Source organism: Rutidosis leptorrhynchoides, chromosome 2 (assembly GCF_046630445.1).
Source record: "Rutidosis leptorrhynchoides isolate AG116_Rl617_1_P2 chromosome 2, CSIRO_AGI_Rlap_v1, whole genome shotgun sequence".
In the NCBI taxonomy this organism is placed as follows: Eukaryota; Viridiplantae; Streptophyta; class Magnoliopsida; order Asterales; family Asteraceae; genus Rutidosis; species Rutidosis leptorrhynchoides.
In genome coordinates this window covers 453,837,347-453,909,435 of record NC_092334.1, presented here as the reverse complement: position 1 = coordinate 453,909,435, position 72,089 = coordinate 453,837,347, and positions in this window count along the sequence as shown.

Below are 72,089 nucleotides of genomic sequence, written 5' to 3'. Positions count from 1 at the left end.
TACTATTATTAATATTATATATTATCATGTATATAATAATATACTTAAAAATAACATTACCTATAAGTATGAAATATTTATATTAACAATCTTTATATAAATATTCATATATAACAAATTACGTATTTTAATATATATATATATATATATATATATATATATAACTATATATATATATATATATATATATAAAACTATATAAATAATAATCGTTTTTAAATATATATATACAAATCATATAACTTGTATATAAAAGTTATAATATGTGAAATGGTTCGATTACAATTATAAGTATTAATGATTATACAAATGATATAGGTTCGTGAATCCGAGGCCAACCCTGCATTGTTCAGTTGTTTAATGTCGTCATATGTATTTTTACTACAAAATACATTAGGTGAGTTTCATTTGAATCCCTTTTACTCTTTACATTTTTGGGCTGAGAATACATGCAAATGCTTTATTAACTGTTTTACCATATTTACATGCGTGAGTTTCATTTGCCCTTTTTTACTCTTTACATTTTTTGGCTGAGAATACATGCAAATGCTTTATTAACTGTTTTACAATATTTATATGCGTGAGTTTCATTAATCCCTTTTTAAATGTAGCGACCCCGACAAATCGTCAAGTGACGGCGTCGGCTACGTGGGTCCCATTACCTGATTATAAGTCTTTAAGATAACGTTTGACCAAAATATGTCGCCTTCACTTCAAAATAAAGATTGTTTCAAAGTTTACAAGAATTGTTCAACCAAAAGTTAAGTTACAACGTTATAAGTACGATTGAAATCTAGGCGACACGGTTTAAAGTAAAGTCAAAAGACGCTCCATGAAATGCATGTATACTCGACATCGGATGCAAGTATCAAATAGTAAGCGGAAGCATGTATCACCTAAGTTCAAGGACCTGAGAAAAACATAGAGAAACTGTCAACGAAAACGTTGGTGAAATCATAGGTTTAAATAAGTAAATGAGTAATAGTAAGTTGAACCACAAGATTTGCAACATCGATAAAGCCATAGTACATTCTAAAAGTTAATATTCACGAGCACCCAATTATCAAAGCTTAACGTTCCGTCCGTTGAATACCCCATCAATTAGTGCTAGAACAACACTGTTCCCGAAAATATATTTCATTCGTAAACGGTAGCGAACCGTTTGAATGAGGGTTTGTCAAACCCATATGGCCATATAACATAAGTTCTCGCTTACACCATCTGATGTAACTAATGATAATCGGATTGAGGATTTTCGTTCTAAACTCGTATGTAGAATGTTTGTTTTCCCGTTCTTGTGTTCACTTAGTTCAAAAGAATCGTTTATGCTTTCTCATCCCAAAAGTAAGTTTAAAAGAGTAAAAGTGGGACTATGATCTCACCTCGAGTGCACGAGTATAAAAGTACTTCAACAAGTAAACGTGTGCATGAAAGTTGCTTAGCCTTGACCTAAACAAGTAAGTTATATCAATTAACCGGTTACGACACAAGGTCGGGTGAAATGTGTTCAATTAGTCCTATGGCTCGTTACGACTCGATTAAGTATAGCATGTGAATTACGTTGTCAAGTTTCATACAAGAAACAAGTATAAAAGCATGTTAGAATGATTGTATAAAAGTTTGGTTAAGTTTGACTAAAAGTCAAACTTGGTCAAAGTCAACGAAAAAGTCAACACGTTCGGGTTCGGTCCCGAACTATTTTTCTGAGGTTTTTATTCATATATAAGCATATTAGAACAAGTTTCATGTGAATCGGAGGTCGATAGCTAGTCAAACATTTCGCGTGAAATGCGCCAAAGTGAGCAGAATCTGGCCAGGCGATTCTGCGCGCCGCGCGGGGATGTGGCGCGCCGCGCCACTACCTGGCCAGAGAATTCTGGTCAGTTTTCAAAGTATGCACGAACCAAAACACAAACATTCACATTTTATGATCCGCAAACAATTAGAACATGTATTTTATATCATCGGAAAGCTATTTCGACAAGGAATACAACTAACCACATATCATTAATCAAAAACATCATTTACAATAACCGAAAACTCGTCAATTGATCAAGAAAGGTTTATTTTCAAAGTTCCAAGTTCGTAAAACGTATTTTATGATTCGGGAATCCAATTTACACATACGATATGCCGTTTTGAAGGTAATGAAGCATACATTACAACTAAACACTTACTAATAACATTTCATGGCATTCGAAACATCAAAAGCTCGTTTTAAGTCTATCAAACCCTAACCAAAATCCGCAAAAATCAATATTCATGTTTTTGAAGTTTCCTTAATCAACCTACGCATCAAAACGAAGCTAGTGATACTAGTAACACAATTAACACATGCACTTTAACAATCTAACAACATTAACTCATCCAAAATCAAGGATTAAGCTAACCCATTTCAAATGTTCAAACTAGTTACTCAAAACAACGAATCGAGCAAACAAAACATATATTCATGTTATACACGAGCCATAGACACTAACTAACACAATTTCAAGTCAAAAACGAATTTAGAGAAATTTAGTGTTTTAGAAATGTTACCCAAAATGGATGAAATTGGTACCAAATCGAAGAGGATGATGAGAGGATCACGAATATGTAATTTGTTTTGAAGTTTGCTTCCCGATCCGAATTTAGATGATGAATTATGTTTGTGTTCTTGAGAGAAAAAAGAAAGAAAGAGAGAGAGAGGGAGGGATTGAATGGTGGTGATTGGGGTGGACTAGTTGACCTAGTCAACTAGTTTGCCCCGTGTCAATTTTAGTCCCTCGAGTTTAGAAGCGGGTGCGGGATTTAACCAAACGAATATTTTAAAAACGCTCGAGTAGACGAGTGATGTTATAATTAAATAACGAGAATATTATAAACGTTAGTCAACGGAAATTGGGAATTTAAATAGCGAAAGATATTATTAAAAAAAAAGACGGTGTTAAAAATAAATTTAACGGAAAAACGCGGGATGTTACATTATCCACACCTCAAAAGAAATTTCGTCCCGAAATTTAGTTGGAAGTAGTAGTTGTTGAATCTTCCTCGAGATTTTGTGTTGCCAATTCTACGAATGAGGGAGAAGTACGTTCTAGGGTATTTCAACGAATTTTTGACGGTCGGGATCATATGTTGTTTTAAGGTTTGGCTTCACGATTTATGGTTTCAACCGGTCCTCCTAGGAAGTGAGGGTTATCGTCGATAGTGAGTTCATCAAAGGAGATAACAAGTTCTTGTTTCGCAAAACACGTCTTTGAGTTGATACATCGAATGTAGGATAAACGGAGACCCAAAATGAGTCGGAAAAGTCTAAACGGCTAGCGACGGGTCCAAAACACCCCAAGAATTTAAAGGATCAAAATATCGCGGATTTAGCTTCCTACGTTTCCCGAAACGGATTGCACCTTTCCAAGGTGCGACTCTTAACGTGACGCGGTTTCCCACGTGGAATTTGAAATGTTTACGTCTAACATCGGCGTAGCTCTTGGTGATTACGAGTCGCGTAGGGTTTTACCTGAATATGAATAAATTTTCTCGGTTGCTCATGAACAACCTCGGCCCCGGTGAATTGATCATCGTTTACTTGGTTCCACAAAAGAGAATGACGTTTCCGGTCACATGTGGTTCCAAAAGGAGTGACGTTAAAACTCGAATGAAAATCATTGTAGTACGAGGATTCGGTTAAAGGAAAATACTTTTCCCAAGTAAATTTGAAGTTGGTAATACAAACTTGTATTATGGTTTCCAAGGTTTAAATCGCATGTTTGTTCGGTCCGTCGGGTTGTGGAATGTACGCGGTACTCATGTCTAAACGCGGTCCCGAGGCTTCTTGTAAAACTAGAAGTGAAACGAGTATTTCGATACGGGATAATTAACAAAGATACACCGTGTTGGAATAGAATCTCTTAAGATATGTTTGAACGAGTCAGTTAGGGTTCGAAGAAAAAAAAAATATGTTCGTTAGGGCTATTCACCCTCGTGGCGAATACTAATGTAATATGAGGAGTTTCTCTATCCAATGAGAAATTTTTACAAAAAGTTTCCTTATACGGGAGTGCGAGCGATAAATATAGAAGTGAAATGAGGACTTAGAATAGGATGGGTTTACATCTCGAGGTTGCCATAACATGCCTCTAGTTGTCAAAAGTTGAAGTCTGAAAGAGAAACGAGATAGTACACGTAGTTGTATAGTTCGGGGTTGAATAATAGTTGGCCGATTATCAGAATTCACAAGGGCGTTAAGTCAAAGAAGAGTGAAGTATCGTTGGTTTGTGTGTTATCTTAAACTCCAGTAATATCAGACGGTAACGGTGAAATAACAGAGGTATGTAGTGTGGTACGTGATGACGAGAAAATTGATCGGATTTACAATTTAGTATTAGAATTCTTCGCGCAAAATAACGAATTTCAGTTACGTTGATTTTGAGTCGAGAGGGTATGCCTTTCGGCGTTCAAGTAGAAATATTTCCATGTTTGAGTTCCATCGGTTGCTATACGAATTTAGCTAGAATTGTTGGTGTGAAGAATCACGCTCAAGGTTCGAACACGGAGAGGTTTAAAGTTTTCCTTAGTGAGTTAACGAGTTTAAAAGTCATGTAACACGAGAAAAGTCAGAAATGAATCTTCGGTAATAACAGGCGAGATCTAAGATTTTACGAATACAAGTTTGAGTTGTGAGAGTTTCCTGATTACATGTGGCTTGATTTCGAGATTGGTTGTAGTGCCTCGACCATTAACATCATGGTCTAGACTTCGTTCAACAGAAATTCTCACTCGGAGAATTTGGTATAGAGTTGCTCTTTTCTCAAAAGTTCGAGACTAAGATGGTGATGTTCGTTTTCCTTCTTTACTTGAATGAGTTAAGATGTCATCTATAAATACGATAACAAATTTGTCTTGATAAGTTTGTATACGTGGTTTAGGAGGTTCATGAATACGGACAGAGTCCTAAATAAATCGAATGGTACTAAGAGAGATTTACAACTAACGTTGCGAGTTCGGAAAACTCGTCTCCCTTAACCCCCAATTGTGGATACGAGGAAGAGGGTATCGGTTTCCAACTGAAAATTACTTAGTTCACAATATTCTATACATAATTGTAGGGGAATAATTTCTCCTTAACAAATAGGTTTCGAGCTCCCTAGTTCTATAGGTGTCAAGTCATAATTCTTAACGTATCTCCTCCAATAAAATTTATAGGCTCACAATATTTATCCATTGGTCACTTAAATTGCCTAAGTAGTATCTAGGGGAAAAAGGTGGAATGTAAAGAGTACAAGTCAAAGCCTCGGTTGTAATACGTCTAGCGGTAACCGAATCGAATAAGTATGAAATATATGGTTTGTTGTGAAGGAACGTACCCGTGACTAGTCCATCGTCGTCTCGGGCATCCTAGGTGTCGATGTTGAAAGTTCAATGGCGTGCGTTGGGGTTGATTTTCTTATTTGGGCACACATTCCTAAAATGACCCGGTTGGCCACATTCGAAGCAAGCACCCGTTCTGTGTGCGTTGGGCATCTTTCGAGCGACGGGTCCTTGGCGCCGGTGGCGAAACCTGCCACATCCTTCAAAGTGATGCTTGTGGCATTCTTTACAAAAAGGTAGTTTTCCGGTATAGCCTTTCTTGTCGTTGGAGGCGAAAGGCTTCTTGGCGGGGTTGTTGTTATTGTTGTGGTTGCTTGATTGAGAGGCTTCCCATGTTCTTTTATTGCCGCTCGATTGGTTCTCGATCATGGGTGCCGGTGCTTCCATTTCAGTTACCGTTTCTAAAGTTTGGTGGGCCTTTGCTAAAGCCTCTTGTAGGTTAGTGGGTTGGGATGCCATTACCCCGTGTTGAATGCTCTTAGGGAGGCCATCCATGTAAAGTTCGACTCTTAGTGATTCGGGAGCCATGAGATTCGGACACATTGAGACTAGTTCGGTAAACCGTTGATTATAAGCTCCGAGGTCATTCCCGACCGTTTTCAAATTCCTTAGCCCTTGCTCGAGCCTTCGAGTCTCGTCGCGCGGGAAGTATTCGGTGATCATTCTTTCTCTTAATTCTGCCCAAGAGAGTGTAAGGGCTTCATCGATACCCACTGATTGTACGTACTTGTTCCACCACGAGAGAGCAATGCCGGTGAAAGTGAGGGTGGAAAACTTGACCTTATCTTGGTCTCGACAGCCGCTTGTGTTAAAAACGGTCTCTATTTGTTCAAACCATCGGGTGAGAGTAGCCGGTCCTCCGGTTCCATCGAAAGTGGGAGGGTTGTACTTCATGAAGTTCTTGTAGGAGCAACCTTCGCTTGAATTACCGGCTCCATGATTGTTGTTGTTAGAAAAGTGATCGGCCACGGCCGTACCCACGGCGGTGGTTATCATTCGTTGAAGAGCTTGTTCAAGAGTTTCGAGAGGAGTGTTGTGTTGACCTTGGTGAGCCATTGTTCCTTCATGACACAAGAATATCGTTGGTTAGTATTTTCAACAATACTAACCACAGTATGGGATAAGGATAGAGAGAAAATTTTCCTTGACTCGCCTTAAATTCTTTACGTCATAATGTCGGAACGTCCATGTGAATCACCGTAATATAATCCCGGAAATTATATTACCCTGATTCTCATGTGCATTTAACATTACTTCATAAAGTCAAGGTGGCGCGTCAACAAAATTTATCAACGTAAGATCAAGATCGAATACGAGTTAGATATGATAGAAGAGTTCGAGTATAAATGCACAATTAGTCAAATAATTCCTACTTCAGTCTATATGCCGGCTGTAGTCTAGATTCACCTATGTACCCTATGACTCGGGGTGGACACAAATGAACTCTAAATCCCTACAACCTAGGCTCTGATACCAACTGTAGCGACCCCGACAAATCGTCAAGTGACGGCGTCGGCTACGTGGGTCCCATTACCTGATTATAAGTCTTTAAGATAACGTTTGACCAAAATATGTCGCCTTCACTTCAAAATAAAGATTGTTTCAAAGTTTACAAGAATTGTTCAACCAAAAGTTAAGTTACAACGTTATAAGTACGATTGAAATCTAGGCGACACGGTTTAAAGTAAAGTCAAAAGACGCTCCATGAAATGCATGTATACTCGACATCGGATGCAAGTATCAAATAGTAAGCGGAAGCATGTATCACCTAAGTTCAAGGACCTGAGAAAAACATAGAGAAACTGTCAACGAAAACGTTGGTGAAATCATAGGTTTAAATAAGTAAATGAGTAATAGTAAGTTGAACCACAAGATTTGCAACATCGATAAAGCCATAGTACATTCTAAAAGTTAATATTCACGAGCACCCAATTATCAAAGCTTAACGTTCCGTCCGTTGAATACCCCATCAATTAGTGCTAGAACAACACTGTTCCCGAAAATATATTTCATTCGTAAACGGTAGCGAACCGTTTGAATGAGGGTTTGTCAAACCCATATGGCCATATAACATAAGTTCTCGCTTACACCATCTGATGTAACTAATGATAATCGGATTGAGGATTTTCGTTCTAAACTCGTATGTAGAATGTTTGTTTTCCCGTTCTTGTGTTCACTTAGTTCAAAAGAATCGTTTATGCTTTCTCATCCCAAAAGTAAGTTTAAAAGAGTAAAAGTGGGACTATGATCTCACCTCGAGTGCACGAGTATAAAAGTACTTCAACAAGTAAACGTGTGCATGAAAGTTGCTTAGCCTTGACCTAAACAAGTAAGTTATATCAATTAACCGGTTACGACACAAGGTCGGGTGAAATGTGTTCAATTAGTCCTATGGCTCGTTACGACTCGATTAAGTATAGCATGTGAATTACGTTGTCAAGTTTCATACAAGAAACAAGTATAAAAGCATGTTAGAATGATTGTATAAAAGTTTGGTTAAGTTTGACTAAAAGTCAAACTTGGTCACAGTCAACGAAAAAGTCAACACGTTCGGGTTCGGTCCCGAACTATTTTTCTGAGGTTTTTATTCATATATAAGCATATTAGAACAAGTTTCATGTGAATCGGAGGTCGATAGCTAGTCAAACATTTCGCGTGAAATGCGCCAAAGTGAGCAGAATCTGGCCAGGCGATTCTGCGCGCCGCGCGGGGATGTGGCGCGCCGCGCCACTACCTGGCCAGAGAATTCTGGTCAGTTTTCAAAGTATGCACGAACCAAAACACAAACATTCACATTTTATGATCCGCAAACAATTAGAACATGTATTTTATATCATCGGAAAGCTATTTCGACAAGGAATACAACTAACCACATATCATTAATCAAAAACATCATTTACAATAACCGAAAACTCGTCAATTGATCAAGAAAGGTTTATTTTCAAAGTTCCAAGTTCGTAAAACGTATTTTATGATTCGGGAATCCAATTTACACATACGATATGCCGTTTTGAAGGTAATGAAGCATACATTACAACTAAACACTTACTAATAACATTTCATGGCATTCGAAACATCAAAAGCTCGTTTTAAGTCTATCAAACCCTAACCAAAATCCGCAAAAATCAATATTCATGTTTTTGAAGTTTCCTTAATCAACCTACGCATCAAAACGAAGCTAGTGATACTAGTAACACAATTAACACATGCACTTTAACAATCTAACAACATTAACTCATCCAAAATCAAGGATTAAGCTAACCCATTTCAAATGTTCAAACTAGTTACTCAAAACAACGAATCGAGCAAACAAAACATATATTCATGTTATACACGAGCCATAGACACTAACTAACACAATTTCAAGTCAAAAACGAATTTAGAGAAATTTAGTGTTTTAGAAATGTTACCCAAAATGGATGAAATTGGTACCAAATCGAAGAGGATGATGAGAGGATCACGAATATGTAATTTGTTTTGAAGTTTGCTTCCCGATCCGAATTTAGATGATGAATTATGTTTGTGTTCTTGAGAGAAAAAAGAAAGAAAGAGAGAGAGAGGGAGGGATTGAATGGTGGTGATTGGGGTGGACTAGTTGACCTAGTCAACTAGTTTGCCCCGTGTCAATTTTAGTCCCTCGAGTTTAGAAGCGGGTGCGGGATTTAACCAAACGAATATTTTAAAAACGCTCGAGTAGACGAGTGATGTTATAATTAAATAACGAGAATATTATAAACGTTAGTCAACGGAAATTGGGAATTTAAATAGCGAAAGATATTATTAAAAAAAAAAGACGGTGTTAAAAATAAATTTAACGGAAAAACGCGGGATGTTACATTAAATGCTTTTGCAATATATATTTTTGGGGCTGAGAATACATGCGGTGTTTTTATAACTGTTTTACGAAATAGACACAAGTAATCGAAACTACACTCTATGGTTGAATTATCGAAATCGAATATGCCCCTTTTTATTAAGTCTGGTAATCTAAGAATTAGGGAACAGACACCCTAATTGACGCGAATCCTAAAGATAGATCTATCGGGCCCAACAAGCCTCATCCAAAGTACCGGATGCTTTAGTACTTCGAAATTTATATCATATCCGAAGGAGGATCCCGGAATGATGGGGATATTCTTATATACAAATTGTGAATGTCGGTTACCAGGTGTTCAATCCATATGAATGATATTTTTGTCTCTATGCATGGGACGTATGATTATGAGAAACGGATATATAAAATCTTGTGGTCTATTAAAATTATGAAATGATTATTTATGTTAAACTAATGAACTCACCAACCTTTTGGTTGACACTTTAAAGCATGTTTATTCTCAGGTACGAACGAAATCTTCCGCTGTGCTTTTGCTCATCTTAGAGATATTAATTGGAGTCATTCATGACATATTTCAAAAGACGTTGCATTCGAGTCATTGAGTTCATCAAGAATATTATCAAGTTATTTATAGTTTAGATATATTATGAAATGGTATGCATGTCTGTCAACTTACGATGAAATGAAAGTTGTCTTTTAAAAATGAATGCAATGTTTGTAAAATGTATCATATAGAGGTCAAGTACCTCGCGATGTAACCAACTATTGTGAATCGTTTATAATCGATGTGGACTTTGTCCAGATGGATTAGGACGGGTCCTTTCAGTTGGTATCAGAGCGGTGGTCGTAGCGAACAGGTCTTGCATTAGTATGTCTAACTAATAGTCGTTAGGATGCATTAGTGAGTCTGGACTTTGACCTGGTCTGCATGTCAAAAAGTTTTGCTTATCATTTTGTGTTGAAAATTATCTGCTTATCATTCTTAGTCTAGACACGTCTTGCTGCATTGATTGCATGAATAGTGTATACACAAGATTCATACCTTAGCGTATCTGACAATTCTTATCTTAGCGTATATGTTACTGTAGACCTTGCCTGATATCTCTTGTAAATTTCTCCTTAATTTAAGGGATCCTGGTACTATATATATCTATGCAAATTATGCATTGAGAATACCATCCAACTATAAATAGTTGTCACTAAACTCTGCATACCAAAGATCTTTCCTGAGATCGCGTAAGATGGTCTCTACGAATCGACCAAGTTCCTCTGACTCCGAAGACAGCGTGACAGGAGCACATCAACCAATCAACTACCGTGATTACTGAAGAAAATGGGGGTGGGTTCGCGACATACTCACCCTATGGAGAAGGGAAGAAGGTACTCCATATCATGAACCGAATCTTGGAGTACTCGACCCGCTCACCGGCGAACCTATTCGCAACACCGTTTATACCCTTTTTGCCAGAATTTTTCGTCTTGAGACTACCATTAATGGAACTAGAGAAGATATCCAATCTCTACCTCACACTGATAACCAACCAGGGTTAGTAGAAGAAGTTAAAGAACTCCGAGCTCGAGTGTTAACTTTAGAGAGCACGGTACACAATTTGCAAGCACTAGCCGTATCACTAACACCAGTAACATCACCAACCTTAGCACCAACAGCATTAGTACCACTAACAACAACATCCGCATCACCAGCTTTGACATCTCATTCTGTACCTCGAGTATAATTATCGTTCTACGTATCGTTCTATCTATGTTATTTTCGTTCGACATGGCGATTATGTAATCTCTAATGTTTTAGAGATTATATATTCTTGTTTTAACGGTAAATCAAATGAGATTAATACTATATTAACTCACTAAATCTATAATTACATCTGAAGAAAATATATATTAAAGTATATTTTCATAAAGATTGTAATTAAAAATTCTTTTGTACAAACTGTTAATGGTGAAAATATTTTAACGGGTAGGTAATACCCGAGGAATATTTAGGTTTCACATTAATAAACTACACTGTACATTCTTCGAATCTGATTCAACAGTCATTTACTATCCTACTTGCAACCACAGCTATACGAATCCGTTCATCACAGAATAACCATTTTCATACAATTTCATATTTGGATTTTGACCTATCAGAATCCAACAAGTGGCATAATGAAGAAATAATGGACACAATAAAAATTGATTAGAAACAGACTAATTAACAATATTAAATTTTATTAAGAAACCACGCTAACAAAATCCTAGCTAACTGTTCCTAGCTAACTATTAATTCCATATTACATTTTATTTATCGCAATTTAATTATCGCAATTTATTTTATCGCAATTTTAATTCTCGCAATTTTATATATCGTTATTTAATTTCTGTTATTTACTTTACACATTTTATTTATTGTCATTTAATTTCTGTATTTATTTTACGCACTTTAAATATCGGGACACGTATACAAGGTTTTGACATATCATATCGACGCATCTATATATATTATTTGGAATCACCATAGACACTCTATATGTAGTAATGATCGAGTTCTCTATACAGGTTTGAGGTTGATTCTATAATAATATATATACTTTGAGTTGTGATCGAGTCTGAGACGTATACGGGTCACGACACGTATTAATTAATTCGAATATTATATATGAAAATGAATTATTGGACTGTCAACTATGGACTATCGACTAAAGACTAATAACATTCGACAATTAAAATGAATTAAAATATTGACTATAACATATGAAACTAAACAATTCTTCAAGTTTGCCACTTGATTTCGTCTTAAACATCATTTGTATCTTCACGATTACATTCTGCGTTTAAACCTTTCATGATTCTTGAAAACTCCTCAATCGAGAGGATGAACCAACCGCACTCCATCTACGAAAGAAAAGATTGATGCATATAGTAATGCACTTGAAAAACTCTCGGAAACTGAGTAAACGTTCAACACATAACTGTGCTATTTCCTTTAGCGTTATTATTACCGAAAATAACTTTGCATCTGCTGTTCGAGATAGCCAGTTTTGTCACAGCTCCAGCAAGACAACTTCGACTTTTCGTATGAAACAACCTTATTATAACGTTGATATATACGCGTGCCCTTTTATTGTTACCAGGGAACCTTTCATATTCCACCATATTACCATCAGTGTTTAATAATCTAAAAAAAAAAACACACAATTCTCCTGAAACCACCTCGGGTTAATAATCGATGATTCAGATATCATAGCATTAAATGCAGAGGAAACATAAAAATGGTAGATGGTCTAAACGGCCAAAAGTTTTATGATAAAGAAAGGAGTGTTAGGAACGTTCGATAGAAAATTGGGTATTGAAAAACTGATTGAGCTAACCGTGAAGGAGACCAAGGACAAATGCAAGGACCAAACCCTATATTCAAAGAATCCAGGTAGTTCTGAATCCGATGAAATCTTTAGAGATTATCTTGCTCCGAAGTCATGTTAAAATCTTGCAGAAAATCTTTCTCCATCAACCATCGAACTTAGAAATTCCAAAATATCATCATCAGTATCTTCGATATTTCTGAGGATATTTTCATAAATTTTCTTATCCAAAATTATATACCTCCTTGTGCTTCCTGTGTATCATTATATTGGAAACATTCAATAGAAAATTTAGTACCGAAAAGCAGATTATGCGAAACTAGGAAGAAAGTCGTGGACAAATCACAAAGAATAAGTTTGACTTCAAAGAATCCAAATGATTCAATGTCTGCTAAAGTCTTTAGTGAATATCGTGCTCCTTACTCTAAGCCCTTGCAGATAATAGTTTCTATCATCCTCTGATCTTATATATTCCGAGATATTATCGTATCTTTCATTATAAATATCCTCCATATTTCTGGAGATATTTTTATAACTATTTTTATCTGAAATCATTAATCTCTTCGTGATATCAGTGTTACATCATATAGAAACTGTTAGTTTCTATATTCTGTAAACTTTCGAGCTTAAAATATGAATGTTATTGAAGTAATGTTGGGAACTGATGCATGAGTTAGTATAATATAATGACACTTGATCAACGTGATTATATTACAGTAAGTCATGCTGAGTTTCTAATGGGACGTGATGATTCACAGATCATAACGTCATCATATGCCATGTCACATAACTCTTTCATTCTACTTAACTCCTGAACAAATCAATAAAATGTATTCTTGATGGTTCTATCTTCCGTGATGTTGATAAATTTGAAAATCAAATCGTGCTATCACGTTCCTTCCTGCTTTGAACATTATAATCATTCGAAACTCTATATCTACAAATTCTGGACCATTATTCGCTTGACTTGAAGTCGGGAAGAGAAAACAAAAGATAGAGCTTTGAAATATAAGGGAGAATATAAAGCCCGATAACAACACAAAAATTACAAATTGTGTATATCAACGTTTATCGCAACATAAAGATACGGGAGAATTAAAAACATTATAATCCCGAGGGCAAAGTAGAAGAAAGCAGACTTCTCTGGTGGAAGTTGAAAAAGAAGAACGATCATTGTGATAGTTAGAATAAGAACAAGAATCAGAACAGGGTTAAGCATTTTTATAAATCTTTTGAATTTGGGAATTGAGTATAGAAGTGGTGAAAACAAATAGAACTAGAAAAGGTAAATTTATAAAGGGGATATCAGACGTAGTAATCGGGGCAGATCACCGTATTTAATTATAGAGATCTTAATTTCCTTATTCGCCGCATAATCAAATCTTTTAGATTTCGAAGATTTTCTTTAAATCCCTTGAATTCCGGAATTCAACCCCCTATGTCAAAAGTTAAGACACGCCTTATTTTCTAAATTTAACCAAGACAACGTCAAAAGATAAAACGAATCTCTATTTCTTCATTTCACACTTTTGTGATAGCTTCATTCGTACTCTTCGAATAATCGAATTATTCTATCCGTGTTACTCCATGTTGATAAAATTCTAATTATCAACTCATATTTGTCATGAAAACATTTTTATTGTTAGCCATGACCACCTCACTCAAATTTCGGGACGAAATTTCTTTAACGGGTAGGTACTGTGACGGCCCGGGATTTTCGACTAAATTTAAACTTAATCTTTATATGAATTCGACACGATAAGCAAAGTCTGTAATATTGAATCTTAAAATGTTTGAACTAGTTTATGAAATTATCTGACCTTTGACTATTCCTGACGATTCACGAACAATTATTCGTAAATAAATATATATATATATAAAGATACATATAGGAATATATAAGGTTATGATTTAATAAGGTATACTTTTAATTAATTAGAATTTAATAATTAGGATAATTAAGTTACTGTTAATATATGTATATATATATATATATATATATATATATATATATTATAAATCTATATATATGATTTCTATGTATAATTAAAATATTGTATTATATATAAAATGTATAAATAATAAATAAATATTTAATAAAAGTTATTGAATATGATTATTAAATATTACATAATTAATAATAAGTTTGAATATAATTATATTAATATTATTACTTTTACTTCCATTATTATTATTAATATTTCGTTAATATTAATATTTGTACCATTAATAATTCAATTTCTAAGATAATATATATATATATATATATATATATATATATATATATATATATATATATATATATATATATATATATATATATATATATATATATATATATATGATGAAATTTGATATGTATAGATTGTTACATCATTATTTTTTTAACATTATCATTAACATTAATAATTGTATTATTATAACTAGTATTATTATAAATAATATTATTAGAATCATTAATATCTCTCTTTTTAAACTTATAAAAAAAATCAGTATTACTGTTATTGTTTTAATAACATCATATTATTACTATTCCTAATAATATTATTATCATTAGAAATATTATTATTGTTACTATCATTTTTATTATTATCATTATTGATTATTATTATTAATATAATTATTATTATTAGTATTATTATTATTAATATACTTATTTATTTATTTATACTAATTATATTATATATTATATAAATTTAATTTATAAAGCAGGGACATAAATTGGAGCCTGTAAGTAATCTGTTTCCACTTTATTCTTTTTCTATTCTTCTCCTTTACCCGTGATTAAAACACTGTCGACACTCACCTCTCAATTAAATCGATATCAGGCTATTTTATATTCAAACGATTCATCAATTTTCTCAACTATCAGTTACAATTAATGTAAGTCAGCGAATTAATCAGAAATCAAAGAAGAACAGGAGCCATCCTTTTGTTCTTGAACTCGAATTACAAGAATACGATTTTGTATTGTTTTTCAAAATCTAAAAATGCAATTAGGTTAGTATTCATCTATTCAATCTTTCAGTAAAATCTCATTTTCCAATTCTTTGTATCGAGTTAGAATTATGGAGTCAAAGTTTTAGTTCTTAAAAGTCAAACTTTCGTTCTTCAACCAAATTCGAACCTTCTGTGATGTTTTCAATTAAATTGATGATTTCTATAGATTATAGGATTGATTTGAAACTTACTTTGTGTTGTAACTTTTGTCCAAAACGTCCTCTAGATAAAAGTCTATTTTTTTTTTTTTTGTTACATAACAGTGACAGCAGCTAGCTGCATAATTTTTTTTATTATTTTTTTTTCATTCCCAATTAGATATAAACATTGGATATTGATTTATTATATCTTGAAATATTTAAAACTCTGTTTTAGAAGAGTTATGAATCACTGGTTCGATTAATTGAGAATGTGGTGAAGAAGAAGAAGGAGAAACAGTTTTATATACAAGTTATATTGTTTTGGTTGGGGTACAAATCAGAAAAAATGAACATGGGTCAATGGTTGGGTGTTGGTGCGAGTGAGCGAGAGGTCTTGGGTTCGAGTCCCACTTGGAGCATATTTTTTTGAGGGTATACACTTTTAATTCCATTTCCATTTCTATTATTATTATTATTATTATTATTATTATTATTATTATTATTATTATTATTATTATTATTATTATTATTATTATTATTATTATTATTATTATTATAATATTATTATTGTTAGTGTTATTGTTATTAGTGTTATTGTGGTTATTATTGTTATTAGTATTACAAATGTAAGTATTAGTTGCTACTTATTATTATTATAAAAAAAATTACATTTTCAATTATGATTGTTTTTGTTATTGTATTATTAATATTAATATCATTACCATTAATAGCATTATTATTAAGTAATATTATTATTGATATTATCATTGGTATTAAGATTGTTATTTTTATATATCGTATAATTATGATTAGGATTATTAATAAGTATTATACGTTTATGAACTAAACTTTGGAAAATATGGAAACTCTTGTGATCTTAATTAAGATAAGTATTTAGATAAATATAAGATTGACCTTGATTAGGATATAACTACGATCGTGCGCATTGTAAACAAAATAGCTATACATATGTAAATATAGATATAACACCCTTAAGTTCTTAAAAAGATAAAAAGTATTATAATTAATAAAATTATTATCTTGATATCACTAAAACTATTATTTTCATTGTTATCAATATTATTAGGTAGTTACTAAAATCATTATCATAACCATCATTTACAGTAAAATTAATTTTTACAAGTATTGTTATTATTATCATGGTTATTACCAATATTGGAATTATTATTAACATTGAAAATTATTATAATTATAATCAAATATAACTTTTATTTACTATTATTAATATTATATATTATCATGTATATAATAATATACTTAAAAATAACATTACCTATAAGTATGAAATATTTATATTAACAATCTTTATATAAATATTCATATATAACAAATTACGTATTTTAATATATATATATATATATATATATATATATATATATATATATATATATAAGACTATATAAATAATAATCGTTTTTAAATATATATATATATATATACAAATCATATAACTTGTATATAAAAGTTATAATATGTGAAATGGTTCGATTACAATTATAAGTATTAATGATTATACAAATGATATAGGTTCGTGAATCCGAGGCCAACCTTGCATTGTTCAGTTGTTTAATGTCGTCATATGTATTTTTACTACAAAATACATTAGGTGAGTTTCATTTGAATCCCTTTTACTTTTTACATTTTTGGGCTGAGAATACATGCAAATGCTTTATTAATTGTTTTACCATATTTACATGCGTGAGTTTCATTTGCCCTTTTTTACTCTTTACGTTTTTGGGCTGAGAATACATGCAAATGCTTTATTAACTGTTTTACAATATTTATATGCGTGAGTTTCATTAATCCCTTTTTAAATGCTTTTGCAATATATATTTTTGGGACTGAGAATACATGCGGTGTTTTTATAACTGTTTTACGAAATAGACACAAGTAATCGAAACTACACTCTATGGTTGAATTATCGAAATTGAATATTCCCCTTTTTATTAAGTCTGGTAATCTAAGAATTAGGAAACAGACACCATAATTGACGCGAATCCTAAAGATAGATCTATCGGGCCCAACAAGCCCCATCCAAAGTACCGGATGCTTTAGTACTTCAAAATTTATATCATGTCCGAAGGAGGATCCCGGAATGATGGGGATATTCTTATATACAAATTGTGAATGTCGGTTACCAGGTGTTCAATCCATATGAATGATATTTTTGTCTCTATGCATGGGACGTATGATTATGAGAAACGGATATATGAAATCTTGTGGTCTATTAAAATTATGAAATGATTATTTATGTTAAACTAATGAACTCACCAACCTTTTGGTTGACACTTTAAAGCATGTTTATTCTCAGGTACGAAAGAAATCTTCCGCTGTGCTTTTGCTCATCTTAGAGATATTAATTGGAGTCATTCATGACATATTTCAAAAGACGTTGCATTCGAGTCATTGAGTTCATCAAGAATATTATCAACTTATTTATAGTTTAGATATATTATGAAATGGTATGCATGTTTGTCAACTTACGATGAAATGAAAGTTGTCTTTTAAAAATGAATACAATGTTTGTAAAATGTATCATATAGAGGTCAAGTACCTCGCGATGTAACCAACTATTGTGAATCGTTTATAATCGATGTGGACTTTGTCCGGATGGATTAGGATGGGTCCTTTCATATCTTCTCTTATTTCATCTTAATCTCACGTTGTTTAATTTGATTGACACGCCACCTTGACTTAGTGAAAAAATGTCGAATGCACATATGAATTAGGGTAATATAATTTCCGGGATTATATTACGGTAACTCATATGAACGTTCCGACATTATGACATAAAGAATTTAAGGCAAGTCAAGGAAAATTTTCTCTCTATTCTTATTCCATATCATGATTAGTATTATTGAAAATACTAATCAACGGTATTCTTTTGTTTTGAAGGAACAATGCCTCCTCGTCGTGTGCCATGCCATGAGACTCCCGAACAAGCCCTTCAACAGATGATAGCCACCACCGTGGATGCGGCCATAGCCGGTCACTCTTCCAACAACAACAATAAAAACAACCACAACAACAACAATCAAGGGGCCGGTAACTCAAGCGAAGGGTGCTCCTACAAAGCCTTCATGGGGTGCAAACCTCATACTTTTGATGGGACCGGGGGACCGATTACTCTCACTCAATGGTTCGAACAAACGGAGGCCGTTTTTAGCATAAGCGGTTGTCGGGACCAAGATAAGGTTAAATACTCCACTCACACTTTCGCCGGTGTCGCCCTCACATGGTGGAACACCTATGAACAATCGGTGGGTACCGATGAAGCTCACGCCCTCTCTTGGTCCGACTTAAGGGAAAAGATGATTGTCGAATATTTCCCTCGTGAAGAAACCCAAAGGCTCGAACAAGAGCTAAGAACTTTGAAAGCGGTTGGAAACGATCTCAAGGCCTATAATCAACGATTTTCCGAACTAGCCTTGATATGCCCAAACCTTGTGAACCCCGAATCTTTAAGGGTTGAACTTTACATGGATGGTCTTCCAAAGAGCATCAAACACGGAGTAATTTCATCCAAATCCACTAATCATCAAGAAGCTTTGAACATGGCCCGTAAATTGATAGAAACGGTGGATGAAATTTTAGTGCCGGCACCTAAAGCCGAGGATAAGTCGGGTAACAACAAAAGAAAATAGGAAGCCCCCCAATCAAGCAACAACAACTTTGCCAAGAAGCCTTACACCTCTGACAGCAAGAAGGGTTATGCTGGGAACCTACCTCTTTGCAACAAATGTAACAAGCATCACTTTGGTGAATGTGGCAAGCTAATTTGCCATCGGTGCCAAGGAGTTGGTCATAAGGTCAACGAATGTAAAAGTGCCGCTCTCGCGCTCGAAAGGGGCCCAATGCACCAAAGACGGGCACTTGTTACGAATGTGGGCAAACGGGTCATTATAGAAATGCATGCCCAAAGAAGAAAGATAACCCCAATACGCGCGGCCGAGCTTTCAACATCAACACCGAGGAAGCCCGAGATGACAATGAATTAGTGACGGGTACGTTTCTTCTCAACAACACTTATGTTACTTGTTTATTCGATTCGGGTGCCGATAAGAGTTTTGTGTCCAAGACTTTGATTCATTCTTTTAGCACTCCACCACTTCCACTAGATACCACTTATACCATTGAAGTGGCCAATGGGAAACTATTGAGTGCCGATACGTATTACCGGGAGTGTACGTTAAACATTTTGGGTAATGAGTTTGAAATTGACTTGATACCCATGGAACTAGGAAGCTTCTATGTAATAATCGGTATGAATTGGTTAGCCAAAATGAAATCTCACATCCTTTGTGATCTTAACGCAATCCGAATTCCTATCGAGAATGGTGAACCCTTGATTGTTTATGGCGATAAGAGTTGCACCGGACTCAACCTCGTTTCGTGCCTTAAAGTTAGAAAACTACTCCGTAAGGGTTGTTTTGCGATCCTTGCCCACGTTAAGAAAGTCGAGTCCGATGAGAAACATATCGATGATGTGCCAATTGTTAGTGACTTTTCCGATGTATTTCCCGACGAATTGCCGGGTCTTCCACATCATCAACCGGTAGAATTCCAAATCGATCTTATTCCTGGAGCCGCACCCGTAGCACGTGCACCATATAGACTTGCTCCATCCGAAATGCAAGAATTGCAAAGTTAAATCCAAGAACTACTTGACCGTGGTTTTATCCAACCTAGCCATTCACCATGGGGCGCTCCGATTTTGTTCGTTAAGAAGAAAGACGGATCCCTACGAATGTGCATCGATTATCGTGAACTAAACAAATTGACGGTTAAGAACCGATATTCTCTTCCTCGCATCGATGACCTCTTTGATCAACTACAAGGATCTCGTGTATATTCAAAAATCGATCTCCGCTCGGGTTATCATCAATTAAGGGTTAAGGGGGAAGATATCTCCAAAACTGCTTTCCGAACTCGTTATGGTAGTTATGAATTCCTTGTCATGCCATTTGGTCTCACTAACGCACCGGCGGTGTTCATGGACCTTATGAACCGCGTGTGCAAACCGTATCTCGAAAAATTCGTTATTGTGTTCATCGATGACATCTTGGTCTATTCTAAAAGCGAAGAAGAGCACGAACAACATCTCCAACTTGTGCTTGAACTCTTGAGACAAGAACAACTCTATGCCAAATTCTCCAAGTGTGAATTTTGGCTGAAGGAAGTTCAATTTCTTGGTCATGTTGTAAGTGATCAAGGTATTAAAGTCGATCGATCAAAAATTGAAGCCATTAGTAAATGGGAGACTCCTACTACTCCTACCCACATTCGTCAATTTTTGGGTCTCTCCGGATACTATCGTAGATTCATTAAGGATTTCTCTTTGGTTGCTCATCCTCTAACCGCGTTAACTCACAAGGGAAAGAAATTCATTTGGGTGACCGAACAAGAATCCGCATTTCAAATCTTGAAAACAAAGCTAACCACCACTCCTATCTTCTCACTTCCCGAAGGCAATGATGATTTTGTTGTATATTGCGATGCCTCGAAACATGGTTTTGGGTGCGTATTGATGCAACAAAAGAAATTCATTGCTTATGCCTCCCGACAACTCAAAATTCATGAACGAAACTACACGACACATGATCTCGAACTCGGAGCCATTGTCTTCGCACTTAAAATGTGTGATACTATCTTTATGGAACTAAAAGTACCATCTTCACGATCACAAAAGCCTTCAACACATCTTCGATCAAAAGCAACTAAACATGAGACAACGACGGTGGATTAAAACTTTAAACGATTATGATTGTGAGCTTCGTTACCATCCCAGGAAGGCAAACGTATTAGTCGATGCCTTAAGTCGAAAGGAAAGAGCGGTGCCTCTTCGTGTCCGAGCTTTAAACATCACCATTCACACCAACCTCAATAGTCAAATTCGTGTAGCCCAAGACGAGGCTCTCAAGGATGAAAACATCTCTCTCGAACACTTGAACGTCCTCACCTCTCGATTCGAAGTTAAAGAAACTGGACTCCGATATTTCACCGGAAGAATTTGGGTGCCTAGTTATGGGGACTTGCGAAGCCTTATTTTAGACGAAGCCCATAAGTCAAGATATTCGATTCACCCCGGTGCCAATAAGATGTACCACGACCTCAAAGAACAATATTGGTGGCCAAACATTAAAAGGGACGTTGCTACTTATGTTGGAAAATGCCTAACTTGCTCCAAAGTCAAAGCCGAATACCAAAGACCGTCCGGACTACTTCAACAACCCGAAATCCCGCAATGAAAGTGGGAAAGGATAACGATGGATTTTATCACCAAACTACCAAAGACGGTTGGCAGTTATGATACTATTTGGGTTATTGTTGACCGTCTCACCAAATCCGCGCACTTTCTAGCCATGAAGGAAACCGACAACATGGAGAAACTCGGACAACTTTACATTAAAGAAATCGTAGCCCGACACGATGTACCCTTATCGATTATCTCCGACCGAGATGGCCGTTTTGTTTCTGGATTTTGGCGTACTTTACAAGAAGCGTTACAAGAAGCGTTGGTAACGCGTTTAGACATGAGCACCGCATACCATCCGCAAACCGACGGACAAAGCGAACGCACAATCCAAATTTTGGAAGACATGCTACGAGCTTGTGTTATCGACTTTGGAAAAGCTTGGGATAAGCACTTGCCTCTCGCCGAATTCTCCTATAACAATAGTTATCACGCGAGTATTAACGCCGCACCATTCGAAGCTTTATATGGCTGAAAATGTCGTTCACCTCTTTGTTGGGCCGAAGTAGGTGACACACAAATCACTGGACCCGAACTCATTCATGAAACAACCGAGAAGATCGTTCAAATTCGAGATAGGCTTAGGACGGCCCGAAGTCGTCAAAAGAGCTATACCGACAAACGACGCAACGACCTTGAGTTTCAAGTCGGTGATCACGTAATGTTAAAAGTCTCACCTTGGAAAGGTGTAATCCATTTTGGGAAATGCGGGAAGCTAAATCCGCGGTATATTGGTCCTTTCGAAATCTTGGAGCGTGTTGGAACCGTTGCTTATCGTTTAGATCTTCCGCCTCAATTGAGCTCCGTTCATCCAACTTTCCATGTATCCAACTTGAAAAAGTGCCTTGCCGAACCCGATATCGTCATCCCTCTCGAGGAGCTTACCATTGATGACAAACTTCATTTCGAGGAGGAACCGGTTGAAATTGTGGACACCTCCGTCAAAACGTTAAAACAAAGCCGAATTCCAATTGTCAAGGTCCGTTGGAACGCCAAAAGGGGACCCGAGTTTACTTGGGAAAGACAAGATCAAATGCAAAGGAAGTATCCTCATCTATTCATGAATGCGGAAACGCAAGACCCCGAGGAAGAAACAACGACTACCACGCCTACTTAAATTTCGGGACGAAATTTCTTTTAAGGAGTAGGTAATGTAACATCCCGCCTTTTTCTGTTTGCTTTTCGTTTAACTATTTTAAAGTCCGTTATATATTTATAACATCTTCCGTTAAAATGCGTTTTAAAATATCTCGTTTAGGTAATTCACGCACCCGCAACCGAACTCGAGGGACAAGTTTCGCCAATTGAGCAAAGATGTGACTAAATGGACTAGTCACACCCACCTCCTTTTCATTTTCCATTTTCTTTCATACTTCCATAAATTTCTCTAATTCTCCATTTCAAAGATTCATCATCCAAATCAAATCGAGCAAGCATCAATCTAAACAAATTACATATTTGGAATCCTTGCAACTTCCTCTTCGATTCCATACCGATTACATCTCATTTGGGTAACTTTCTAAAATCACTAGATTTTGTGTTCTTGATGTTTTTAACTTATAAAGTTGTTAATTAGTGTCTATGGCTCAAGTCTAACATGAATATGTGATTTATATGTTCGATCTTGTTATTTTAAACAACTAGCATGAACATGAACTTTGGTGTGTTTAATTTGGTGATTTTGTTGCTTGAATGTTATTAAATGTTATAAGTGCATGTATTAAATGTGTTCCTAACATCACTAGCTTCAATTTGATGTGTAGGTTGCTTTAGAAAACTTCATAAACTTGATTATTGATTTTGGTAAATTTGGGTTAGGGTTTGATGAACTTGAAATGAACTTTTGATGTATTGAATGCCATGAATTGTTGTTGGTAAGTGGTGAGTTAGATTGTATGCTTGATTACCTACGAAATGGCGTGTCATATGTATGCATTTAATTCCCGAATCATAATTATGCATTTATGAACTTGAACATTAATGAGGAGCATTAATTGAGCATTCAATTGTAAAGTCGGTTGTTGCAAATAATGTTTTTGGTTGCTGAAATGTGTTTAGTTGTGTTCTTTGTCAAATTACCTTTCTAATGATATAAGATACGAGTTTTAAGTATTTACGGTTCATAAATTAGACTTGTTTGAAGTTTGGCTCGTTTTGACCCTTGAAGACTACCCAGAATTTCTAATCAGGTACTCACCGCGGCGCGGGCTTCCAGGCCGCGGTGCGGCTTAACACTGACCCAGATGGTCTGGGACCATCAAAATGCTCGACCTTCAAAACAAGCTTTAGCCCGCGGCGCGGGTCTTCCAGGCGCGGCGCGGCTTAAGGCGTGGGCAGATGGTTGTTCACTTTTCAACTTTCATTTGATTTTCAACTATGCCACACGCCTCCGTTTACCCCGTAACTTGTTCTAACATGTTTATTTATGATTTCTAATTGAAGAAAAATAGTTCGGGACCTAACCCGAACGTGTTGACTTTTTCGTTGACTTTGACCCGACCAAAATTGATTTTTAATCAAACTTAACCAAATACTTATGCAATCATTCTAACATGCTTTTATACTTGTACCTTGCATGAAACTTGACAATTTGATTCACATGCTATTATAATCGAGTCGTAACGAGCCATAGGACTAATTGAACACTTTGACCTATCGAGTTTACCGTTATTGATACAACCTATTTGTTTAGGTCAAGACTAGCATTCGTTCTTGCACACGTTTACTTGTTGAAGTACTTTTAGTACGTGCACTCAAGGTGAGATCATAGTCCCACTTTTACTCTTTTTGAACTTACAATTGGGATGAGAAAACATAAACGTTTCTTTTTACTAAGTGAACACAAGTACAGGAAAACAAACATTCTACATACGAGTTTGAACAAAAATCCTCAATTCGATTATTTTTAGTTACACTTTCCGGGTGTAAGCGAGAACTTATGTTATATGGCCATATGGGTTTGACAAACCCTCATTCAGGCAGTTCGCTACCGTCTATGAATGAAATATATTTTCGAGAAACAGTGTATGTTCTAACACTATTGTGATGGGGTTCTATGGAAGGAATGTTAAGCATTGATAATTGGGTGCTCGTGAAACAATTTTGGAATGGTTTACTATTATATCAATGTTGCAAATCTTGTGGTTCACTTGTACTTACTTACTTAAACCTATGATTTCACCAACGTTTTCGTTGACAGATTTCTATATTTTTCTCAGGTCCTTGAACGTTTTGTGATACATGCTTCCGCTCTTTACTTTTGATACTTGCTGGATGTCGAGTATACATGCATACGTGGAGCGTCTTTTGGCTACTTTTAAATTGTGTCGCATATGTTTCAATTGTACTTTAAACTTTGTTATGTAACTAGTTGTCGAACTACTTGTAAACCTTGAAACATCTTTACTTTTGAAATGAATTCGACATACTTTTGGTCAAACGTTGTTTTAAAGACTTATGACCACGTAACGGGACCTAAGTAGACGGCGCCATCAATGACGATTTTGTCGGGTCGCTACACCAGCATCATCACCATCATCAACACCAACAGGATCATTACCACCACCAACAACCACATCCACATCACATGCCTCAACATCACAATTTGTACCTCGGGCATCAATATCATACGCACCATAGGTACCAAGGAGTACCAACAACAACAAACGATAAAGTATTAATTCATCACTTCATTGAAGAAATATTCTGCAGAGAATATGTAGTTTCTAAAAGTTTTAGAGATTACTATTTCTAGTTCTAACCGTAAATCAGATGAGTGGATAGAGGGGAGAATAGAAACCCTGACAGGAATGGTGCATGATTTACAAGCTAGACTTGTTATACAAGTATCACCAGCATCACCATCAGTATCACCAACACCAGTAACACCTGTAGCACCACAAACTCTACCAACTCCATAACCACCGACGATATCGACACCACAATCACCAACGGATATATTGAAATAACGAGTTATGGAGTATTAACTCCTTATTTCCAAAGAATTTATATATTATATATATGAATTTTGGAAACCATAATATATCCTTTCGTACTAAGCTATTACGTATGAATTTTTTTAAAGGGTAAGTATTACTCGGTTAATTCATATTACTAATATGCTATGATGTACATCCTTCGTTAAACGACTTAACCATTGTTAAATACAATCTATGTTTCAACTCAATGAATTCCATTTCATAATAAACCAAGAGTATTAATCAATTACATGTTTGATTTTACACTTTCATCTTCGATGTATTCGAAACTTTCTTAAAAACATCACTCGTACCTTGCGAAGTTCACAAAATTCCACAAGCACTAATATCCTTCATCGAGGAATGTCAATAAGAATAGATAATGAAGTATTGATGACGTTAGTGAAATACTCTGCGAAGATTATGTAATCTCTAATGTTTCAGAGATTATTCATTTCTAGTTCCAGCCGAAAATCAAACGAGTTTAATAGAATATTAACTCATTAAATCTGTATTACATCTGAAGAAAATATACATTCATATATTTTCATAAAGATTGTAATAAAGATTCTTTTTGTACAAACAATTAATTGTGAAAATATTTTAACGGGTAGGTAATACCCGAGAAATATTTAGATTTCACGTTAATATGTTACACTATACATTCTTAAATTACTCGATAATCATTAACCATACTCACTACTTTCACAACGATATACATTCTTTCATAGAAATCTGAACAACCTTTCTCACTCAAATTCAATTACATATTCTAATTTTAAACAGATCAGAATCCAGAATCCAAGTCAAGATATAACAGATAACATCACTCTTAGATCCCTATATATTTCAAAGCTATACTTTGACTTCAAAACTGTGCTAGAACACCACTTCTATTCATAAAATCCAGAAAAATATTTGTATCATTCAAAATTCTAGAACATCATATGTATCTTGACAATTACAATCTTTATTCAAACTCTTCAAACTCTTGAAAATGCCTCGGATTAATAACCGAAGATTCGGTTATGATAACTTTGAATGCTGATGAAGCAGCAAAACTGTAAATGTTCTTAATGGCCAAAAGTTTGATAATAAAGAATGGTGTGTTAAAAAAGCTCAGATTTGGAACTGAAAAACGGAATGAGCAAACTATGAAGGAGACTGTTGACAAATCACAAAGACTAAACCTGCCTTCAAAGAATCCAAATGATTCAGTATCTGCTGAAGTCTTTAACAAATACCTTGCTCCTTACTCTAAACCTTTGCGGGCAAATCTTCTTCATCATCCTTCGATCTTAGAAATTCTAAGATATCACGGTATCTTTCATTATAAATATCCTCGATATTTCTGAAGATATCTTCATAACTATTATTATCCGAAATTATTTATCTCTTCGCGCTATCTGCGTTACATCATAAAGGAAACTGTTTAGTTTCTATATTCTGTAAACTTTTAAGTTTAAATTATGAATGTTTTTGAAGAAGTGTTAGGAATTGAAGCGTGAGTTAGTATAATATAATGGCACTTGATCAACGTGATTATATTACAGTAAGTCATGCTGAGTTTCTAATGGAACGTGATAAAGGTTCACAGATCATACCCTCATCATGAACCATGTTACATAACTCTTTCATTCTATTTAACCTCTAGACATATCAAGAAAATATTTTTCTTGATGATTCGGTCTTTTCCGGATATTTTGGTAATTTGACAAATCAAATCGTGCTATTACCTTTCCTTTCTGCTTTGTATATTATGATCATTCGAAACTCCATACCTACGAATTCTGGATAATTATTCGCTTGACTTGAAGTCGGGAATGAAAAACAAAAGCAGGGAGCTCCTAAATATAAGGGAAAATATAAAGCCTGACAACAACACATAAACTACAAACCGTGTATATCAATACATATTGCAATGTAAAGACACGGGAGAATATAGCCAGGAAAATGTCAAGGATCAGAACTGGATGAAGGATTTTCACAATCTTTTGAAAATATGAAATGAGGAAGAAGATGTAGGAGTGGTGAAAATAATGGAACGGAAGAGGTTGATTTATAGCGAAATAACGAACATAGCAATCGAGGCAGATTACGCATTTAATCAAAGAAAATCATAATTTCCTTAATCACCTAAGAATCAAATCTTATATAGATTACAAAGATCTTCTTTAATTTCCTTAAATTCCGGAAATCCACCGTGACTACGTCAAAAGTTAAATCTCTATATTTTGTGACAGCTTCAATAGTACGCTTCACATAATCGAATCGTTTTATCTATATTAATCAAAAATAATAAAACTCTAGTTATCAACTCATATTCGTCATGAAAACATTTTTATTGTTAGCCATGACAACCTCTATCAAATTTTGGGATGAAATTTCTTTAACGGATAGGTACTATGATGACCCGGAAAATTTTGACTTATTTAAACCAATTCTCTATATGATTTATTATTTTCGTCATGATAAACAATGCATTTTGTCAAGTTTTAAAACTTCTGTAAATGAGTTTTATATAACGGTTCCACCTTGTTTGTCCGATGATTCACGAACGTCGTAACTTGTGATAATTATATAATTGTGTATGTGTGTATATATATATATACATACGGAAACATACGAATAATATTTATATACGAAATGATAAAAATTTACTATTGAATGATGCAATTTCAAATTAAAAATTTTAAGTATATAATTGTTTTATTTTTATGATGTATTTTTTATAGTTTATAAGAAAAACGCAATTTAATTAAAGATGTACAAGCTGTAAAGCACAACGTACAACAATGTAACTTAAATAGTTGAATCGAAATTAATTCATTTACTATTCATATGAATAGTAAATAAAAGAAATTAATTAATTTACTATTCACATGAAAGCGACATGATATAAATTATTAATTAAAAGTTACATAATATACCCCTAAAGTATTTGAGAAATACGACTTTTTAAAAATTTACGATTCAAATTTGATTCTAAACTTATTATTATATTATTATATTTTATTTCAATATTATTATATTATTATATTTATTATATTATTATATTTAAATTAATATTACAATATATATCTTTTTCTAGTCAAAAACTAGGAAAACACATATTACACTTATAAACTTTATAAACGAACCTTTTTACAACTAATTTTATAAAGCTTAAGACCAAAACAGATATACATGTATTCAAATATAAAAAGTGGAATTTTTACTCATACTTTTACCCGCCAATTATTAGCAACAAGAGTACGAAATACCGGTCCGTGAAAACTGTCGGCATATATTATTGAATTGTAATTCACACGTTTTTATTTTCATATTATTATATTATTTTAATATTATTATATTATTACTTTATTATAATTATTATATTATATTTATATTATATATATATATATATATATATATATATATATATATATATATGTGTGTGTGTGTGTGTGTGTGTGTGTGTGTGTGTGTGTGTGTGTTGATGGTTTGCAATCGAACACACACATATACATATTCATACTCTCCATATTAATATTATTATTATGAAGATTATTATGAAGATTATTAATTAATATTATTATTATTAGTAATATACATAAAATACTATAACTGGGTTATGTTCAAGTGTTTTCAAAACGGGTTTTCAAATGAGTCAAAGCCAAGGAAATTATGGGTTATAGCTATGGAGGTTATGGGTAATGCTCGTGAGCATTGTTCGTAAGGCCAACCTAGCATTTATCATTTCCGTTGCGTCTATGTACTTTCCTGCAATATTGAATCACAATATTGATACGTGAGCATTCATATCTTATCTTTTATATATTAATAGTGTATCCATGTCTAGTGCTCGAGTATATATGTTTATGCATACTTGTATGCTTTAATTTTGTCGTTAGATAGTTTATGATGAATCAAAAATTTGATACATATGCTACTGATATAAAGAATATGATACGCATGTCGTTGGAAAGCTATCGAAAAATTAATAACGTTTCATTTAGAAATCGCGTGATTTCGATGAACGGATTAAAAGATATGGTCAACTGAATTATGTTTGACGTTAATTGAAATTGTGTTTGAAACTGTAAATTAATATTTAAACAACTTGTCTATGAGATTGATAAATTGGATTTTTAGATATTACTAATCGAGTAAATGAATTTCTATATAAGGCACGTCTCGTTTTGTTGAACAATTGTCAAATTTGACTGTCTTATCATGTTTTAAAACTTTATAAACACTATAATCTAATTTTACAAGTATTGAAAAACTATGTGAAATAATAAAATATAATCGATTGCCATGATAATTCAAATATAATATAGCTCCTAAAATAAATAATATTTTGAGTTTGATAAATTATAAATTCGTTCAATTATCAAGACTTATACTATGTTAATATAATAAACATGTAGAGATTTAAAGATCATATTGGGTCAGATTGACTTTTGAGATAACTTTTGTTAACTTTTGCATGTCGGTCTCGAGCATTAGGATTGTGATACACTATGACCCGACCTAGCTTGTTAGACATTTATTGACCAACATATGTTCTCTAGGTTGAGATCTATGGTTACTTTGCATTCCGAGTTTCAGTCACATTTCGGTGAATGAATTTATGTGCTCCTAAGGTGAGTTTATAAATCCCTTTTTAATTGCTTTTGCAATCTATATTTTTGGGCTGAGAATACATACACTTTATTTTAAACGCAATGGATACAAGTACATACTAAATTCTACATTGAGTTTGAACCAAAAATCCCTTAGCTTTGGTAACTAGTAACTGCCAGTTATAAGAACTGGTGGGCGCGAGTAGTTGTATATGGATCCATAGGGCTTGACATTCCCGTCTATTCCAGGTATAGAAACCCTAGCCTGAACTATAAAATAGACGTATGCTATTTGAGTTTAGTACACGTTGGATTGCGTGTATTGTACATGTTGGTTGCAAGTATGTTAAAACAGAGGTACTTATTATATATACGTTAAAGTTTAGTTACCAGGGTGCTCAATTTTTTAGAATATTTTGATAAACGTTTCTGGATGAAACAACTGAAATCTTGTGATCCACCTTTATATACAGATTATGCGCAACATTAAAAATATGAACTCACCAACCTTTGTGTTGACACTTTTAAGCATGTTTATTCTCAGGTTCCTAGAAGTCTTCCGCTGTATGCTTATACGTATACAAGCTATGTGCATGGAGTCATACATGCTTTATTCGAGAAAACTTTGCATTCACAAAATCATCACCATGTATCTTATTTGACTGTATTGTCAACGAATGTATTGTTAAAAACTATTATATACGGTGATTGTCTATACGTAGAAATCATCAGACGTCGAAAACTTTGGATTTATATATTCATTTATGGTGTGCCTTTTCAAAATAATGCAGTGTTTACAAAACGTATCATATAGAGGTCAAAACCTCACTATGAAATCAATGAATGATGTATTCGTCCAAGTGGATTTGGACGGGTCATCACAGTTAGCATCAGAGCTTGAGGTCATAGGGAACTAGAATTTGCATTAGTGTGTGTTAACTGTTATTGTTAGGATGCATTAGTGAGTCTGGACTATGACCGTATCTGTTTTTACCGAGTTTTGCTTATCATTTTTGAGTCTAGACACGTTTTCCTGCAATCATTGCATAGATAGTATATAGATGAATTCATATCTTAACATATCTGTTACTGTAAACTTTTCCTGACATCTTCCGAAAATTTCTCCATAATTTATGGGATTTTGGTATTATATATACATATGTAAATTATGTGTGGAAGAATACCAATCTAAGTTCTATACTCTATTTCATATCAAAAATCAATTCCCTGATTATACAAGATGGATCCCGCATCTAGTTCGAATTCCTTAGATTCCGACAGCTATTCCGATATGGAATTCGACATGAGCTCCGAAAGCAGCGTAACCGGAATGGATCAACCAATTAGCCATCATCCATTCTGGATGAATTGGGGATGGGTTCATAATCTACTTAATCATTGGAGACAAGAAGAAGGTGATCCCTTCCATCCACCACATTCACCTCTTGGTGAAGAACCTGAAGCACTTACCGGTGAACCTGTTCGAAACACCCTTTTCTCTCTCATTTCCAGAGTATCTCATCATGATTATATACTATCTCAAATTCTGAATCTTATTCATCCGCTCGTCCAAACCGATAATCATCCCGGCGTGATAGAAGAAGTCAACGAGTTTCGCGCTCGCGTGACGGCTTTGGAGAATATGGTGCAAAGATTACAAGCACCATCAACAATACCAGTACCGCTAAAAACATCCACATCGCAAGCCTCAATACCATAAACACCAGCAGCATCACCATCATCAACACCAACAGGATCATTACCACCACCAACAACCACATCCACATCACACGCCTCAACATCACAATTTGTACCTCGGGCATCAATATCATACGCACCATAGGTACCAAGGAGTACCAACAACAACAAACGATAAAGTATTAATTCATCACTTCATTGAAGAAATATTTTGCAGAGAATATGTAGTTTCTAAAAGTTTTAGAGATTACTATTTTTAGTTCTAACCGTAAATCAGATGTGTGGATAGAGGGGAGAATAGAAACCCTGACAGGAATGGTGCATGATTTACAAGCTAGACTTGTTATACAAGTATCACCAGCATCACCATCAGTATCACCAACACCAGTAACACCTGTATTACCACAAACTCTACCAACTCCATAATTGATTTAGTGCCAAATTGATTTAGTGCACTGTACTGGGAAGTTGAATTCCAAATTGATTTAGTGCCAGGAGCGGCACCGGTGGCTTGCGCACTGTATAGACTTGCACCCCCAGAGCTACATTGGTTGTCTAGCCAATTGTAAGATCTATTATACAAGGGATTTATACGACCGAGTTCTTCACCTTTGGGAGCTCCGGTCTTGTTTGTTAAGAAGAAGGACGGGTCGATGAGATTATGTATCGACTATAGAGAGTTGAAACAAGTTGACAATCAAGAATCGATATCCACTACCGAGGATTGATGACTTATTCGATCAATTACAGGGATGTGGTTGTTACTCGAAGATTGATCTGAGGTCCGGTTATCACCAATTGAGGGTCAAGGAAGCTGATGTCCCGAAGACGGCGCTTAGAACACGCTATGGACATTATGAGTTTACAGTGATGCCGTTTGGTTTGACGAATGCACCATCAGTGTTCATGGATCTCATGAACCGTGTGTGTAAGCCATACCTAGATAAATTCATCATTGTGTTTATTGATGATATATTGGTGTACTCCAAGAACAAAGAAGAGCACGAACAGCATTTACGTTCGATACTAATGATGCTTAGAGAGGAGAATTTGTATGCGAAGTTCTCAAAATGTGACTTTTAGCTGCAAGAAGTACAATTTCTTGGTCATGTTGTAGGTGCCAATGGAATACAAGTTGATCCAATGAAGATTGAGACGGTTAAGAATTAGGAAACCCCAAAGACTCCAACACATATCCGACAATTCTTGGGTCTAGCTAGTTACTACAGGAGATTCATTGAAGGATTCTCTAAGATTGCCCGACCATTAACCGCGTTGACTCATAATGGCAAGAAGTATGAGTGGTCAGAACCACAAAAAACTGTATTAAAGTTGTTGAAGGAGAAGCTAACAACTGCACCGATATTGTCTCTGCCCGGGGAAAATAAAGATTTTGTTATTTATTGTGATGCCTCGCGACAAGGAATGGGTTATGTGCTTACGCAACGAAATATGGTTATTGCGTATGGATCGCGACAGTTAAAGATTAACGAGCAAAACTACACTAAGCACGACCTGGAACTAGGAGCTGTAGTCTTTGCACTCAAAATATGGAGACACTTTCTGTACGGAACCAAGTTTACTATATTCACTGACCATAAGAGTTTACATCACATATTTTATCAGAAGCAACTCAACATGAGACAACGACGTTGGGTAAAATTGCTTAATGATTACGATTGTGAACTTCAATACCATCCTGGCAAAGCGAATGTTGTAACGGATGCTTTAAGCAGAAAAGAGAGATAGAAACCCCTCAAGGCTAAAGCTCTTAACATGATTGTACGTACGAACCTTACATCACAGATCCGCAGAGCACAACTGGAAGCTGTGAAACAAGAGAATGTTGATGTTGAATTTATCAGGGGATTGGATAAGAAATTCAACATAAAAGAGGATGTAACATGGTATTTTGCTAACCGAATTTGGGTACCAAAGTTTGGTGGATTGAGAGAGCTAGTGTTGGAGGAAGCACACAACTCAAGGTACTCAATTCATCTTGGATCAGATAAAATGTACCAAGATCTGAAGATGTTTTATTGATGGCCAAATCTGAAAGCTAATATTGCTACCTATGTTGGAAAGTGCTTGACTTGCACTAAGGTCAAGGCTGAACACTAGAAACCATCATGGCTACTGACTCAACCAGAGAATCCCAATGGAAATGAGAATATATTGCAATGGACTTCATCACAAAACTGCCTAAAATAGTGGGAGGTTACGACACCATTTGGGTTGTCGTGGATCCTCTCACCAAGTCTGCACACTTCTTACCGATAAGAGAAACTGACAAGATGGAGAAGTTGGCTCAAGTTTACATTAAGGAAGTCATCTCAAGGCATGGAGTGCCTGTATCCATTATATCTGATCGCCAGCAGATTCACTTCTAGATTCTGGCAAACATTATAGCAAACAATGAGGACTCGTTTAGATATGAGTACAGCATAGCACCCCCAGACAGATAGCCAAAGCGAACGAACTATTCAAACTCTAGAAGACATGTTGTGAGCAAATGTCATTGATTTCGGAAATGGATGGGATAAGTATTTACCGCTAGCTGAGTTTTCATACAACAACAACTACCATTCGAGCATTAAAGTTGCACCTTTCGAAGCATTGTACGGAAGGAAGTGTAGGTCTCCTGTGTGTTGGAGCGAATTGGGGGATAGTCAATTGACAGGTCCTGAGATTATTCAGGAGACAACAGAGAAAATTGTACAGATTTAATGACGATTGAAAACGGCTCGGAGTCGTCAGAAGATTTATGCCGATGTTAGAAGGCGAGACTTAGAACTCCAAGTTGGCGACAAAGTCATGCTTCAAGTAACAACCTGGAAGGGTGTGGTACGGTTCGGAAAATGAGGTTAATTTGAGTCCTAGGTTTGTTGGACCGTTCGAGATAACTGAAAGAGTTGGACCAGTGGCTTACAGATTGAAACTGCCATAAGTACTCAGTGGGCTACACGACACTTTCCATGTATCCAACCTGAAGAAATGCTTAGCCGACAAGAATTTAGTGATTCCTTTGGAGGAACTGCGTATCGACGACAAACTTCATTTTATTGATGAACCTGTCGAGATCATGGACCGTGAAAGCAAAGCAAAATCCCTATTATTAAGGTTCGGTGGAACGCACGAAGAGGACCAAAATTCACGTTGGAGCGTGAAGATCAAATGAGGCAGAAATACCCGCAACTGTTTCCGAAGAAAACTACTTCAGCGGACGATCACTAAAATTTCGGGACGAAATTTTCAATAACAGGTGGGTAATGTAACAACCCTACTTTTTCGTCACTTCCGTTAACTGTCTGTTAATCGTTTTAACGGTGATTACTTGACTTTATATGTGTTTACGTATAATAAATGCATACTTGATCCCTGGAGGGTTACGTGAATTAATATGGGTTAATATTAATTAATAAACTTATTTTGGATAATGAAATACGATAAAAACAGTACAGTTTGAATAACTGCAAAAATTACTTTTCGAGTAACGAAACGCTCGGGTTTATTTTTAATAATTATTTTAATAATTATTAACTTTGTAAAATATTTAATTTATTAGTATTTTTAATAAATTAAACGATTGGTTGCGTTTTAACAATCGGTTTAGCGTTTCGGGCCTTCGGTATGTTTAAACGGCACTTGAAATGGATCACGATTATGAGTTAATGGACAACACGAGCCCGGGAACCCCTCCCATGTAGGCCAAGGCCGAACCCACCCCCACCCCTTTAGTTTTTATGTGTTGGGCTTGTTTATCACTAGTGTTGTGGTTTAGGGCTTTAATATAAATAGCATGTAAAAACATAACTCTGCATTCTTTCCCCAACCCTAATTCAGTCGATCCCCTCCCTCCCTCTCTTTCTTTTTCATTGACCACACACACAACCACAACACTATCAAATCTTGATTTTTAGATTAAACGTTCTACACGAGTCTTGCAATTCACAACGTTAGCTACGCATTGGTGTAACCAATTTAGTAATCTAAGGTATATTTCTCTAAAACCTAATTGTTTAGATCTGATTTTGTTAGAGTTTTATAGTGTAAGAGGTCTATTGCTCAATCGATATGCGTTATTGTAAATTGCTTGCGTTAAATCGATTGTTTGATGTGATTAGGGTTAATCACGAATATGTTTTACATGATTACAGAAACTTGACTTTATTGAATATTAAATATTATTACATATTTGAAATTCTCTCAAAAAACTAATAATTTTAGGCTTTGGATTTGCGTATTTTCGTTATCATATGCGTAAGTTACGATTAAATGAAGTTTTGTTGATGAATCTGTGATTTATGTGAATTCTGGAAAAACATGCATGGAATTGGATTATATACTCATAAAAAATGTGTAGATAATTCAAAAACACTCAAGTTATACTAGGATATCATGCTATTTGGTGTTGTAATGCTCACGTTATTCTTAATCAAACGTTCATGACAAAACTGATTTGCTCGGTAACTTAAAATAAATTCTAAGGGCTATTTTAAATGAGATATTGAATCAAATCTTTGCATATATGGAAAATTCATATGTTTTAGATAACTTTTCATCTAGGCCTTGCGTCGTATGGATTATTATAACTTGCGTAATGTGCATGCGAATACGGTAACCTGTATTCTGTCCAAATCTGCTACGGATGCACCTTTATCTCTATAAGTTGACTTGTGCAAAGTTTTAGAACTTGATATTCTGGATATTGAATCTTTGTATGTTATGTGATAAAAGTCTAGTTTATGGAAACCCTTGAAACCTGATACATTGTGCACAATAAGGCCGTAGTTTTGATAACTACTTATTTGAGCTGAAACAAAATGTCTAACTTGCATGAATAAACTGTACCAATTGGCTAAACAAAAATGTCTCATATTTTGATATGTGGTAATTTTGACTTGTCCTTGTACCATGTCCACTGACCTTGCGTTAATATCATGTTTCTAGCTCCGGTTATAACCATTACAAGATTGGTGCGCAGATTGAAACTGATTTGGTAAACCTTAACTGCACCTTATCTGAAACCCAACTTATAGACATCGTATAAGGCCCTCGCTATGCTTTTTGGAAACAATTATGTGTCTAGTTGTGATCGGGAGTTTTTCATATTACCATGATTTATGTGCTATGAATTATGTGCGTTGATTGCAACTTGTGCATGAATTATATGCTAAACGATAAACTGTGAACGCGTACTTGACAAACTGTGAACTAAAACATGCTAGTTGACTTAGGATTGACATGTTGACCAAGATTTCATGACTTACTGATATGGTTGACTTTAGTTTACTACTTTGACCAAGTTTGACTTTTCGTTTGTCCTTGGTTGACTTTTGTTGACTTGCATGAACTAGTTGACTATGTGTTGACTTTTACTTTGAGACGCGTCGAGTCGAGCAATAGGACAACTTACTCTATGAAACCACTATTGTATATGATACATGTATTCACCAACCTATATACGTATACTTAGATTGCGTTACTTGATAGTAAACCGTACAAGTTATTTTGCTTACTTTCATTTCGAGCTTTTTCAAAGGTGAGTCTACAGTCCCGCTTTTTACATATTTTTTGGGATGAGAATACACGCTGATTACTTTTACATTCTTACAAATGCTTTTATGTTTGACATGAGTACTTATTATACATATTGAGTTTTGTTCACAAAGCCCCTAGCTTGAATACTTTTATTACCTTCGGGTAAGCACAATTTAGATGGACGGATCTGTTAGGTTAGATAAACCTCACCCTATTTAACTGTGGTGCATTTATTTTGAATTGTTTGTACACTCGAACAAGTGTATACGTTTTTATGGGGTAAAGGAGGTCCTTATGCTAGTATTAGGTGCTCATGGATTATGTAACATTTTGCAACGTTGGGTTGTGCTTATTGGAATCTCATGGTCAAATGCAAATGAATTATTTTTCTGAATTCTATTTTTCAGATACTGTTTACATATTTTAAACCTGTAGATTCACTCAACATTATTGTTGACCCGTTTTCGTGTTATTTCTCAGGTATTAATTGCTTCCGCTGTAGAACATTGATGTTACATAGAAGTCAAGCCAAGCACTGGGACCAGAGTTAACATTCCGTTAATGGATTTTGACGGGATGTTATACCAATTCCCCATCATAATTATCATCAACAACTAAAATTGAATTTTTAAATCTCATATCTTTTTTTATCCCTTTATGTTAACCACTTTTATTAGTCTTTACATTGCCTTTTTTATTATTATTTTTACTATTAACTACATTTTAAGAACCATTCCTATTACCAGTTTTTCCATCATTTATTTTCTTTTCACCCTTGAAACAGAATTCACCATAACACTATCAGTCTACCAGTACTATCCTTAATAATTTTATTACCTTCGCCAATGGTGTGCCATACTTCATCAACATTAACCTGCACTTTCATAACTTTAACCTTAGCATTAGATTCTTCTTCAGACAGAGGTCGGCTAGAACATTTGTCAGGAACATGACCAAAAACGTGACAGTAAGAGAATCTGTTAGGCTTCCAGAGGTATTCATTGATATTTATTTGATCCCATAACTTCGCCACATCCTTCTCAAAATAGCATTAACAACAGCATAAGACATACTAATTCCAATAAAATATTCATAAAGACCATTAGAATAGACATTACTTCCCTTTTCAATGAAATCTTCTCTTAGATAAACCACTTCTACACCATTAGCTAACACTGCAGGAGGAAAGTATTCAAGTTTAGCCAACTCATCTTCCTTATTATGACCAGTAACATCAGCAAAAGTCTTCACAGAATTAACACTTTTAGATGAGAAATAATATGACCATACTCTTCTATGATACAATGAGTAACATAAAACAAACTCATATAACACACATAACTGTTATCATAACCTTTAATCATAAAATCTTTTTATCATAAACAACTTCTATGCCAAATATAGAAACTTTTATCATAGCCAATGTAACACACATAACTGTTAACGATCCTTGCATTTATCAAACACTCACCTGATTCATAGTAATTATTTAAAATGCCAAAAAACACACATGTTCTGCATGATCCAATAATGATTGATAATGTGGTAATCTTTCTCTCATCGTCATGTCGTATAGTACATTTTTTCAATAATGAGTCACCTACAAACTATATTTACAAAAAGAATTTGACGATCAAATATGATACAGAGTATATGACAAAGGAACAAAATAAAAAGAGTTAAGACACTCAAATTAGTTAAAACGGAACAACGTAAGTGATATGTTTGAAACTATTAAAAAAGTATCATTCCCTGACAAATTGACCTGCACAGAAGAAACCCACAAAACCATTTAATATGAAATTTGCACTTTAGCTTACTATATAGTAGAGATAGAGATATGCAAAAAATGAACCCTTAACTTCCAAACTTATTGTAATCCTCATTGTACAACTCTGGTGCGTTATATTCTTGTGACCGCAGCAACCAATGACCAACATGGCTTTTACCTAAAACTGCTCCTAAACCTTTAGAGTAATATTAAGCTGTTTTATAACATTTCTGTCATTAAGCATTCAACATTAAAATATTGTTGGATCGATGGCAGGAGCAATTCAACGATAAACGAATTAAGCAACAATACTTTTTTGACATAAATGGGGCTTTTTGGAGTATCTTTAATGAAATTGAGATCAAGATACACTCATCCAAATTATGAAAGACCTGCGTACCTCCTTGATGATCCAATATATATATTTTGAACACAAGTTCCATACAGCAATCGATCATTGTGAGAACCCTAATCAAATTATATATACAAATCAAGGACAAATTTAATACCTGTGGGTCGACCAAAACCATTTCAAGGGATGATGGATTAGACTTAAAGAACTTCTTTCACACAATGTGAACCTTCACCTTAACCTTATAGTCGTCCTTTCCTTTGATCAGTTGATTAAGTGGTGTGTTTCTTTCTTCATTAGCCATTGCTTAAACAATTGTGATTATTGATGTTAGGAAACGATTGTGAATGATGAAAATGAATAATACTATGCCGTTTAAATAGTGTGAAAGTTTAACAGCAACATAATTTATTTTGGGATGATTAATTTGAGTTTATGATTCAAATAAATGATATGCGCTATTTTGACATATTGATGAACCATTTTGAAGATGATGACGACGTTATTTTGGCTATTGATGAACCATTTTGAAGATAATTTTGCAACCACGAATTCCACATTTTCTGTAGATATTTCAGTCAATGTCATTCATCCAAAATGATGTGTAATTATATTTTTGAAAAAAGAGATTAATTTTTTTTTTTTAATTTCTAAACTAGGTGTTTGTATTTCATTACAAAATGAGGCTTATGTGGAATTTTAATTCTCACTTGCTAAAAGATTATTGTAGAGTAGGCAACAAAATTGTTAACTAAAAATCTAAAATCTCCCCAATAAGTAAGACCACCTCCAACCCTCCGTTACTTCGTGGCATCAGTCCTTGCTGGCATTATCTGATGAAAACTGACGGCCGTTAACACGGCGTCAGTTTTCGTCACTATTGGGCGTTAGTTGGGACTGCAATGGAAAAAAGGTCAATTTTTGGTGTTGTTGTTTGATTGGGCCACGTGAACTAGCCGTTGTCAAACGGCTTTATAGCCGTTTTTTAATTTTTTTTTCCTTTTCCATTATTAATATTAACACTTTCATTTCATTTTTACACGACAAGATATCAAATTTCTCTCAATATTTATACATTTTACTCAAAATAATTATGGTGTCATATTTACTAGCTTCCGATTCCGATTCGGAGGATGTTCGTGTTATCCAACTTATTTGGACGAAGAGTCCGAAGTCGAGTCCGTTCCTCGTATTCCTAAAGTTCGCGAATACATTCCGAGAGATCGAGAGTCTGCAGTGCAACGTCTTTGGAACGATTACTTTGCCGACGCATCAGTTTATCCGGCTAAGAAATTTAAAATGCGGTTTCGAATGTACATAAACTTATTTCTACATATAGCTCAAGGTATAACTACATTCAATGGTAATTATATTCCTGAACATTTTGTTTTTTTATAGAAAGAAATGATGCACTTGGTAGGCAGTCGTTTACTACTTTACAAAAGTGTACTTCGGCTATATGTCAGTTGGCTTATGGATTGAGCCCTGATGTCTCGACGAATATTTACATATGAGTGAGCAAATATCAGTATTATGTTTACACAACTTTTGTAAATGTATTATTGATTTGTATAAAAGTCGATACATGAGATCTTCCACAGCAACCGATGTTGCACGATTATATAGTGCACACGGGGAGAAGCATGGATTCAAGGGTATGCCCGGTAGTATTGATTGCATGCATTGGGAATGAAAGAATTGTCATGTCGCTTATAAAGGATAATACACTAGGGGTGATCACAAAAAACTGACGATTAAGCTTGAAGCGGTGGCTTCATATGACTTGTGGATTTGGCATGCCTTTTTCGGGATGGCAGGTTCCAACAATGATATCAATGTTTTGAATCAGTCACCGGTTTTTGATACACTATAGAAGGGAACAGCTCCATCTGCACCATTTGAGGTTAATGGTCATCAATACATCAAAGGTTATTACCTTGCTGATGGTATATATCCCGATTGGGCGACACTGATCAAAGGAACGCCGTGCCCCACAGATGAACCAATGATTAAGTTCACGAGATTTCAAGCAAGTGCACGAAAGGACATAGAGAGGGCATTTGGTGTTCTTCAAGGGCGATTTCATATTTTAAGTCAACCTTCACGGACTTTGAAAGTAACAAGATGCGAAGAGTAATGGATGTTGTCTTCATTTTACATAATATGATTTTAGAAGACAATGATTTTGCGCTATGTAAATGGGAAGAAAGGTTATAACTGAGGAAATAGCAAATCGTGCCCAACGAGTTAGGAATATAGGACGTGATCAAGACATTGTTACAAGAGAAATAAGGGATAGGGTGGTGCACGACCAACTGACTGATCGAATATTTAATCGAGCATATTTGGAATCTCGCAACGTCATTTCGACCTACAAATTAGTCTTTAATTATGTAATCTTTAATTTTATTATTATTTTAGATTGCAAGTTTTTTTATTACTTATTTTTTAATTGTTTGTATTTTATTTTTATTATTAATGAATATCTTATTATTTCAAATATTAAATAATGTATTAAATTATATAAAAAAAATGCAAAAATAAAAAACTGGTGGACTCTACTGTTTTAGATTACCGCATCATATCACCACCTTACTTTTTCACATACTATCATATTTCATCGTCTTATATCACCACCACATTCCACCGTTTTAGATTACCGCATCATATTACCACATTCCATTGTCATATATAACAACCACATTACACCACCTTACATCACCACCAAATTCCACCGTCACATGTCATCACCGTATTCCACCGTCTAACATTACTTTCTAATTCCACCGACCTACACCACTGCCTCATTTTACCGACTTACTTCACCACCACATTCCACCGTCTTACATCATCGCCACATTCCGTCTTCTTACATCACCTTCCCATTTCATAGACTTACATCACTACTACATTTCACAATGTTACATTATCGTCACTGTTGGTTGAATGTTGGTTAATGAACTAAACGACAAACTTAAGTATGATTAACCAAAGAATATGTTTTGATGATGACACATACATATGCATAAGTGATGACCGACATCTGAACATAAAACACGCAAGGTCACTAATCCATACTTTATCTTGCAAACGACCAATGACACTAATTGTGGTTAATTACGTCTAATGACATCTTAATGACAAATTAACCAAGATTAGGCTTAACACATAAGTGTTAAGTAATAACTTGTGATCTTAAATCTTATCTAGACATCCTTAGTATGATCATCAAGTACCAACACACTTAAGACAATATCACAAGGGCTCTAATTACTACTCAAATGTGATCAAGCAAGAGAAGATTCTATAATCTTATAGATATAGAATTTGGTTGTTGTAAACTTACTAATCAAAATCATTAATCTTGTGAGTTTACTTAGTGTAATGTATATCCTAGTATTGTCTTAGGATCATCATTACAAAGTGTATAAGTCTTGTAACTTCAATTAGTAGAAGCATAGGCTAGCTTAGTGATCTACTCCCTTAAAGGGACTTAGGAAGTTGATTAATCTTATTTGAAGATTAATACTCGTGCAATGTGAAGACAAGTTGATCTAGGTCTTAAATAAACACCACATCCATCGTCTTAAATAAACACCACATCCATCGTCTTACATCATCATCTCATTCAACCGCCTTACATCACCACCTCACTTCACCGTTGTACATCACCACCTCATTCCACCGTCTCAGAATAGCACCTAATTCCACAGTCATACATCACCACATTCCACCGTCATACATTACCACCACATTTCATTGTCATACATAACTGTCACATTTCACCGTCTGACATTTCCACCACATTCTGTCGTCTTACATCACCACCTCATTCCACCATCGTACATCACCACCACATTCCACCGACTTATGTAACTACCATATTTCACCGTTTTTGATTACCACATTCCATCGTCATATATAACAACCACATTACACCACCTTACATCACCACCAAATTTCACCGTCACATGTCATCACCGTCTTACATTACTTACTAATTTCACCATCTTTCATCACCGCCTCATTTTACCGACTTACTTCACCAACACATTCCACCGTCCTACATCATCGTCACATTCCGCCGTCTTACATCACCTCCTCATTTCACCGACTTACATCACCACTACATTCCACAATGTTCATCATCGTCACATTGCGTTGTCTTAAATCACCACCACATCCACCGTCTTACATCACCACCTCACTTCACCATTGTACATCTGCACCTAATTTGTAACGACCCGCATTTTTTTTCGATCATACTATACTTATAAGATTAATATTTACATAAATTAAACCTTGCCAACATGATAAGCAATCCAAATTGTCGAGATTTATATTTCCGAAAAGAGTTTTACGCAACGTTTGACCGTCTAGTTTGACCAATGATATCACGAACTATACAATATATAATAATTATACGTTTGTGTATATATATGTATATATACATATTTAACATGATTAATAAATGTTTTAATATCTCATTTTGTATTAATAACAACAAGTTATAAGTATATTTTGAAACTACTAACTTAAGTTTTCAAAATGATAACAATACGTAACGTTAATTGACATAAATACTTAAGACTTATAATGTTTATACATATATTGTATAAGTAATGTATTTAATCACTTTTAAAGACTTAAATACATAAAATCATATAAGTGTATTCACAAAAGATAGCTATATTTGAATCCTCATTCCATTTTTCACAAAATTTCTATACGTATACCTAGAGTATTTGTACTCGTATCATACCAAGCTTCTATACGTATTTACTAATAGTAAATACACATCAAATCACCACCTAACCCACCCTTGTTACTGCCCTTAGAGCAAGGTAATTGGATTTTGGATGCATGCATGAATTATTACACAAAAATACAACATGTGAACTTGTCCATCATCATCATCATTCACGTTTTTATGGTGTATATATACATGATCATTTTGCTTCATTTACTACTTCAATTTCCTAGCTAAAACACACACTCTTTCTTACTCTCTAAACTCCATAACAACCCAGCAAAATTCCATAAAGATCTAGCTTCAAAAACCATACTAAAACACCATAAGAAAACCATACAAAAACACTTCAAGAAATCCTTCCAAGAACACCAACTTACTTCCAATCTTTCATCCACTTCCATCACCCTTTTGATTCTAGCTTCTTACTTCTCTTTTACAGCAACTTCATCCAAGGAACTTGAGGTAGAATATATGTTCATAACCTTATTCGATTCATATATATATAGCTATCTTATTTTGTGGTACAAAAGTTTAACAACAAGAACATAGTTTGAATGTTTTCAAACTTGTTTGCAAACTAAATAGATCCTTCTAACTTAACTTTTAAAATACTTCAAGACATGTAACATAACTTATTTATATGTTAATTTAACAAGGTAAAACTTGGTTTTTCAAAGTATAAGTATTTTTGGAAAAATGGTCATTAAATGATTTTGTTGTAACAAAATGTTTAACTTCATAAGTTTCACTAAAGTTTGACCTATGCCGTGTGATTTTGAATACAAACTAAGGTATTTACAGTTCATAGTCTTAAAGAGGGACTCGATCCAAGGAGATGGCAAGTTGAATCAACGAAAACGGAGTTGTAACGAAGAAACTATGACCGAAACAAAATTGGTTATCCAAGACTTAATTGACTTCGGGATTCATTGGAAAAATTTACATAAAATCACATACTTCTAAGATAACATGATATTTTATATATATGTACTTATAATTCAATTTTATATGGTTCAGGATCACCCGTAAACAACACGAGAAGATTAATCATAAGATCCCATGATTGTACGCAACACGTCATTTGACAACACCGGTACCATGGGTCAAGATTAATCTCGACCAATACATATACGTTGGGGTTTTATTTATTTCGTTGGGGGTTTTATTTATTGCGGGTATATTAAACATCTAAAAATGAACCATTAAAATTAAATTACTAACAACGAACTGCTAACTTCGGACTAAGGAAATATTCAAAGTATTAAAAGTATAACAAGTATATATATATATGTAACGTTTGTTTAAAATGAAAACATATTGATATATTATATATGGATAGGTCCGTGATATCAACCGGAAGACCGAGTCAAATTATATATATCATCAAGACAAGTGTGAGTATATAGTCCCACTTTTAAACTCTAAATATTTCGGGATGAGAATACATGTATTTTATGTTTTACGATATGGACACAAGTAACTGAAAAATATGTTCTACGTTGAGTTGTACCACTGGCATACTTCCCTGTAGCTTGGTAACTAATATTTACAGCGGTATTGTAAACGCGAATCCTGTTGATAGATCTATCGGGCCTGACAACCCCAACCGGACTGGACGACCAGTATTCAACGGTTGCATAGTACTTCGTTTTGTGACTACACTTGGTACGGTGTAGTAAGATTTCATATTAAAGGGAATATGCGACGTGAAAATGTTAAGTATGGTTACCGAGTGCTCAACCACTTAGAATACTTTTATTAAACTGATTATATACGAAATCTTGTGGTCTATATATATATTGCAGCCGGCATTAAACCTATATCTCACCAACTTTATGTTGACCTTTTTAAACATGTCTATTCTCAGGTGATTTCTAAAGCTTCCGCTGCATCATGTTGGATCTAACCAGGATCTTGCGTACGCATGTTTGTGTCAAAAATAAAACTGCATATCCAAGATGTTGTACTGTAAAATATGCTAGAAACCGTGTTGTTGTCATCATTTGTAAAGTTTGTAAGTCGAAGATTATCGCTAAACGTTAATCTTCTTTTTATTGTCTTAAGTTTGTAACAAAAATAATGGTTATGGTTTGTAATGTATAATATATGCAGTTTTCTTTCAAAAATGTCTCATATAGAGGTCAATACCTCGCAATGAAATCATACGTTATCTAACGCGTTCTTATGGTTAAGGACGGGTTATGACATGTGGTATCAGAGCGGTGGTCTTAGCGAACCAGGTTTGCATTAGTGTGTCTAAACCGATAAGTCGTTAGGATACATTAGTAAGTCTGGACTTTGACCGGGTTTGATTTTAAAAAAAAAAAAAACCATTGCTTATCACTGTTGGTTAAAAATTCATATGTAAATATTATGTAAGTACTAATGGGTTAGTTGTTGTGTGATAGATGTCGGGCTCGAAACTTATTATCACATTCAGCGACTCCGAATCAGAACCTTCAGATTGTGTTTCAGTCATTAACATATCCGATGACGAAAGTGGTATTTTTGGGGAAGACTCACAATTTCCAGATGAACCAACTATAGAAATATCGGAAAGTGAACCCGAGGAGGAAAGTGAACCCGAAGAGGAAAGTGAACCCGAAGAAGAAAGTGAACCCGAGGAAGAAATACTAGAAATTACGAAAGAAAAATTCGATCAAGGAAAGAAACGAAAAGCGAATGAATTAGAAAATTCAAATCCCGAACTTAGTGAGAATGACGTAGCACCAATTCCACTCAACACTACCACCCCTATTCCCGCTATTCCTATTAGTGCTATCCCCGCATCTAGTTCTTCGGCTCCTCAGCCAAAACGTAGGCAGACAGCTAGGATAAGCGTTAGGCCATTCATTGGAACTAAACGCCCTAGAAAATAGACCGAACGATGCACTGCCGTATTAAGCCATGGAATCATATAATGTTTTGTATAATATTATTAGTGTGGTTTGCTTAAAGTTTGATGTAAGATAAGCATATGTAAAATAGCGAAGTATGAAATGCAATAATTTTCCATGGTTAAGTATTATTTAGATTGTAGTAATTGATTTTGTACTAAGCTATTAAGTATGAACATTAACGGGTAGGTACTACCCAAGATATAATTATAAAACGCTAATAAGAAGAAAAGGCTTTTATAATAATACCTGGTTCATATTATTAACAAGCTATAAATGTACTATAAATACATACTACATCTATAATAATCCATGTGAATAATTATTTTCTTTCATTAGGAAATGGCGCGATTGAACCGAATGACGGAACAAGAAGTCGAGAACTTCATCAACCAGCGAGTCAACGATAGAATGCTATGGGTCGAAGCTGCAAGAGCTACTGCAGTTAATCCAAATCCTCGTGTAGGATGCTCCTACAAGACGTTTCAAGCTTGCAAGCCATCATCATTCAGTGGAACGGAAGGACCGATCGGTTTAACCCGATGGATAGAAAAGATGGAGACGGTATTCAAAATCAGTGGTTGTGATGAAAAAGACATGACCAAGTTTGCATCGTGCACTTTACAAGATAGTGCACTCACATGGTGGAAGAATTATGTGAAGGCGGTAGGAGGAGATGTAGCTTATGATACTCAATGGGAAGAATTCAAAGCGATGATAATCACCGAGTATTGTCCAAGGAATGAGGTTATTAAGTTGGAAGATGAGTTACGAAGTTTGAAGGTGGTTGGTACTGAAATCACCAACTACAATCAGCGATTCATGGAATTGGTTTTACTATGTCCTGAATTGGTTCCAACCGAAGCACGGAAGATTGAAATGTACAAAGGTGGTTTGCCCAAAAAGGTCAAGGCAAACGTTACGGCGTCGAAACCTAAGACAATTCATGAAGCTATAACCATGGCGAACGAGTTAATGGATCAGGTCATTCTGGATAAGAAAGCATTCACTACTGAGGTGAAGGTATCGAGTAACAAAAGGAAGTGGAACGGAAATTATGATCGAGGTTACCAACAGCAATCTTTTAAGAAACCAGAAACCCCGAAAGGTGCGGGTAGCGGTTCAGGCTTTGGTTACAAAGGACAAAGTCCTTTATGCAACCGTTGTCACAAACATCATTTTGGTTACTGTAGTGTGTTGTGCACTAAATGCAATAGACAGGGACATCTTGCTGAAGATTGTAAGGCTCTCGTTACAAATGCAAATGGTAACAAGACTCCTGCCACCAACGCAAATAGAACTGCTTTGGCTAACATTACTTGTTTTGGGTGTGGAAAACAAGGTCACTATAAGAGTCAGTGCCCGAATCCAGAAAAGAATGGCGGACCTGCACGTGGAAGAGCGTTTGTTATTAATGCTAGAGAGGCACGAGAAGACCCGGAACTTGTTACGGGTACGTTTACCATTAATAACTTATCAGCATCTATATTATTTGATACTGGCGCCGATAGAAGTTACGTGTGTATAAATTTTTACACTAAATTGAATTGTTCATCATTACCTCTAGATGCTAAGTACTTGATTGAGTTAGCTAATGGTAAACTAATTAAAGCCGATAAAATTTGTCGTGATTGTGAAATAAATCTAGCCGGAGAAACGTTTAAAATCGACTTAATACCCGTAGAATTAGGAGGTTTTGATGTAATAGTCGGCATGGACTGGATGTCCAAAATAGGAGCGGAAGTTGTTTGTGCCAAGAAGGCAATTCGTATTCCTGGTAAGGATAAAATACCGGTGATGATTTATGGAGAGAAGGGTAATTCAAAGCTAAAACTCATTAGCTGTTTGAAAGCCAAGAAGTGTTTAGAAAAGGGATGTTACGCTATTTTAGCACATGTTAATAAAGTCGAAAAGAAAGAAAAGTGCATCAACGACGTGCCTGTGGCAAGAGATTTTCCTGAAGTTTTTCCGGAAGAATTGCCGGGATTACCTCCATTTAGATCGGTAGAATTTCAAATAGATTTAGTACCAGGAGCTGCACCAGTGGCTCGTGCGCCATATAGACTTGCACCGTCCGAATTAAAAGAACTTCAAAGTCAGTTAAAAGAATTATTGGACCGTGGATTCATACGACCAAGTACATCACCGTGGGGAGCTCCAATTTTGTTTGTTAAGAAGAAAGATGGATCTTTTAGGATGTGCATAGATTATCGTGAATTAAATAAGTTAACTATCAAAAATCGGTATCCACTACCGAGAATTGACGACTTATTTGATCAACTCCAGGGATCATGTGTTTATTCGAAAATCGACCTAAGATCGGGCTATCATCAACTACGTGTCAAAGAAGAGGACATTCCGAAAACTGCTTTTCGAACACGTTATGGTCATTACGAATTTTTGGTCATGCCGTTTGGGTTGACAAATGCGCCAGCTGTATTCATGGACCTCATGAATCGAGTTTGTAGTCCGTATTTAGATAAGTTTGTTATCGTTTTCATTGATGATATTCTTATCTATTCCAAGAGTGAGCAAGAGCATGAGCAGCATTTAAGGTTGATATTAGAGTTGTTGAGAAAAGAACAGCTATACGCTAAATTTTCTAAGTGTGCTTTCTGGTTGAAAGAAGTGCAATTTCTTGGTCACGTTGTTAATAGCAAAGGAATTCAGGTTGATCCAGCAAAAACTGAAGCTATTGAAAAATGGGAGACTCCTAAGACACCAACACAGATACGCCAATTTTTGGGTTTAGCCGGTTATTATAGAAGGTTTATTCAAGATTTTTCCCGAATAGCTAAGCCGTTGACAGCATTAACACAAAAAGGGAAGAAATACGAATGGACCTCGGAGCAGGAGAACGCATTTCAATTACTGAAGAAGAAGTTAACTACGGCGCCTATTTTATCGTTACCAGAAGGGAACAATGATTTTGAAATATATTGTGACGCTTCGCGACAAGGTTTTGGTTGTGTTCTTATGCAACGGAAGAAAGTTATTGCATTTGCATCCCGACAATTGAAGATTCACGAGCGAAATTATACGACGCATGATCTAGAATTGGGAGCAGTCGTGTTTGCATTGAAGATGTGGAGACACTACTTGTATGGGGTTAAATTCACTGTGTTTACTGATCATAAAAGCCTTCAACATATTTTTGATCAGAAACAATTGAACATGAGGCAACGTAGGTGGGTCGAGTTAATAAACGACTATGATTGTGAAATTCGTTATCATCCCGGAAAGGCGAACGTGGTGGCCGATGCTTTAAGCAGAAAGGAACGAGAACCAATTCGAGTACGAGCGATGAACATAAAAATTCGCATGAATCTCAACTCACAAATCAAAGAAGTTCAACAAGAAGCACTCAATAAAGAAAACATAAAGAATGAAATAATGAAGAAGTATGAGAAGCAACTCGTTATACGGGAAGATGGAATTCGATATTTTGCAAATCGTATTTGGGTACCGAAGTTGGGTGGATTAAGGAAGTTAATATTGAACGAGGCACATAAGACAAGATACTCGATACATCCTGGAGTTGGAAAGATGTATCAAGATCTTAAGACACGTTATTGGTGGCCTAATTTAAAAACAGACGTTGCAACATATGTTGGGGAGTGTTTAACTTGTTCCAAGGTTAAAGCAGAACACCAAAAGCCGTCAGGGTTACTTCAACAACCAGAAATCCCAGAATGGAAATGGGATGGTATTACCATGGATTTCATCACGAAGTTACCAAAGACTGCCTGGGGATACGACACCATTTGGGTGATTGTTGATCGTCTCACCAAGTCTGCACATTTCTTGCCTATAAAGGAAACGGATAGAATGGAGAAACTATTACGATTGTATATAAAGGAAGTTGTTTCAAGGCATGGAATACCTATTTCCATTATATCCGATCGTGATAGTAGATTTACCTCAAAGTTTTGGCAATCACTACAGGAGGCACTAGGAACTCGTTTGGATATGAGTACCGCATATCATCCGCAGACCGACGGGCAGAGTGAAAGAACAATTCAGACTTTTGAAGACATGCTCAGGGCATGTGTGATCGATTTTGGAAACGGATGGGATAAATATCTACCGTTAGCAGAATTCTCGTATAATAATAGTTATCATGCGAGCATTGGAGCTGCGCCATTCGAAGCATTGTATGGAAGGAAGTGTAGATCTCCTATCTGTTGGAATGTAGTAGGAGATCGACAATTAACTGGTCCCGAGATCATACATGAAACGACTGAGAAGATAGTGCAAATCAAGGAGAGATTAAAAACAGCCCGCAGTCGCCAAAAGAGCTACGCCGATGTCCGAAGGAAACCATTAGAGTTTCAGGTCGGGGACATGGTTATGCTAAAGGTGTCACCTTGGAAAGGTGTGATACTTTTTGGAAAAAGGGGTAAACTGAACCCAAGGTACGTAGGCCCGTTTAAGATCATCGAACGCATTGGACCGGTAGCTTATCGGCTCGAGTTACCGCAACAACTCGCTGGAGTACATAATAACTTTCACGTCTCAAACCTTAAGAAGTGTCTTGCAAAGGAAGACCTTACCATTCCTCTCGAAGAAATCCATGTCGACGAGAAACTACAATTCGTCGAAGAACCAATCGAAATCATGGACCGTGAAGTTAAACAGCTCAAACAGAGCAATATACCGATTGTTAAGGTTCGTTGGAATGCTAGAAGAGGTCCCGAGTTTACTTGGGAACGAGAGGATCAGATGAAGCAAAAGTATCCACACTTGTTTCTTGATGACGCAAAATAGGTACAATTTTAAAATTTCGGGACGAAATTTATTTAACGGGGAGGTAATGTAACGACCCGCATTTTTTTTCGATCATACTATACTTATAAGATTAATATTTACATAAATTAAACCTTGCCAACATGATAAGCAATCCAAATTGTCGAGATTTATATTTCCGAAAAGAGTTTTACGCAACGTTTGACCGTCTAGTTTGACCAATGATATCACGAACTATACAATATATAATAATTATACGTTTGTGTATATATATGTATATATACATATTTAACATGATTAATAAATGTTTTAATATCTCATTTTGTATTAATAACAACAAGTTATAAGTATATTTTGAAACTACTAACTTAAGTTTTCAAAATGATAACAATACGTAACGTTAATTGACATAAATACTTAAGACTTATAATGTTTATACATATATTGTATAAGTAATGTATTTAATCACTTTTAAAGACTTAAATACATAAAATCATATAAGTGTATTCACAAAAGATAGCTATATTTGAATCCTCATTCCATTTTTCACAAAATTTCTATACGTATACCTAGAGTATTTGTACTCGTATCATACCAAGCTTCTATACGTATTTACTAATAGTAAATACACATCAAATCACCACCTAACCCACCCTTGTTACTGCCCTTAGAGCAAGGTAATTGGATTTTGGATGCATGCATGAATTATTACACAAAAATACAACATGTGAACTTGTCCATCATCATCATCATTCACGTTTTTATGGTGTATATATACATGATCATTTTGCTTCATTTACTACTTCAATTTCCTAGCTAAAACACACACTCTTTCTTACTCTCTAAACTCCATAACAACCCAGCAAAATTCCATAAAGATCTAGCTTCAAAAACCATACTAAAACACCATAAGAAAACCATACAAAAACACTTCAAGAAATCCTTCCAAGAACACCAACTTACTTCCAATCTTTCATCCACTTCCATCACCCTTTTGATTCTAGCTTCTTACTTCTCTTTTACAGCAACTTCATCCAAGGAACTTGAGGTAGAATATATGTTCATAACCTTATTCGATTCATATATATATAGCTATCTTATTTTGTGGTACAAAAGTTTAACAACAAGAACATAGTTTGAATGTTTTCAAACTTGTTTGCAAACTAAATAGATCCTTCTAACTTAACTTTTAAAATACTTCAAGACATGTAACATAACTTATTTATATGTTAATTTAACAAGGTAAAACTTGGTTTTTCAAAGTATAAGTATTTTTGGAAAAATGGTCATTAAATGATTTTGTTGTAACAAAATGTTTAACTTCATAAGTTTCACTAAAGTTTGACCTATGCCGTGTGATTTTGAATACAAACTAAGGTATTTACAGTTCATAGTCTTAAAGAGGGACTCGATCCAAGGAGATGGCAAGTTGAATCAACGAAAACGGAGTTGTAACGAAGAAACTATGACCGAAACAAAATTGGTTATCCAAGACTTAATTGACTTCGGGATTCATTGGAAAAATTTACATAAAATCACATACTTCTAAGATAACATGATATTTTATATATATGTACTTATAATTCAATTTTATATGGTTCAGGATCACCCGTAAACAACACGAGAAGATTAATCATAAGATCCCATGATTGTACGCAACACGTCATTTGACAACACCGGTACCATGGGTCAAGATTAATCTCGACCAATACATATACGTTGGGGTTTTATTTATTTCGTTGGGGGTTTTATTTATTGCGGGTATATTAAACATCTAAAAATGAACCATTAAAATTAAATTACTAACAACGAACTGCTAACTTCGGACTAAGGAAATATTCAAAGTATTAAAAGTATAACAAGTATATATATATATGTAACGTTTGTTTAAAATGAAAACATATTGATATATTATATATGGATAGGTCCGTGATATCAACCGGAAGACCGAGTCAAATTATATATATCATCAAGACAAGTGTGAGTATATAGTCCCACTTTTAAACTCTAAATATTTCGGGATGAGAATACATGTATTTTATGTTTTACGATATGGACACAAGTAACTGAAAAATATGTTCTACGTTGAGTTGTACCACTGGCATACTTCCCTGTAGCTTGGTAACTAATATTTACAGCGGTATTGTAAACGCGAATCCTGTTGATAGATCTATCGGGCCTGACAACCCCAACCGGACTGGACGACCAGTATTCAACGGTTGCATAGTACTTCGTTTTGTGACTACACTTGGTACGGTGTAGTAAGATTTCATATTAAAGGGAATATGCGACGTGAAAATGTTAAGTATGGTTACCGAGTGCTCAACCACTTAGAATACTTTTATTAAACTGATTATATACGAAATCTTGTGGTCTATATATATATTGCAGCCGGCATTAAACCTATATCTCACCAACTTTATGTTGACCTTTTTAAACATGTCTATTCTCAGGTGATTTCTAAAGCTTCCGCTGCATCATGTTGGATCTAACCAGGATCTTGCGTACGCATGTTTGTGTCAAAAATAAAACTGCATATCCAAGATGTTGTACTGTAAAATATGCTAGAAACCGTGTTGTTGTCATCATTTGTAAAGTTTGTAAGTCGAAGATTATCGCTAAACGTTAATCTTCTTTTTATTGTCTTAAGTTTGTAACAAAAATAATGGTTATGGTTTGTAATGTATAATATATGCAGTTTTCTTTCAAAAATGTCTCATATAGAGGTCAATACCTCGCAATGAAATCATACGTTATCTAACGCGTTCTTATGGTTAAGGACGGGTTATGACATAATTCCATCCTCTCATAATAACATCGCATTCCACTATCATACAACACCACATCCCACTACGTGGTAAAGATTTTTTCAGTTTGGAGCGGAAAATTTGAATGGAAAGTAAATATAACACAATTGTGGCGACATTTAGGGCGACATCTCGCCACAATTGTTTTGGCGCGTAACTTTCCAGTTTGGAGGGTAAAAATTAATCGATAAATAAAAAAAAATTAGTTGCGGCGACATTAACGGCGACATGTCGCTACAATAGGTCTGGCGGGAAACTTTCCCTCCACGCGATAAAATCTTTCAATTTGGAGCGAAAAATTTAATTAAAAATTAAATAAAAAAACAATTGCGGCGACATTTAGTGGCGATATGACGCCACAATTTAAATTTTCAAACTTTGACCAGTTTTTTTTTTAAGAAAAAGGAAAAGTGAATGTAAAATTGGATTTGCGGCGACGTTTGCGGCGACATTGCGCCACAAATGATAAAATTGACTCAAAAAGTCAAAAAAGTGAATATCTTTGTCATTTAGCGGGTTGTTTGCGGCGAAATTTATGTCGCCACAAATGAGTTTGTGGCAAAAGAACGAATTTCTTGTAGTGTGATTGTGATGTCACGTTGGAAATGGAATGGTCTAACATCCATGGTTATAACTTCCGTCACGTTGTGGTCCTCTATTTATCTCTATATTTTTTTGAAGTTTTTTAATGAAAATTTTTAAGGTTCTCATTAAAAAGTTTTGATGCATAATTTTTTTAAAGGTACACAAGCTGCATGCATAGAGTACAATGTCTTTGCCACCAATCTGACTCAATGAGCCTAACATACAAAACAATTTCTTGATTGAAGATGGTTAACTCGAGGAAATTGTGATCGTTTTATTAGCGAAAACGTAACATTAATTAATTAGTAGTATGATAAATATATATGTTTAACATTAGTACTTATCTAATAATTAATTAATACTATGATAATTATAATTATCTATTAAAAAAAAAAAGACTATAATATTAGAACTTATCGAGAAAACTTCATCTAGAAGATGAAGATTCAAATACGACATACGAAAAAACAACCGAGCTCAATAGGAGATAATAAAACTTAAAATAAGAGCTCACAATCATAAGCAAAGCCATGATTTACAGATATAGGTGGTTTATAATTAAAAAATAAAAAACACAATAAACCCATGAGGGGCCGAATCATCGATAAAAGATTAGGCATAATTAAATAAATTGAATTTACGTAAAATAAATTGACGTCCATAAAGTACGTAAATTCGAGCTTCTGAAATACTGTAGTATACTAAAACCGTTATGCTTTAAGAAAAAGAAAAATAAACCACCAAAAACACAGGTTATTCTCTCTCAATCGGAACATGTAAACCTCCACAGCAAATTACCCAAATCATTGTAGCACATAGATTGTAAAATAAAAAGTCTAAACTTAAGTCTGAACTATAAACTACGGAGTATTGGAATTGCATCATTTACTATAGCCTAGTAATCTGTCATATTCTACTAATAAATTTGAATAATAAACGATTTATAGATCTTTTAACGATGTAACTGTTACAATTCACGTCAATTCAACATGGAATAGAACAGCTTTGATTTTCAAATCAGACGAAATTGTTGGAAATAGGAGGTTATGTATATTATTTATGGAAGAGAGGATTGATGATTTAGATGTTTGATTGATCTTGAAAACTTTGTTTTATTACTTGATTTGCTTTTTTGCTTGATTACAAATGAGGGGTGAAGCCCTCTATTTATACTACACAATGGACTACTCTAGAACACTTCATCATCCACTAATATCTAGATATTTCCTAAGTATTCTCATGATAATTCTAGACTTAGATATTTTATAAGATTTTTCTACACACTTTGACAACTACATATTCCATGAGGTTTCTAGATAATGAGCTACAATCTTGATCCATATACTTGTATACTTGCAAGCCCAAATTCAAAACAAATAGCCCACAATCAAGTTTAGTTTCCAACAGCCCCCCTTAAACTTGATTTCGTCACTCCGAGCATATTTCGTAATCTCTGAAACGTCTCGTGTTTTAGAGGCTTTGTGAAAATATCAGCAACTTGGTCATATGACTTCGCGTACTTTATTTGCACCTCTTTATTTGCAACACACTCCCTGATGTAATGGTATTTCGTATCGATGTGTTTGCATCGATCATGGAAGACTGGATTCTTCGCTAGAGCAATCGCAGACTTGTTATCTGAAATGTCCCATTCATATTGATTATAAATGTTCCATATTAATTGATTTCATTGCGAGGTTTTGACCTCTATATGAGACGTTTTTCAAAGACTGCATTCATTTTTAAAACAATCATAACCTTTATTTTATCAATAAAGGTTTCAAAAGCATTACGTAGATTATCAAATAATGATAATCTAAAATATACTGTTTACACACGACCATTACATAATGGTTTACAATAGAAATATATTACATCGACATATGTTTCTTGAATGCAGTTTTTACACAATATCATACAAACATGGACTCCAAATCTTGTCCTTATTTTAGTATGCAACAGCGGAAGCTCTTAGTATTCACCTGAGAATAAACATGCTTTAAACGTCAACAAAAATGTTGGTGAGTTATAGGTTTAACCTATATATATCAAATCGTAACAATAGACCACAAGATTTCATATTTCAATACACATCCCATACATAGAGATAAAAATCATTCATATGGTGAACACCTGGTAACCGACATTAACAAGATGCATATATAAGAATATCCCCATCATTCCGGACACCCTTCGGATATGATATAAATTTCGAAGTACTAAAGCATCCGGTACTTTGGATGGGGTTTGTTAGGCCCAATAGATCTATCTTTAGGATTCGCGTCAATTAGGGTGTCTGTTCCATAATTCTTAGATTACCAGACTTAATAAAAAGGGGCATATTCGATTTCGATAATTCAACCATAGAATGTAGTTTCACGTACTTGTGTCTATTTTGTAAATCATTTATAAAACCTGCATGTATTCTCATCCCAAAAATATTAGATTTTAAAAGTGGGACTATAACTCACTTTCACAGATATTTCCTTCCTCGGAAATAAGACTTGGCCACGGATCGATTCACGAACCTATACAAATATGTACATATATATCAAAATATGATCAAAATATAATTACAACCATTTTTATTATGTTTTAAAGATTTGAGTGTATTAAGTCAGCTGTCCTCGTTAGTAACCTACAACTAGTTGTCCACAGTTAGATGTACAGAAATAAATCGATATATAATATCTTGAATCAATCCACGACCAAGTGTATACACGTCTCAGGCTAGATCACAACTCAAAGTATATATATTTTTGGAATCAACCTCAACCCTGTATAGCTAACTCCAACATTACTGCATATAGAGGTAGTCATTTTCGTCGAAAGAACGACATCTTGATGACCATTTTTAAAAACATACTTTCACTTTGAGTTTAATCAAGATTTTTGGATATAGTTTCATGTTCATATGAAAAATCATTTTCTCAGAAGAACAACTTTTAAATCAAAGTTTATCATAATTTTTAATTATCCAAACCAAAACAGCCCCCGGTTTCACTACGACGGCGTATATCCGATTTTATGTTGTTCATCGTGTTTCTAGGTTTTAAATCATTAAGTTAGCATATCATATAGATATAGGACATGTGTTTAGTTGATTTTAAAAGTCAAGTTAGAAGGATTAACTTTTGTTTGCGAACAAGTTTAGAATTAACTAAACCATGTTCTAGTGATTACAAGTTTAAACCTTCGAATAAGATAGCTTTATATGTATGAATCAAATGATGTTATTGAACATCATTACTACCTCAAGTTTTCTGGAAAAAACTACTGGAAATGAGAAAAATGGATCTAGCTTCAAAGGATCCTTGGATGGCTTGAAAGTTCTTGAAGCAGAATCATGACACGAAAACAGTTCAAGTAAGATTTTCACTCGAAATAAGATTGTTATAGTTGTAGAAATTGAATCAAAGTTTGAATATGAATATTACCTTGAATTAGAAAGATAACCTACTGTAAATAACAAAGGTTCCTTGATCTTAGATGATTACTTGGAATGGATTAGAAAGCTTGGAAGTAGACTTGCAAACTTGGAAGTATTCTTGATTTTTATGAAACTATACTTATGGAATTTATGAAGAACACTTAGAACTTGAAGATGGAACTTGAGAGAGATCAATTAGATGAAGAAAATTGAAGAATGAAAGTGTTTGTAGGTGTTTTTGGTCGTTGGTATATGGATTAGATATAAAGGATATGTAATTTTGTTTTCATGTAAATAAGTCATGAATGATTACTAATATTTTTGTAATTTTATGAGATATTTCATGCTAGTTGCCAAATGATGGTTCCCACATGTGTTAGGTGACTCAAATGGGCTGCTAAGAGCTGATCATTGGAGTGTATATACTAATAGTACATACATCTAAAAGCTGTGTATTGTACGAGTACGAATACAGGTGCATACGAGTATAGTTGTTGATGAAATTGAATGAGGATATAATTGTAAGCATTTTTGTTAAGTAGAAGTAATTTGATATGTGTCTTGAAGTCTTTCAAAAGTGTAAGAATACATATCAAAACACAACATGTATATACATTCTAATGGAGTCGTTAAGTCTTCGTTAGTCGTTACATGTAAGTGTTGTTTTGAAACCTTTAAGTTAACGATCTCAATTAATGTTGTTAACTCAATATTTATTATATCAAATGAGATGTTAAATTATTATATTATCATGATATTATGATGTATGAATATCTATTAATATGATATATACATTAAAATATCGTTACAACGATAATCGTTACATATAAGTCTCGTTTCGTAATTCTTGAGTTAGTAGTCTTGTTTTTACATATGTAGTTCATTGTTAACAGCTTAATGATATATTTAAATATCATTTTATCATGTTAAATATAGTGTATCAATATCTTAATATGATACATATGTATTTAGTAGACGTTATCATAACGATAATCGTTATATATATCATTTCGAGTTTCTTAACTTAGTAATCTCATTTCTTATGTATATCACACATTGTTAATATACTTAGTGAGATACTTATTCATCATAATCTCATGTCAACCATATATATATGTCTATATATACCACAACATGTAGTTTTTACAAATTTATAACGTTCGTGAATCGCCGGTTAACTTGGGTGATCAATTGTCTATATGAAACTTATTTCATTTAATCAAGTCTTAACAAGTTTGATTGCTTAACATGTTGGAAACATTTAGTCATGTAAATATCAATCTCAATTAATATATATAAACATGGAAAAGTTCGGGTCACTACAGTACCTACCCGTTAAATAAATTTCGTCCCGAAATTTTAAGCTGTTGAAGGTGTTGACGAATCTTCTGGAAATAGATGCGGGTATTTCTTCTTCATCTGATCTTCACGCTCCCAGGTAAACTCGGGTCCTCTACGAGCATTCCATTGAACCTTAACAATCGGTATCTTGTTTTGCTTAAGTCTCTTAACCTCACGATCCATTATTTCGACGGGTTCTTCAATGAATTGAAGTTTTTCATTGATTTGGATTTCGTCCAACGGAATAGTGAGATCTTCTTTAGTAAAACATTTCTTCAAATTCGAGACGTGAAAAGTGTTATGTACAGCCGCGAGTTGTTGAGGTAGCTCCAGTTGGTAAGCTACTGGTCCGACGCGATCTATAATCTTGAATGGTCAAATGTACCTTGGATTTAGTTTCCCCCGTTTACCAAATCGAACAACGCCTTTCCAAGGTAAAACCTTAAGCATGACCATTTCTTCAATTTCAAACTCTATATCTTTTCTTTTACTGTCCGCGTAGCTCTTTTGTAGACTCTGGATGGTTTTCAATCGTTGTTGAATTTGGATGATTTTCTCGGTAGTTTCTTGTATTATCTCCGGACCCGTAATCTGTCTATCCCCCACTTTATTCCAACAAATCAGAGACCTGCACTTTCTACCATAAAGTGCCTCAAACGGCGCCATCTCAATACTAGAATGATAACTGTTGTTGTAGGAAAATTCTGCTAACGGTAGGTGTCGATCCCAACTGTTTCCGAAATCAATAACACATGCTCGTAGCATGTCTTCAAGCATTTGTATCATCCTTTCGCTCTGCCCATCAGTTTGTGGATGATAGGCAGTACTCATGTCTAGACGAGTCCCCAATGCTTGTTGCAACGTCTGCCAGAACCTTGAAACAAATCTACCATCCCTATCAGAGATAATAGATACGGGTATTCCATGTCTAGAGACAACCTCCTTCAAATACAATCGCGCCAACTTCTCCATTTTATCATCTTCTCTCATTGGCAGGAAGTGTGCTGACTTGGTGAGACGATCAACTATTACCCAAATAGTATCATAACCACTTGCAGTCCTTGGCAATTTAGTAATGAAATCCATGGTAATGTTTTCCCATTTCCATTCCGGGATTTCAGGTTATTGTAGTAGACCTGATGGTTTCTGATGTTCAGCTTTGACCTTAGAACACGTCAAACATTCTCCTACATATTTAGCAATATCGGCTTTCATACTCGGCCACCAAAAGTGTTTCTTGAGATCTTTATACATCTTCCCCGCTCCGGGATGTATTGAATATCTGGTTTTATGTGCTTCCTTAAGTATCATTTCTCTCACATCTCCAAACCTTGGTACCCAAATTCTATCAGCCCTATATCGGGTTCCGTCTTCCCGAATATTAAGATGTTTCTCTGATCCTTTGGGTATCTCATTCTTCAATTTTTCTTCTTTTACAACCCCCTGTTGCACCTCCTTTATTTGAGTAGTAAGGTTAGTACGAATAATTATATTCATAGCTTTTACCCGTATAGGTTCTCTGTCCTTTCTACTCAAAGCGTCGGCTACCACATTCGCCTTCCCCGGGTGGTATCGAATCTCAAAATCATAATCATTCAACAGTTCAATCCACCTGTGTTGTCTCATATTCAGTTGCTTCTAATTAAATATATGTTGGAGACTTTTGTGGTCGGTATATATAATACTTTTGACCCCATATAAATAATGCCTCCAAATCTTTAATGCAAAAACAACAGCACCCAATTCCAAATCGCGAGTCGTATAATTTTGTTCATGAATCTTCAATTGTCTAGACGCATAAGCAATCACCTTAGTTCGTTGCATTAATACACAACCGAGACCTTGCTTTGATGCGTCACAATAAATCATAAAATCATCATTCCCTTCAGGCAATGACAATATAGGTGCCGTAGTTAGCTTTTTCTTCAATAACTGAAACGCCTTCTCTTGTTCATCCTTCCATTCAAATTTCTTCCCTTTATGCGTTAATGCAGTCAAGGGTTTTGCTATTTTGGAGAAATCTTGGATGAATCTTCAATAGTAACCAGCCAATCCTAAAAATTGACGTATATGCTTCGGAGTTTTTGGGGTTTCCTACTTTTCAACAGTTTCGATCTTTGCCGGGTCCACCTGGATACCTTCTTTGTTCACTATGTGACCGAGGAATTGAACTTCTTCCAACCAAAATGCACACTTTGAAAACTTAGCGTACAGTTTTTCTTTCCTCAATACTTCTAGCACTTTTCTCAAATGTTCTTCGTGCTCTTTATCATTCTTTGAGTAAATAAGTATGTCATCGATGAAAACAATGACAAACTTGTCAAGATATGGCCCACACACTCGGTTCATAAGGTCCATGAACTCAGCTGGTGCGTTAGTCAATCCAAACGGCATAACCATAAACTCGTAATGACCATAACGCGTCCTAAAAGCAGTTTTTGGAATATCATCCTCCTTTACTCGCATTTGATGATATCCAGAACGTAAATCGATTTTCGAATAAACCGACGAGCTTTGTAGTTGATCAAATAAGTCGTCAATTCTCGGCAGTGGATAACGGTTTTTGATGGTAAGTTTATTCAACTCTCTGTAGTCAATACACAACCTAAATGTACCATCCTTCTTCTTGACAAACAAAACAGGAGCTCCCCATGGTGATGTACTTGGTCGAATGAAACCACGTTCTAATAGTTCTTGCAGTTGGCTTTGCAGTTCTTTCATCTCGCTGGGTGCGAGTCTGTAAGGAGCACGAGCTATTGGTGCAGCTCCTAGTACAAGATCTATTTGAAATTCAACAGATCGATGTGGAGGTAGTCCCGGTAATTCTTTCAGAAATACATCGGGAAATTCTTTTACGATGGGAACATCATTGATGCTCTTTTCTTCAGTTTATACTTTCTCGACGTGTGCTAGAACAGCATAGCAACCTTTTCTTATTAGTTTTTTTGCCTTCAAATTACTAATAAGACGTAGCTTCGTGTTGCCCTTTTCTCCGTACACCATTAAGGGTGCTCCTTCTTCTCGTATAATGCGAATTGCATTTTTGTAACATACGATCTCTGCTTTCATCTCCTTCAGCCAGTCCATGCCAACTATTACATCAAAACTCCCTAACTCTACTGGTATCAAATCAATCTTAAACATTTTGCTACCCAGTTTAATTTCTCGATTCCGGCATATATAATCTGCTGAAATTAATTTACCGTTTGCTAATTCGAGTAAAAATTTACTATCCAACGGCGTCAATGGACAATTAATTTAGCACAAAAATCTCTACTCATATAGCTTCTATCCGCACCCGAATCAAATAAAACGTAAGCAGATTCATTGTCAATAAGAAACGTACCCGTAACAAGCTCCGGGTCTTCCTGTGCCTCTGCCGCATTAATATTGAAAACTCTTCCGCGGCCTTGTCCATTCGTGTTCTTCTGGTTCGGGAAATTTCTAATAATGTGGCCCGGTTTTTCACATTTATAACAAACTACATTGGCATAACTTGCTCCGACACTACTTGCTCCGCCATTACTCGTTCCGACACCATTTGTTCCTTTCGTTCTGTTAACCCCTAGTCCGTAGACCTCACACTTCGCCGCGCTATGACCATTTCTTTTACACTTGTTGCAAAATTTGGTGCAGAACCCCGAGTGATACTTTTTACACCTTTGGCATAGCTGCTTCTGATTGTTGTTGTTGTTGTGGTTGTTATTGTTGTTGGGATGATTGTTGTAGTTGTTGTTGTTGTTGTGCCGTTTGTTGTAGTTGCGATTGATGTTGCGATTGTTGGGATAGTTGTTGTTGTATTGGTGACTCTTATCACCGTTTTCCTCCCACTTTCTTTTGACTAGCTTCACGTTGGCCTCTTCGGCCGCTTGTTCTTTAATTCTTCCCTCAATCTGGTTCACTAGTTTGTGAGCCATTCTACATGCCTTTTGTATGGAGGCAGGCTCGTGTGAACTTATATCTTCTTGGATTCTCTCCGGTAACCCTTTCACAAACGCGTCGATCTTCTCTTCCTCATCTTCAAATGCTCTCGGACACAATAGGCACAATTCTGTGAATCGTCTTTCGTACGAAGTAATATCGAATCCCTGTGTTCGTAACCCTCTAAGTTCTGACTTGAGCTTATTGACCTCGGTTCTGGGACGGTACTTCTCATTGATCAAGTGCTTGAATGCTGACCACAGTAGCGTGTAAGCAGCATCTTGTCCCACTTGCTCTAGATTGGTATTCCACCATGTTAACGTAATACCTGTGAAGGTATGCGTAGCGTACTCCACTTTGTCTCCTTCAGCACACTTACTTATGGCAAACACCGATTCAACTTTCTCAGTCCACCGTTTCAATCCGATTGGTCCTTCAGTCCCATCAAATTCTGAAGGTTTGCAGGCAATGAATTCCTTGTAGGAGCATCCTACACGATTTCTTGCGTCGTTAGCTGTATTGCTAGATTCAGAGTTATTGTTGGTATGTATCGCGGCCTGTACTGCGGCTATGTTTGAAGCAAGAAAGGCACGAAATTCCTCTTCGCTCATATTCAAGGTGTGTCGAGTAGTCGGTGCCATTTCCTTCAAAATAGTCAAATGAAATCATACAGAATATTAAGAGTAGTCAATAGTATCTCGTAGCATAATATGAACTCATTTATAAAAGCTTTTTCTTCATATTAGCATTTTATAAGTTTAAATTCGGGTACTACCTACCCGTTAAGTTCATACTTAGTAGCTAATATACAATTCAACTACCACAATTCCATATGAAAAACTGATTATAATAATATATCACATACAAATATTCCTCAAACTTACAACTTCGCTATATTACATATAACATGAAATATAGTACACTATGATACAGGACATTTTTGAAGATAAATCTAGTTAATACGTAAGTTGTTCAGCAAAGGAAATAAAGACACGTAATTCATAAGTCCAGAAACAAGTCATGCATTCTGGTTTTACTAAGATGACTTCCCATCCTTGGTCTTGTGGAAAATAACTGTTATAACCATTGGCTAGGCAGCATGTTGTAATGTCGTCAAAAGGACGAGGTTTCGTAATGTCCAACAGCCTCGTAATAATCTAAAAACCTTGTTTCTCACCCTAACTACTGAATCCGTCACTTGTGGGAAAGTTTTATTTAAAAGCTGCAATCCGATGTTCTTTTTCTCACTTTGGTAAGAAGCGAACATCACTAACCCGTAAGCATAACATGCTTCTTTATGTTGCATGTTAGAAGCTCTTTCTAATTCACGAAATCCTATGTTGGGATAGGTTGAGTCAAAATAGGTTCTTAACCCGTAGCGTAAAATTGCATTTGAGTTCCCCGCATTTAAAGCTTTAAAGAAAACACGGCGTAACTTAAAGTCTCCCCAATGTGATATACCCCACCTATCAAAGGAAAGCCTTTTATAAACTAAGGCATTTCTAGAAAGTCTTTCAAATGTTTGACAAGTTAATTTCGTCATAACTAAATGTGCTGATGAATTCTGACCGACTCTAGACAAGATTTCCTCAATCATATCCTCTGGTAGGTCTTCTAAAATATTCGGTTGTCTACCCTTAACGTCCATTTTGTTTTTATACTGTAAAATAGACAAGGATTAGATTCATAATAACAAACAATACAAGCAATTTTTACATAGAACACAAAAGTACAAGCACACTACAATACATTTATTACACAACATGCTCACACCCCTCTAATCTGAATCACTGGTTTCTTCTTCTTCGGACTTGGTTCTTTTTCCTAATTTTCTAGGGATATATGATGTTCCTCTAATACGAGCCATCGTTTTCCACATTGGTTTAGAAAAACCTGGTGGTTTAGAGGTTCCCGGGTTATTGTCACGATATTGAAAATACGGGTGTTGACGGTACATATAAAGTTCATCGGGGTCGGAATCAGATTTCTCTATTTTGATGCCTTTTCCCTTATTATTTTCTTTTGCCTTATTAAATTGGGTCGGGGTAATTTCTATAACATCATCGAAATCCTCATCAGGATCTGATTCATCGGAAAATTGGTAATTTTCCTAATATTTTGCTTCCTTAGCGGAAACACCATTGACCATTATTAACTTTGGTCCATTGGTTGAGGATTTTCTTTTATTTGACCGGTTTTCTGTGGTTCTTAGTATTCCCCCTCCGGAACCTCTTCTTCTTCCAGTTCCTCTTCTTCTGGTTCCTCTTCTTCCGGTTCCTCTTCTTCCGGTTCCTCTTCTTCCGGTTCCGTTTCCTCTTCTTTCGGTTCTTCGAGAACTTGTGAATCTTGCCAATATATATTCGACTCTTCGTTATTATTAGGTGAGTCAGTGGGATTTGTGCTAGAGGTAGACATCTATCACACAATATCAAACATGTTAAGAGATTAATATATCACATAATATTTACATGTTAATAATATATAGTTTCCAACAAAAATGTTAAGCAATCTTTTTTAAAGAAAACACGGTCGAAGTCCAGACTTACTAATGCATCCTAACAAACTCGATAAGACACACTAATACAAATTTTCTGGTTCTCTAAGACCAACGCTCGGATACCAACTGAAATGTCCCGTTCATATTGATTATAAACATTCCATATTAATTGATTTCGTTGCGAGGTTTTGACCTCTATATGAGACGTTTTTCAAAGACTGCATTCATTTTTAAAACAACCATAACCTTTATTTTATCAATAAAGGTTTCAAAAGCATTACGTAGATTATCAAATAATGATAATCTAAAATATACTGTTTACACACGACCATTACATAATGGTTTACAATAGAAATATATTACATCGACATATGTTTCTTGAAAGCAGTTTTTACACAATATCATACAAACGTGGACTCCAAATCTTGTCCTTATTTTAGTATGCAACAGCAGAAGCTCTTAGTATTCACCTGAGAATAAACATGCTTTAAACGTCAACAAAAATGTTGGTGAGTTATAGGTTTAACCTATATATATCAAATCGTAACAATAGACCACAAGATTTCATATTTCAATACACATCCCATACATAGAGATAAAAATCATTCATATGGTGAACACCTGGTAACCGACATTAACAAGATGCATATATAAGAATATCCCCATCATTCCGGGACACCCTTCGGATATGATATAAATTTCGAAATACTAAAGCATCCGGTACTTTAGATGGGGTTTGTTAGGTCCAATAGATCTATCTTTAGGATTCGCGTCAATTAGGGTGTCTATTCCCTAATTCTTAGATTACCAGACTTAATAAAAAGGGGCATATTCGATTTCAATAATTCAACCATAGAATGTAGTTTCACGTACTTGTGTCTATTTTGTAAATCATTTATAAAACCTAAATGTATTCTCATCCCAAAAATATTAGATTTTAAAAGTGGGACTATAACTCACTTTCACAGATATTTCCTTCCTCGGAAATAAGACTTGGCCACGGATCGATTCACGAACCTATACAAATATGTACATATATATCAAAGTATGATCAAAATATAATTACAACCATTTTTATTATGTTTTAAAGATTTGAGTGTATTAAGTCAGCTATCCTCGTTAGTAACCTACAACTAGTTGTCCACAGTTAGATGTACAGAAATAAATCGATATATAATATCTTGAATCAATCCACGACCCAGTGTATACACGTCTTAGGCTAGATCACAACTCAAAGTATATATATTTTTGGAATCAACCTCAACCCTGTATAGCTAACTCCAACATTACTGCATATAGAGTGTCTATGATTGTTCTAAATAATATATATACATGGGTCGATATGATATGTCAAAACATTTGCATACGTGTCTATGGTATTCCAGGATTACATAATATATTAGAATACATGTATAATACAATATAAGTTAGCTAGGATATGATTTGTATAGATTTGTTAAACATTTTCCGTAGCTAAAAAGATCAAAAATATCCAATCTTGTTTTACCCATAACTTCTTCATTTTAAATCCGTTTTGAGTGAATCAAATTGCTATGGTTTCATATTGAACTCTAATTTAAGAATCCAAACAGAAAAAATATAGGTTTATAGTTAGAAATTTAAGTTACATGTCAATTACTAAAGAGGTAGTCATTTTCGTCGAAAGAACGACATCTTGATGACCATTTTTAAAAACATACTTTTACTTTGAGTTTAATCAAGATTTTTGGATATAGTTTCATGTTCATATGAAAAATAATTTTCTCAGAAAAACAACTTTTAAATCAAAGTTTATCATAGTTTTTAATTATCCAAACCAAAACAGCCCCCGGTTTCACTACGACGGCGTATATCCGATTTTATGGTGTTCATCGTGTTTCCAGGTTTTAAATCATTAAGTTAGCATATCATATAGATATATAACATGTGTTTAGTTGATTTTAAAAGTCAAGTTAGAAGGATTAACTTTTGTTTGCAAACAAGTTTAGAATTAACTAAACCATGTTCTAGTGATTACAAGTTTAAACCTTCGAATAAGATAGCTTTATATGTATGAATCGAATGATGTTATTGAACATCATTACTACCTCAAGTTTTCTGGATAAAACTACTGGAAATGAGAAAAATGGATCTAGCTTCAAAGGATCCTTGGATGGCTTGAAAGTTCTTGAAGCAGAATCATGACAAAAAAACAGTTCAAGTAAGATTTTCACTGGAAATAAGATTGTTATAGTTGTAGAAATTGAATCAAAGTTTGAATATGAATATTACCTTGAATTAGAAAGATAACCTACTGTAAATAACAAAGGTTCCTTGATCTTAGATGATTACTTGGAATGGATTAGAAAGCTTGGAAGTAGACTTGCAAACTTGGAAGTATTCTTGATTTTTATGAAACTATACTTATGGAATTTATGAAGAACACTTAGAACTTGAAGATGGAACTTGAGAGAGATCAGTTAGATGAAGAAAATTGAAGAATGAAAGTATTTGTAGGTGTTTTTGGTCGTTGGTATATGGATTAGATATAAAGGATATGTAATTTTGTTTTCATGTAAATAAGTCATGAATGATTACTAATATTTTTGTAATTTTATGAGATATTTCATGCTAGTTGCCAAATGATGGTTCCCACATGTGTTAGGTGACTCACATGAGCTGCTAAGAGCTGATCATTGGAGTGTATATACTGTAGTAACCCGGGAATTTCCGACCAAATTTAAATTTAATCTTTATATGTTTCGACACGATAAACAAAGCCTGTATTGTTGAATCTCATATATTTTGAAGTGTTTTCATTTATGCAATTGCCCTTTGACTGTTCTTGAAGATTCACGAACAATTGTCTGTAAATAATTATATGTATGTAAATATAAGTATAAGTGTATATATAGTATTTCGAATAAATAAAATACAATTAATCAATTGGACTTATAAATGAAAAATAATAAATAGAATAATTAAGTTACAATTATATGAATATATATAAATATGTATGTGATATTATTATATATACATTCTATAAATAATTATTATTATATTGTAAGGTATAAATAATAAATATTCAGTATATGTTATTACATGGATATATATATATAAATGTAAGTCTTAGTAATAAACTGAAATTCTATAATATAATTTAAACACTATAATTAAGAATGTAAAATAAAATACAAAACTATATATTGTAAATTAAAATGAATCTATATATAAATAAATTATGATATATATATATATATATATATATATATATATATATATATATATATATATAATTACTATATATATATATATATATATATATATATATATATATATATATATATATATATATATATATATATATATATATATATATATATATATATATATATATATATATTGTAATGTATAGGTATTGTGTATAAACATTCAATTAAAAATTAATAAACATTATCTAAGTAATAAATTGTAACATTAACATATTAAACGAAATTACAAGTTGAAAATCTATTTGTATAATGTTATTATTATTTTTAACTATTATTAATATTAACATCAATATCAGTATTAATAATATCATTATCCTAAAATGAAAATAGAATACATTTAACTTGTTATATCTTTTATACTACTTGAGTATTTAAATAATATTATCATTTTTATTAATAATTATTAGCATTATTATAAATTAATATTAACATTAAGAATTAACACCTTATATTATTACTAACATCTTTATTATTATTATTATCATTAACATAAATTATTATTAAAAATCATAAAGACTAATATGACTTAGAATTTTTAATACTTTTATTATTATTATAAATATTATATTAATATTATTATTATATGTAATTAGGTTATTATTAATTTAACTATAATTATTAATAATAACAATAAAACAATACATAGAGTTTGGAATCAATTCAGTTACGTATTACTATCAAACTATTTAGGAATTTTGTTTTTGTCTCCTAATTTGCTAACCATAAGAATCAATCGTACCAGGGTTGTTAAAGATCACAATCAAATTTTTTATTTTTTTTCTTTTGTTTTACTTCCCGAGAGAATAATTTCGGTGGAGTCAAATTAAACTAGAAAACAAGATTAATCGAATCAAATTAGCTGTAATATTACCTATTAGTCTCTCTATTATATTCTGTAACTGCAATTCAGTTGAAAACAAAGAAACCAAATAAATATTTCAAGTTTCTGTACGTGATATCTCTGTTTCTTCTTATTTTTCCAAAAACCTCGAATTTGAATCTTATTTTAAAATCTACAAATGTGAAGATGTTAGAAACCTTCCACTAAAACTATCTGGAAAATTTCAACGATTAATTTCTAGTATCAAACTCTAATTTCTGAGTCAAAGTTTAAAGCAAAAAGGTCAACGATGTGTTCATCAGGAAATTTGCATTTGTTGTGATGTTATACATTAAATTGATGATACAGAAAGTTTCTAAAAAGGATTTTAAACCTTTTTCATGTTATATACTTTGGCTAAAACGATTTGGATTTCAAATTCACCATATGTGTTCTTCACGATTTATTTTTACAGCTATTTTAATTTTAATTGTTTTATTTTAGTTTCTGTTAACAGAAATTGAATTTAAAAGATGATTTCTGGTTCATACAAAAGTCTAGATTTAACTATTAAATTAGTTATGGTGATTTAAAAGGTTCTGGGTCAAATTCCAATTGATGAGGAAGAAGAACAGTTAAATTCGTTTGGGTTTATAACTGAAAGACAGTCACAGAGAAATGGTTTAAAGTGTTAACGTGATTGGAGAGGTCTCGGGTTCGCGTCCCTCTTGTGACAGTTTATGTTTTTGGTCGATTTTTCTTTTGAAGGTAGTTTCCTTTTGATTATTATTATTATTATTATTATTATTATTATTATTATTATTATTATTATTATTATTATTATTATTATTATTATTATTATTGTTAATAACATGATTATTATTGATATTGTTATTATAAATTGTTGTTATGATGTTAAAAATTTATGTTTTGATTATTATTATTACTATTATCATTTTAGTTGTTATTAAAAAATATCACTAAATATTATTAGTAATATTATTATTATTATTATTATTATTAAAATTATTATTATTGTTGTTAAGTATTAATATTATTGTTACTAAAGTTTTAATAATGTTGTTATGAGTATACGTATATAATTAAAGATTATATATACAAAGATATATTTAAA